Source organism: Daphnia pulicaria, chromosome 7 (assembly GCF_021234035.1).
Source record: "Daphnia pulicaria isolate SC F1-1A chromosome 7, SC_F0-13Bv2, whole genome shotgun sequence".
NCBI classification, from domain to species: Eukaryota; Metazoa; Arthropoda; class Branchiopoda; order Diplostraca; family Daphniidae; genus Daphnia; species Daphnia pulicaria.
The window spans coordinates 12,266,123-12,336,779 of record NC_060919.1 but is presented as its reverse complement, the minus strand read 5'-3'; the positions used below and the strand labels follow the sequence as shown (position 1 = coordinate 12,336,779).

At 37.7% G+C, this 70,657-nt stretch overlaps 7 protein-coding genes and 2 long non-coding RNA genes across 9 annotated transcripts; 3 read left to right on the top strand and 6 right to left on the bottom strand.

The window, feature by feature from the left end:
* Nucleotides 1-31,577: 31,577 nt before the first annotated feature.
* On the bottom strand, nt 31,578-33,523 carry LOC124348357. The gene is made up of 2 exons (XM_046798547.1): nt 33,102-33,523; nt 31,578-31,772 (listed from the first exon to the last, which is right to left on the bottom strand). The coding sequence occupies exons 1-2, from the start codon at nt 33,291-33,293 to the stop codon at nt 31,578-31,580; spliced, it is 387 nt and encodes a 128-aa protein (XP_046654503.1). The 5' UTR covers nt 33,294-33,523.
* A 1,155-nt stretch (nt 33,524-34,678) lies between these two features.
* On the top strand, nt 34,679-36,828 carry LOC124349244 (methyltransferase-like protein 17, mitochondrial). Its single transcript, XM_046799707.1, has 8 exons — nt 34,679-35,145; nt 35,210-35,471; nt 35,552-35,765; nt 35,821-35,964; nt 36,028-36,111; nt 36,171-36,300; nt 36,361-36,499; nt 36,570-36,828. Exons 1-8 carry the CDS (start codon nt 34,764-34,766, stop codon nt 36,682-36,684), a joined length of 1,470 nt encoding a protein of 489 aa, XP_046655663.1. The 5' UTR covers nt 34,679-34,763; the 3' UTR covers nt 36,685-36,828.
* LOC124349243 (sodium-independent sulfate anion transporter-like) lies at nt 36,677-40,321 on the bottom strand. The gene is made up of 14 exons (XM_046799706.1): nt 39,954-40,321; nt 39,418-39,701; nt 39,250-39,340; nt 39,069-39,173; nt 38,785-39,005; nt 38,480-38,657; nt 38,241-38,405; nt 38,142-38,170; nt 37,947-38,079; nt 37,740-37,880; nt 37,524-37,669; nt 37,277-37,456; nt 37,053-37,206; nt 36,677-36,963 (listed from the first exon to the last, which is right to left on the bottom strand). The coding sequence occupies exons 1-14, from the start codon at nt 40,033-40,035 to the stop codon at nt 36,878-36,880; spliced, it is 1,995 nt and encodes a 664-aa protein (XP_046655662.1). The 5' UTR covers nt 40,036-40,321; the 3' UTR covers nt 36,677-36,877.
* Nucleotides 40,322-40,410: 89 nt separating this feature from the next.
* LOC124349245 (DNA-directed primase/polymerase protein-like) lies at nt 40,411-43,033 on the bottom strand. The gene is made up of 2 exons (XM_046799708.1): nt 41,808-43,033; nt 40,411-41,671 (listed from the first exon to the last, which is right to left on the bottom strand). The coding sequence occupies exons 1-2, from the start codon at nt 42,068-42,070 to the stop codon at nt 40,576-40,578; spliced, it is 1,359 nt and encodes a 452-aa protein (XP_046655664.1). The 5' UTR covers nt 42,071-43,033; the 3' UTR covers nt 40,411-40,575.
* Nucleotides 43,034-45,278: 2,245 nt separating this feature from the next.
* LOC124349248 lies at nt 45,279-46,182 on the top strand. Its single transcript, XM_046799711.1, has 3 exons — nt 45,279-45,409; nt 45,531-45,681; nt 45,759-46,182. Exons 1-3 carry the CDS (start codon nt 45,395-45,397, stop codon nt 45,905-45,907), a joined length of 315 nt encoding a protein of 104 aa, XP_046655667.1. The 5' UTR covers nt 45,279-45,394; the 3' UTR covers nt 45,908-46,182.
* On the bottom strand, nt 46,019-47,052 carry LOC124349251. The gene is made up of 2 exons (XR_006920255.1): nt 46,897-47,052; nt 46,019-46,783 (listed from the first exon to the last, which is right to left on the bottom strand). It is a non-coding gene; the product is annotated as an uncharacterized LOC124349251 (long non-coding RNA).
* A 139-nt stretch (nt 47,053-47,191) lies between these two features.
* LOC124349249 lies at nt 47,192-49,144 on the bottom strand. The gene is made up of 7 exons (XR_006920254.1): nt 48,973-49,144; nt 48,567-48,692; nt 48,247-48,401; nt 47,864-47,985; nt 47,723-47,776; nt 47,535-47,623; nt 47,192-47,334 (listed from the first exon to the last, which is right to left on the bottom strand). It is a non-coding gene; the product is annotated as an uncharacterized LOC124349249 (long non-coding RNA).
* A 4,047-nt stretch (nt 49,145-53,191) lies between these two features.
* On the bottom strand, nt 53,192-54,070 carry LOC124349246. The gene is made up of 3 exons (XM_046799709.1): nt 53,980-54,070; nt 53,706-53,856; nt 53,192-53,628 (listed from the first exon to the last, which is right to left on the bottom strand). Exons 1-3 carry the CDS (start codon nt 53,992-53,994, stop codon nt 53,474-53,476), a joined length of 321 nt encoding a protein of 106 aa, XP_046655665.1. The 5' UTR covers nt 53,995-54,070; the 3' UTR covers nt 53,192-53,473.
* A 3,416-nt stretch (nt 54,071-57,486) lies between these two features.
* LOC124349247 lies at nt 57,487-58,100 on the top strand. Its single transcript, XM_046799710.1, has 3 exons — nt 57,487-57,640; nt 57,709-57,821; nt 57,887-58,100. Exons 1-3 carry the CDS (start codon nt 57,538-57,540, stop codon nt 57,989-57,991), a joined length of 321 nt encoding a protein of 106 aa, XP_046655666.1. The 5' UTR covers nt 57,487-57,537; the 3' UTR covers nt 57,992-58,100.
* Nucleotides 58,101-70,657: the final 12,557 nt, after the last annotated feature.

The following is a 70,657-nucleotide window of genomic DNA, read 5'->3' as shown; positions in this document are numbered from 1 at the left end:
AACTAAATATATAACTATTATTTTAAATTATGAAACAACTGACCAGTGGGATTGGCCGTCAGTACAGTTTTGTTTGTTCTTTTCGAAGAGTGGACGAAACAGTTTTTTCGGTCGAAATTCGGTTGATAACCAACCGTTGGATAAATCTCGTAGCATTCTTTCGTATTCAATCGAACCTTTTGAAAACATTGATGAATTGCACACTTCTAAAACTCAAAAACAAGTTTTTAAATTTAGAAATCATACCTGGTGAAACAATACCTGTTCGTAAAATTTTAGGTAAGAAAAAAATATTGTATTGTTGATTCAGCGATGAACAAGGCAAAGACTTAATTCTCGTCAATAAGAAGGTGAAAACAACCAATAATAAATGTTCGAAACTACCCATAGAACGGGGGGCGGGTAGGTGAGTCAAATAAGGCGTCGCTTGGTGATCGGGGATGGACGGGAAAAAGTGAAATTAGTAAAATAATATCCACTTAATCGTTTATCGAAACTACACAGTAAAACATATTTCCAATGCGCATGCGTTAGGAATTTTTTTTCTTTTAAAAATCAATCGTATATAATGGGTCACCATGTTCAAACATCATTTGCGTCAAATCGACAACAGCATGAAAATACAATGGGTGTAAGTGCAAATCATGACGAAATTTTTCACTCAAGCAACGAAAAAGTTTCAATCGGTGGTTTAAAGTCTCGTGTCTTGCCATCATTTCTTTTTTATTTGGATCATTATGTCCATTTGGGATTTCAAAATAATGGTAATCTCTGTACCCTCGGTCAGCTATGGCTTTTTCTCCTTCTTGAAGGCCAAGAACAAAAGCATGCCTGGCCAGCCTAAGGTCTGACCACTCGCCACACGGAAGGCCTCCACAAGCCCAAACAATATACCCAGTTCGTATACAAATTCCTAGCTCGTATCTTAAGCCAGGGCCATGGAACTTGTGTGAATACCGGCAAATAATACGGGCAAATAAATAAAAATTTATCAGTTCTTTAAAAAAACTGAAATGAGAAAAATACTTTTTCTTACAACTGGCATTTTTGCAAGAAGACGAATAAAAATGTTGCACCATTTTCAAAATGTTTTTTCCGTCACTCCTACCAGGGTAGTATTTACATGCTCAGTGCAATATTGCTTTAAGTGCAACAATGCCCACAAAAGATGTTTTTGTTCTGATTTTGGTGGTCGCGCAGAATCAAAATTATCCCAAGCAGCAACACAAACAACTGGAGTCGTACCAAAATACGATTTAAATTTACGATAACCTGTAGACAAGCTACCTTCCTCGGGATGGCCAGTAATTTTACCACCTAACCGCCAAAAAGTTTCAAGAGTTGCCATCGCATTAGCTAAAAATAAAATCAAAACTAAACAACTGAAAAAGAGAGCAAAGTGTATTTCCAAGGGTTGTCTGCTTGACATTTTTGCCAAATTTTCACAATCATAACAAATAGCGTAAATTATAAATGAGCATAAAAAATGTTTTTGTGCATGTAATAATTGCATCTTAATGAGTTGCGATTAAATCTGGAAAAATTGATAGAATAAAATTGAGAAATATGAGAAAAACCGAAAAAAATATGTTACTTAAAAAATGTGGCAAACTTGAAATGTTTTGAAACTTTTGACTTTTGCGATTTTAAAAGTAAGAATTCTGTTTAAATACTGCTGCTATCACAAAAATTTGTATTGATGTTGTTCAACAGATGAATCTTTACCTATATACAGTATAAAATATATGGAAATGAATGAAAACACCCAAGTAGGGGAGACTGGAGTATACCGGGACACCGGGTCAAAAGGGACAGTAGGGGGAAAAATAGTAGATATTAATAAAATTAAGAAAAATTTTAGTATGTTATTTCAATACGTATATTCTACTTTGCATTAAATTTGGTTGAGTTTTGTCAATAACTGTATGAGTTATTGACAAAACTAAAACACGGTTTTTTTTAGTAATTTTTGTCTCCGCCATTTTATGTTTATAGAACCAAATAAACGCTAATGGTATGTTTATTTAATATGGAAATGAAGATAAATCATTTCTTGATCGTTAGGAACAAAAATTATAATTTTAGATCAATTAGTTTAGACAGTATTAACTTTTTAAAAAAGTGTCTAAACCGGGATCTCGGGACAGCTGTTTTTGACTATTTTGGGACAGTTACGGGCCAATCAGCGCAAAGTATTTTAAAGAGGCTTGATTTCCTGACCTGGAAACGAAGGATATCCTACTGCTCCATAAGGGTTTTTGTTTGTGTAAGAAAAAAGGTTCATTAACACAATAATCAAATTGAAACATTTATAAACTAAAAAGAGTCTATGCATTGCAACACTTTTTCAATTTTTTTCAATTTTATTAATGAATTTTAAGGACGTCTCTCACCACCCACCCCAGTGTCCTCACTTACCCCAAAAAATAGGCTCCTCCCATAAATCTGAGTAAACTTTAAAGGTGTTTTATGGGGAAATGGTTCATTATTAAATTATACAAAAAATATGGGGGGGGGACATTACAATAAGGAATACATAAAAAAAAATTTAAAGGAAATTAAATGATTATTTTGGGAGGTATAGGGGGCAAACGAAAACCGTCCCGTCTTACTCCAGTCTCCCCTAAATGCACTTTGCAAGTAGCAATATTCCTTGTTTTTCTTTCATTTCGGTACTTGCAAAATTCATTTCCCCCTTGCAAAGCCCATTTATTATTAGTCGAAATGTTCGAAAATGGAAAGATCACTGCAAAAACTACTCCCAAGGAAGCTTTTTCCTTTCATGCAGAATTTTCAAGATTTTCAATGGCCGTCTTTTCCAACAATTTTCGCCAGTTAAAGCTACTGAATGGACTTGAGTGTATGTCACATTTTTTTAATTTATTGCTTTTTTATTTCACACTCATTCACTTTATCCTGTTGCAGTAATTGACACAAAGAAAAAATTGACACTAGACGATGCTGCGGGTTGCTCTTCTTCCAACTCGTCTGCTGGCAACTCTACTAAACGGTCTCGCTTTGAGGAAGACGAAGACGTGGTTGAAGATGATTTAGAAGACAGGGATTCGAGGATTACTTTCCATAATTATCCTCTGCTCATCGATATATACGAAGATTCGGAAACCATGGCAGAAAAAGTGTGTGTTTGTGTTTCGCCTAGTGGCGTGGTTGAACTTATTCAATTATCGCTTTTAGGCAGTGGCCCGGCTTCAACTACAGCCTCCATTTCCTACACGTGGCCAAAACTTTTTTACACTGTCGATGGCCTCTTCTCTTCTGAAATGAAAGTTAAAACTGGAAAGCAAACAACAAGTTCAATGATCGTGTGCTTAAATGGCGAACTTAAAAGAAAGAAATCGCAGTAATGTTGAAAGTATTCCAATGGGAACTATGGAAATAACACTCCCGATTGCAGTCCAAACTGACCCTCAAACAATATCGTACAAAATTGGAAAAAATAGCGAAGGAGTTATCGTGTTGATAGCTAAATTGTCAGCCTTCCATTCAGTGCACTCTAAAAATAAAACAGTATTTGACATTTCATTTGCAGATTTCTAAATTTCCATTTGTATTTTTGTTTCTTTGTACAAATAAAAAATGAATAGGGACACTTAACTAAATTGCGCTGTTCCCCGTCCATCCCAGCCTTCCATTCAGTGTTCTCTAAAAAGAAAATAGTATTTGACATTTCATTTGCAGATTTCTAAATTTCCATTTGTATTTTTGTTTCTTTGTACAAATAAAAAATGAATAAGTACACTTAACTAAATTGCGCTTTTTCCCGTCCATCCCGGGGTACCTTGAGTCCCAAGTTTGACTCCCCTGGTGAGCATAGTTGCTCCCATACCCGGGCACTACCACTACACATACAGTTCACACCTCTTCTGCCAAGACCAACCAAAACAGAAAAAAAAATCGTACAAAATGATGGCATTCCCATCACCCTTCTTTGGGCTCCTTCCACACAATACAACACTTACACTGCTCACGTCATCGAACAAACCATAGCAACATACTATCGTCGGTGCAAAAGGTCATCTAGATTAGAAGACCAGATGTCTTTGAATATAGCAGACGGCACCAAAAAATATAACAAGCAAAGAAACCCATAGAACGGAATAGTAATTTTTTTTTTCGCCAAAATGCACAAAAAAGAAATATTTTACTTAGCATTGCAAATAGAAATCAGTTCCTATGCGTGCGTATTCGTGTGTGCTGCTATTATTCTTGACTTTAACAAAGTTTCTAAAAATATACAAAAAAGTTTGGATTTTACACTTTTCACACTGTTTGAAAATTTCACTGTTCCCAGAAAATTGTAGGTAAGAAAAAAAAATATTGTTAGTTCATCTATGAACGAGACATAGACAATTAGACATAATTCTCGTCAAGCAGAAGGTTAAAAAAAATAATATGTTGACAAACTGCAAAACAGCCGTAAAGTCAGCCTCCTATTCTTCTTTTCATGGAATCATGTAAATGGGAACTACCTTTCTCTCCCCATCTTCTCCCCCCCCAAAAAAAAATTGTAGCAAGAATTGATTGCTATTGTTTAAAAACTGTTTAAAAGTTAAACAAGTAGTACCACATTTGGTATAGATAGGCTATTGCACTTTTGAACCATACCCTCCCACCATAACCAAAGGGCAACAGCCGCTTCAGTCCCAACTCTAATCTCTCAACAGAGGAGTGGAAAACTTCTATTGCAAAACTTGATTCAAGTTCCCTCGTAAACTTTTAAAATAAGTAGCGTTTCGAATAAAGCGTCAGCGAGGTGGTTTTTCCGAATTGTCAATATAAGCGGCCCCACACTAAAAAGTCTTTCTGCCTGCCCGCTTGAAGGAAGAATGGTATTATAAAGAAAAATAGCTCCTTTATACGGGGATATTTGTTGAGAGAAAAAAGAGATTTGTCTTGGTAAACCAAGTATAAATCGAGTTCAATCATCACTGAAGATACTCTTGATAGAATGTCAAGGGTATCATCTTCGGCTTCTCGATTAATATCAGAATCCATATCAATCAGATCCTCTAACGTTTTTTCTACCGTCGGGACACCCGCAGTGAGCGCTGTGGCGTTCTGTTTTGTTTAAATTCTTGGAAAAGCCTTTTGCTATAAGTCACAGCGCTCACTGCGGGTGTGGCAGAAAATAGAACGTGTAGTAAGAAAATTTTGACAAAAATTGGGTTTATATTTCTTGAAATAACTTGAAAAGTAAAACTAGCTCCCGGGAATAATTTATTGGGGTTGTAAAGGATAAACCACCGATTAAAATGGGACCTTAACGGATGAGGAGCGAACTCTAGTTTACTATCGGCAACGATTTTTGTTTTCATGATTTTCCCATAAGAGCCGTGTAAAACACGGACGCGTTTTTAAGGGGGAAAAAAGGAGGTGACCAGCTAAAAGTGGCTGTAAATTTTAAAATTTTTAAGTTAGGTGAACCAAATTAATCCAGAATATAAATGAGGGAATATCTAACAAAGTTCATTTTTCAAAATTAATATTTTCTTTTATTTTAATACCTTTAATCAAATTACAAAAACACGCATATTTTCACAATTAAAACAAATACACTAAATATTAATATTTTTTGGGAGCTTTTTAACAGGGCATACAAAAAAATCATATAAACAAAGCTCATGAAAAAAAACAAGAAATGACAATTTGTTTGGGGTTAAAACCTAGGCCGACCGGACTAATTGGGGTTCTATTGTCGGTGGAGTTTTTCTGTCTTTGGAGTTCTACGGTCGCCATAACGGCAGATTGTCCGCATCCGCCAGGTGACGCGAGTGTCTTCGTAAGGAAGAAATATTTGCCATTTGTTTCCGAGACGCTTGACTTAACAAGCCGTCTACTTCTCAAAGAGATCGTTTTGGGGGTTTTCGATTTTGCGGAAGTCATCGCTGGGGGTTCTAAAAATAAAACAAAATGTGGGTTATATGTGAAATTTTTCGCTAAGTTGATTGGTGAAAATCGCAATCGCTTAGCTTTTTTATTTTGTGAGATATTTGAAAAAAACTGAGAGGGGTAGTCGAAAAAGACTTTTTCATGTTTTTGTGCAGCAGTTTTCTCGTCAATTGCTGCACCTAAAAATATTCTAATTGTTTCAAAATGATGAGATAGCCCACCTCTTCAAACTGTTTTCATGTTTTTTCGATACTCGGCTCAGAAGCCGAGATATTAAGGATTGAAATTTTGGAAAAAATTCGTTAAAATTTCTTCGTTTATTGGCCATGCCGGGCTTCATCCCATAAGCCACCTAGCGCTCGCGAAAACAACATTTTTTCCTCTTTGCCTTTAGGGTCTTTTGTGGTGGTCTCCCTCATAACCTCAGCCTACACCTAGCGGGAGGGGTGGCCCAACAGACCCTAAAAGCTCGAGGGGGCGGAATACAGTTTGAAGGAGGCATGTATTTAACCAGCAGAAAAACATACAAATTGATTACTGAGAATTAAATTTGTCATGTATGGTCTCTTATAGTTCCTTGGAAAATAATTTTTTTTAATTGCATGACGTGTTTTATTTTAATATTGGGTAGTAAAGTTAATAGCATGCCATTATTTCCGTACGTTTTTTTTTTGTAAATATCGCGTACCAAATGGCAGCTATCGTCGGGGATTATGCAATAATTTTTTCTTGAATTAACCTACAAAAACATGTTTTAAAAAATTTCTTTTGCACTGAAGTGTTCTTCATAACTCAAGGATCATGAATATATAATTATTCACAGGATTTAATCGGATTTATTCCCTAAACGTTTTATCGTTTAGGTCCAGTTACGGTAAAGATTAAAAAAAAAAAAAAAAAAAAACAGAAAGTACTGCCAACTTCTTCATTTGGGAAGTAGCCAAAGATGAGTAGATGTGCTTTTCCATCTCTTGATAGCTAATGTGCCTGAAATGTTAAAAGAATATAAACAATTAGTTAAAAATACAAAAATTAACCTTAAAATACTTAAAAAAATAGCAGGCGTTTCAGTCGACATTTATCAAAGTTTTAGAAGATTGCACTTTTTTTTCCAAACCTCACTCCACCATATTTTCTTTTCTCTAGCTTAAACGAACCCTCTTCTTATAAATTTTTTTTTGTTTATTTTTTTTTCGTCTCGTCATTTGGCAATTTGATAGTGTTACTTGAATCCTTTTTTTCAATATTTACGCCTTTTTCATGGACACTAGGTAACGAGTATCAACAGTCACTTTCAGTTTTTTTTCCCCAGTTGAGGGCGTTACCTAAAACGATAACTGTCGTTTAAGTTATGCATATTATCTAGACGATAAGTATCCTACTAATACTAGGATAGTCCTAAGTATACGGAAATGACGGCACAACAAAAAGGTAACCATGGTCTAGTTATGCACGACAAACCTGGTATTGTCCATAAAACTAACTGCTCGCCACATAATGGACTTCTAAACGAAGGCATTTTTCCAGGTCGGACTTATACTAGTGTACCTAAATAACAAAGAATTTTGCAATCTTGCTACTTAATCACCAACTAATAAGAAAACAAGATTGTGTCACGATTCATCTAATTAACAATTTTAAAACAACTTTTACCAGTGATCCCATTGACGACTGCAGAGAAGTCAGTAGATGTAAGGTAAATCAGGTTATGCTCTTAGCGGACCTATTTATACATTTTATAGATAAAGGCATCCTTCTTAGGTTAGGTGAGGTAAGTACCCTTTACAAACCAAGAACTAATGTGGGTAACATTTAGTTCTTGTTTAGGAAAATTTACAATAAATGTATAAAGAATGGCGAAGCAAAAACTTCATAGAAGGAATTCGGTACTTGGAGTACATCACCGAAAACTGAAACTTGGCTACTTCATCACATATTTCTAAAAGCTGTTACAAAGAGCTGATGCAAAGCAAAACATATATCATGAATTTAACCCCTATCTGTAACCTCTAAGTATCAATTTTTTTGGTCGTGCCAAGATTAATAAAGAAGAATAAGACTTATTTGCCAATAACCAGCTCACTTATCTAATGGTTAAGGACTATTTGGTCCTCAACCTTGTCAACCGTAAGATTTCTTGAATTGAAAGAATCCACAAAAATTCTTTTTTAAATTCCGGCCATCAAGTAACCGATTGGCATCGCATTTCATCATTGTAAGTTACCAACAAGGTTGAGAAAATAAAGTCAGGCATTGTTTCAGTTCGTCAGGAATTCTTTTTTACAACCCTTTCATTTGAAGGGTTTGACGTCTCAAGCAGTTCCTAACAAAATTTCTAAAGTATCAGTGTATAACAAATCTCATCAGCAATCAATGGACGTCAGTTTATTTTACTCTTGATTCAGGTGAGATGAAACATGGGCAAACGGTACATATTACTGAATTTATAACAGCCTTTTCTCATGTGAAAAGAATAAGTGTTACCATTGTTGCTGACAACATCCTCATACATCCCCTTACTACGGTGTACTTTAACTTAATAGGTGTTCTCTTCGTGGAATCAACTTAGTTGTTTTGAGAGGTATGGATTGAGATGAAATAGCTCCAATTCTTGTGAAAATGCGTTCTGCTAAGAACTTATTGAAGACTTGAATTGAAGACCAATTGGAGACGTTATAAATTCCGTCAAGAACTATAAAATACACAAATATAATCTAGCAATAAGCCACAAACTGCTACGAGATATGCCTGTTCGATGGAATATTTCTAATTATGATGGAGCATTTTTTTCGAAAATTTTTTTGCGTCATACGATAAGTGAATTGAATAATTTCTTCCTTTGTTTTTAAAGGAACTTAGTATTGCTGATTATTGATTTTATTGATTTTTCATATGGTCGTTGAAAAATTAGGTGTTTTCGATTTTTTACTATGATATTGTAATCAACTGCAATTGCAAAAATTTCAGGTAATAAGGTTAAAGGCTGTAAAAAAAATTTGTTAAAAAATATACGAGTAGATAGAACTCGCCACGCTGGTTTCAGTCGCATTTTTTAATATGATTATTTGGATGAGTTTAAAATGTTTAGGTTCGATTTAACCCCTCTCATTCTAAAACGGATACTCCGCCATTTTTTTTGGCTGTTCCTAATTTTTGCGAACATAGCAGGCGAAAGTCAGATAGACAAGCAAGTTTTGTACAAAAATCTACTTAACTTCTAGGCCGGCATTCGAGTTATACTCCTCTTTGTGTAACTTCTCCCCCATCCCCTTCTTTTGACCCAGCCGGTACACAGCATATCTAACGGGGAGATTTCCACCAAGGATATTTATTTACAAGTATATATCCATTCAAGCCTGATCTTTCCGCTAGATGTGCTTCGCACTGGCTGACAAAATCCTTCTCTGGATGTTTCCCAACGCGACGCCGAATGGTAGCCCGTATAAAAGAAAGAATGAACTGATCCTTGTTGACTCTTGAAGACTCGTATAACACGCAAAAATAACGAAATCTTCTAAAGCCATCCTTATCATTATAGAAAAAAATCAACGACATAGACATCATCTGCGCAAAGGTGTTGTAATAGCGCTTGATCAACCCGTTGCACTGGGGATGATAAGCAACTGTAGCACTTTAGCGAAGGATGCCGCCAAGCACGTTCCCCGATTGGAGATGAAGTAAACGGGCCCTCACTGTTAAAGGACCACATTTTGCATAAAGAATTTTTGCAACGATTTCTTTTGAGGACATCGAAGGGCAATTTATTTCATCGAGGGCAAAGGGCAATTGCAAATGGCCAATTTGTCAAATAGTCGATGACTACTATTGAATACCTATTTCCGGCACTGGTAAGGACAAAAAAGAACAATAAAATCGATCCCCACTTTCTCAAATGGCAGTCTAACCTGTATTGGACGCAAGAGGACATCTTCTCGAGCTTTTTTTGTTTGGCAATCCACGCAAGAAAGCACAAAACGAACAATGTAACGTCCATTTCCTGTCAGTAGTACCGCTGTTGAATGTTGTACGCTCTGCGCATTACTCCCAGGTGCTTGGTGGTATAAAGTCAATATGGCACGCCAAAAAAAACTTGGTCGACGATTTTTTTGGGTAGGCAGAGTTGATTCCCGACGTCAAATTCAACGACGGTAAAGAACACCTTTCTCTAAGCTTATACGGTTGAATCAATTTTCAAATTTGGGGAGAGGGCGCTTTGTCTTACATTTGATTAAAAATGTATCCTTACCACGCAGATTGCCGTTGAGCTAAACCAATGTTCCCCATCTTTGAATCTGAATCCACAGGAAAATTATTTAAGAATTTGATCTTCTCCTCCTCCTCAGAACAACTCGTTTGAGCTCGCAACAGGCCATCCGTATCTGAATGAAGCCGCCCACTACAATGGTCTATCTCGTCGTCAAGTCAAGTCAAGTCAAGATCCTGGATCTGAAGGCTTCATCGCAAAATCCTCCCCGATAAATCCCTTTTCTTTAACAACCAGCATAGAAAATGATGACACCACCTCTACTTTGATCCGCCATATATTGGTTCTAAATTTCTGATGAACCAAACTAGAGTGAGACCTCTTTCTTGGTTACCGAATAATTAATTTTAGACTGACTCATTAGATGGCTAGGATACACAAGAACATGCTCTTTTCATCGTTTTACTTATGAAAAGTACACTTTTCTCTTACGTTCACTTATGTACACTATATATTTCTCTATCATATAATTAGGCTCCAAGTAAGCGATTGGGTAACACCCCAACACTATATTTCAGGTATCAGGTGATTAACATCTGAAGTCCTGTAGCACCCTGAAATAAAAGTGGCAAGCAAGAGGGAACCATTTTTTGACTGTCAATATTTTATCGTCCATATGTTGAATAAAAAACACATTAGTCAACATTTCTCTGAGATTGCCGTCGTCTGCTTTAACTTGAAATTCTAATATTGGATTTTAAATTGTAAACATGGAGAGTAGAATTTCAGTGGTAGTCTTTAGAGGCTTTAGAATTGTTAAGAGGCCAAAATTCTGAGTTGCTCATGGGGCTCGATGCCGCTCGATATTATCTTTCAAATTCGGTGAAAAACTCGACGAAACAGCAGGTATGAAAAACTTTACGAATCATGAAGAAAATGACCATGAAACCTATATTCTTGAACTTAGTACCACCGTGTCTGATGTTTGGCGAGACTTTTGCCAAAGTAACAATTTGCAAGAGTTTGGAGCCGACCATGTAGAACTGGCCGTTTGTCTCTCCCTCGTGATGATGCGAGACAAATCATATTCGAAAGTCGTGATTTTGAGTGCCGCGGTCGCCAATGAGTACCTTAATCGTATTCTACCATCGCCTACGACTCACGAAACGATATCCACATTTATTCGTGGATTCTGAAATGAGCATCCTCAACCAAGTACTGCCAAGTTACCAATTACTGAAGAGATTCTTGATAAGTTTTATACCTATCTTTACCAAACTAAGCACGGAAGAGATGGATTGCGTGCATCGGTTGTTTTGTGGCGAACAGTTTGGAGAATTTCAATGGAATATCACACTCTTGGAAGATTTAGTGATATCGTCAAATTGCGTAGAAGCGCCGTAAAATACGTTACGGATCCGTCACTTCATCTGAGGATTCTATTCAAGGGTGGGGAAATGACCAGTACAACGAAGGGGCTGAACAAGTAGTTGTATTGAATCCAATTACCAGGCGTTGTCCTGTCCAACTCACATTGAACTACTTGAAATGCTTAGGAACATCCTGTATAATTTGTAAGGTTAATTGAGAGGTATGGATTGAGATGAAATAGCTCCAACTCTTGTGAAAATGCGTTCTGCTAAGAACTTATTGAAGACTTGAATTGAAGACCAATTGGAGACGTTATAAATCCCGTCAAGAACTATAAAATACACAAATATAATCTAGCAATAAGCCACAAACTGCTACGAGATATGCCTGTTCGATGGAATATTTCTAATTATGATGGAGCATTTTTTTCGAAAATTTTTTTGCGTCATACGATAAGTGAATTGAATAATTTCTTCCTTTGTTTTTAAAGGAACTTAGTATTGCTGATTATTGATTTTATTGATTTTTCATATGGTCGTTGAAAAATTAGGTGTTTTCGATTTTTTACTATGATATTGTAATCAACTGCAATTGCAAAAATTTCAGGTAATAAGGTTAAAGGCTGTAAAAAAAATTTGTTAAAAAATATACGAGTAGATAGAACTCGCCACGCTGGTTTCAGTCGCATTTTTTAATATGATTATTTGGATGAGTTTAAAATGTTTAGGTTCGATTTAACCCCTCTCATTCTAAAACGGATACTCCGCCATTTTTTTTGGCTGTTCCTAATTTTTGCGAACATAGCAGGCGAAAGTCAGATAGACAAGCAAGTTTTGTACAAAAATCTACTTAACTTCTAGGCCGGCATTCGAGTTATACTCCTCTTTGTGTAACTTCTCCCCCATCCCCTTCTTTTGACCCAGCCGGTACACAGCATATCTAACGGGGAGATTTCCACCAAGGATATTTATTTACAAGTATATATCCATTCAAGCCTGATCTTTCCGCTAGATGTGCTTCGCATGGGCTGACAAAATCCTTCTCTGGATGTTTCCCAACGCGACGCCGAATGGTAGCCCGTATAAAAGAAAGAATGAACTGATCCTTGTTGACTCTTGAAGACTCGTATAACACGCAAAAATAACGAAATCTTCTAAAGCCATCCTTATCATTATAGAAAAAAATCAACGACATAGACATCATCTGCGCAAAGGTGTTGTAATAGCGCTTGATCAACCCGTTGCACTGGGGATGATAAGCAACTGTAGCACTTTAGCGAAGGATGCCGCCAAGCACGTTCCCCGATTGGAGATGAAGTAAACGGGCCCTCACTGTTAAAGGACCACATTTTGCATAAAGAATTTTTGCAACGATTTCTTTTGCCCAAGTAGCACAGATATATCCCTTGGATATCCAGGAGATGGATTGATAGACGAACTCGACGTCCAGTGTTATGTCCCTTGGACATCCAGCGATAATCCAAATGTCGCTACGTATGACATCAAAATGAGATATCCGTGAGACATCTTTTTGGATATCCAACTGGATGTAGACTGGACGTTACTTAGACGTCTGAAGACAACTAATTTTGAATTTCTCAAAAGCATGGTTCAATTTAATTTCTTATTTGTATTTACTAAGTTTCGTTTCAAGTTTCTTTCGTTTTATTAATTGATATTGGTATCATTCATCATTCATAGCAATTATTCATTTACAGAAGTTTTGCATTTCTCGGGAATCGAACCCGGACTTTTTTGGTGGCAATCGAGTGCGATACCAGCACGCCACATTGGTTGTATGATTCGATATTAAGTTTTGATAGACTACTTTATAGTGCACAAGATTGCTTACACACTGAAAACAATTAGTGATCGCAATATATATCCAGACGATATCCATAGGATGTTATTTTATAATGCAGTTTCTTATCCCCTTTTCATCTTAGATTTACGTCCATAGGACATCCATGAATGGTCGTTCCAAGAGATATCTCAGAGCAACGTCTAGATTACGTCCATTGGGACATGGACGGAAATCAGATGTTCAGATATCCAATGGACATCCAGGAGATGGGCTGTGCTACCTGGGTGAGGACATCGAAGGGCAATTTATTTCATCGAGGGCAAAGGGCAATTGCAAATGGCCAATTTGTCAAATAGTCGATGACTACTATTGAATACCTATTTCCGGCACTGGTAAGGACAAAAAAGAACAATAAAATCGATCCCCACTTTCTCAAATGGCAGTCTAACCTGTATTGGACGCAAGAGGTCATCTTCTCGAGCTTTTTTTGTTTGGCAATCCACGCAAGAAAGCACAAAACGAACAATGTAACGTCCATTTCCTGTCAGTAGTACCGCTGTTGAATGTTGTACGCTCTGCGCATTACTCCCAGGTGCTTGGTGGTATAAAGTCAATATGGCACGCCAAAAAAAACTTGGTCGACGATTTTTTTGGGTAGGCAGAGTTGATTCCCGACGTCAAATTCAACGACGGTAAAGAACACCTTTCTCTAAGCTTATACGGTTGAATCAATTTTCAAATTTGGGGAGAGGGCGCTTTGTCTTACATTTGATTAAAAATGTATCCTTACCACGCAGATTGCCGTTGAGCTAAACCAATGTTCCCCATCTTTGAATCTGAATCCACAGGAAAATTATTTAAGAATTTGATCTTCTCCTCTTCCTCAGAACAACTCGTTTGAGCTCGCAACAGGCCATCCGCATCTGAATGAAGCCGCCCACTACAATAGTCTATCTCGTCGTCAAGTCAAGTCAAGTCAAGATCCTGGATCTGAAGGCTTCATCGCAAAATCCTCCCCGATAAATCCCTTTTCTTTAACAACCAGCATAGAAAATGATGACACCACCTCTACTTTGATCCCCCCTTAGGAACATCCTGTATAGGCAATCTTGTCTCATTATATTCTCCTAAAAATGAATCTGATCCAGACAGATCGGTACCTTTCAGTGGAGCCTCTGATATAAAGAAACTAATTGACTCCTTGGGATATGATGGAAAACTTTATGGTGAACATTCCTGAAAAAGAGATGGAGTGACAGCAGCAGCAGCTCATGGGAAAACCGTAAAACAACTCAAACCTCTTGGATTCTGGCCATCCAATGTGATTCCCGCACAATATGTGGATATTTCGATTTCAAGTCGTTTATCAATATCAGAGTTGTTACAGAAAAATTCAAATGATAAAAACATCGTCTGATGTGGATCTCCTTTTGTTTGTGCAATAAAATTAAACAAACATTGCCCAAAAACTGTTTCCCCATTTTTTGATATTTGATTATCGAACAGAATTTAACACTGTAGACGTGAGTCAAAATGTAGCTGAAGGAAATCAAATTTCGATCGCCCAGAGAATGGAGAGCGTGGATTATGAAAGGCCTACTGCTGGTTTATTCAAAATTAAACGGCCACGAAAGACGGCTTCTGTCGTCAAAAATTTCTAAGCAATAATCTGTCATTTAGGTACGAATAATACCCCAGTCATTCTCGAGATCTTAAATTTCCTAATAATCCTGGTGATCTCTTGAGCGGGTAGGCAGATCCAAGCGACTTCTTCGTCCCAAGAATGCGTAAAAGCGTCGATACCTGATGTATTAGGGCAATAGAAATTGGAGTAGAATTTTTTGCATTTTGAATTACGATTGGAAGCGAATAAATCGATTGTGAAGTTGTATTTGTCATTGTTCCTTTGTAAAGTTTCTTCGTCGACCTGCAAGTCGTCCGTGTTAACGGTTTTCGGGTCATAGTCTGCTATCTTGATTCAGAGTTCGTTTCGTAGCAAATGAATTGGAATTATTCTGATGTTGAGCCTCTTGCATCGAATCATATTTTGGAAAACCTCCTTCTGAATATGACTTTATCCTGATCCTTTTGTTAAAAAAGTCACCAAAGTTTTGGCTATCAGTGAGCCAATATATATCGGTAGCTCTGCTTGTAATCTGTCAATATTTCTCGGTGTCCGGATAGCATTCTCTCATCTTTGCTTTAAAGTCCCACGAAAATAAAGATGATCTCCTTTGATGGAATAGGCACATGTCATATATCCTGACGCATCACTTGCCCAAGTCTTCTCGTCGTCCATGCACACGTGATTAGTGACAAAACTAGACTTCATGAATGAACTTGGCGGTCCAATTATGGATAGAACATAAATTTCTGTAGCAGCTGATCGAATGAATGAATTTTCAAATTTTGGACAATTATCGACGAAAAACTTCAAACCATCATGAGCTTCCTGACTCATTACAAACGTCTTATTCCATCCTTTCTGTCGTGTTTTCCACAACTGCATAAGAGACCCTTGCTACCATGATCACTATTGGCCCTAGCACTGGTTCTGTGGCTATTATTTTCCCAATTCCGGCCAATTGTTTGCAGGAATCGAATTTGATCCGTGTGATATCGTCTCCAAGACTTTTTGTATTATACGTCATTTATTTGGTTTCTTGGAGACGAACTGTCATGCTGTGTGTGTCAATAATGAAACCGAGGTATTCCTTGGAATGATTAGTATCTCTTTATAAGATTTCTCCACTTCAAGAATACATCCTGAATTCTTCAGAGTTTTGTAGACAAATGTACGCTGATCCTTTGCTCCAGATTTCGTTTCTGCAATGATTCTACCGTCGTCTAGATAAATGGAATGTCTGATTCCTTTTTCATGAATATAAACATTCATCGGTTAAAAATCTCGGTAGACAATGGACCGCAGAAGACAATTCAAAGGGAAGATACAAGAAAACAAAATACTGTGTGCCACCGTCTGGTTTTGGTATAGCAGTACCCAAATATTTGGTATGTGACGGCTGGATTTGGACATGATGGTAAGCCGCCTTGAGATCGTAGGTCACTTGAAAATCGTATTTTCTTGTAATCTCCAATGCTCACTGAAAATCATCAATAATAATCCCCTTCTATTCTTCATCATTATTGGGATTTTTCTGTTACTAGTCGTCATCAGAACGTTCCACGTCAAGTAAACACACACATTAAATTATCAACAGGTACGTGTCAACCCAATGTCTCATTTGCCTTCCAAAGCCTAACACTAAATGGTCTAATGCTGCCTGTCTTTATTTTACGAGGGTATATACAATCTCCAACAGATCTGATGAACTTGACAGCCGTTGCGAAAACAGCTCTCGAAAAAAATCTGAATGCCTGTCGAGATGAGAAGAAAGACATGGCCACTTTGTTTGACGCCGATGAAGAAATCCAACGGAAAGTCAAGTAAAAGTATATGGAAAATAATAAAATAATTTGAACCTGATTTATTTGGAACATTTCACTATCCAACATTCAACAAATTTCTAGTTGAAATAGTTCTATCGGCGGGAGATTTGCACTCTTCACTAGAACACGGACGTCACATTCCGTGTAATATACATTTACTTCGTGCCATTTGGAATTTAAATCAACTAACCTAAATTGTCGATGACAGGATTCTCACGGGCCTATGGGATTGAACAAATCTTGTTCACAGAAAATAGCAGTACCTTTATTCCGTGGATGCGTCCCATCCAACAACTAAAATCAACTTTGGTACTTGGTAAACAATCAAACAAATGAACAGGTGAAATCATATTTTTTTTAAATGAAATTTATTGAAATCAACTGAAAGAACAGTGACGAATACTATCAAAAGTAAAACAAAAACCAAACACTAACACAATAACTTCCATCGGAATGTGATTAATGTCGCTGAATGAATGTTCATAGAGTGGGTGGAACCTTTTCTGCATCGTCGAATGTAATTACACTTTGGCGTAAGACTTTAGAAGCCAAACAGCGTAGAGGTAGTGGCAGAGCGCTGTTGATGAGGGATTGGAAGTAAGGATCGGGATAGCCCTGACTGGCGTGTTCTCTTTGCCATTCCTGAAAGAGCATCAACGGGGTTGACCTAGAAGAGCACAACTTTCTGGAGTTTGATGAATAGATTTACGCTTCTGGTTCAATCCTTACAAAGTCTATTATTGATTTTACCGGGTATGTCGAATTTTTTGCACATCGCCAATGCAGCCGATTTGTTGCTGCCCTCTTCGTAAACTGGAGGATTTTCGAAAAATGGAATGACGTATGTATGTTATACGCCCATGACTCATGAGCTAGCATTTTATTCCGTTCGCCAAAATTCTCTGACGGCTTCCGAATGAATCGAGACAGGATAATATTTTGTCATAATATCGTTTTCCTGTTGAACACCACTTTTTCCGTCCTCAGTCTATCTAACTCAGCAACTTCTAGTGCAGTACCAATATTATCAAGGTTTACCTGATCCCTATAGTAGTTGATTGAAATAAAAAATTTTAAATTCCTTATGAGTCTCATATAAAACACATTTTATTCTTTGTATGGTTCAGTAATATTGGCATCGTAAGGGTTACTTTTTTGTTGGACATTGTTTGAAAAAATGAACCGGTTCGCCATAGAGATGATATTTTGGTTCGGGTTCGGGTCGTTATCCACCTCTGAAACTTCCGCCTCGGCTGCTGTGTGGGAAACCACCCTATCCGCCAGCCTGATAGAATCCGTGATCTGATGTATCCGGTATGAAATCACCGCGATATGACGAGTGTTTTGATCGATTGCCGAATTTCTCCCTGTCTCTTTCTCTTTCACGCTTCTCAAGATTCATTTTCTTTTCCCGTTCTTCCAAAATTTTTTACAGTTCGCTATCAAAATATTCGCCAACCTTTCTTCGTGCAAGCTTGTTGGCCGTTTCCTGGCCATATTTGCGCCACAATTGCAATATGAAAGGCGATCGCGCATGGACTACTCAGATTTCCGTAACTCGGCTAAAATACCTCCGGCTTCTCTTGTTATGGCATCAGGAGGGAGTTTGGAAATAAGAGCCGCAGATGCCAGAATTCCTTTTTGGAGGGGCAATAGAGCCTTTTATGTAGCTTTCAATTGTTAGAAAGAAACAAACGATACAATTTACTGTAATCTTTCGTTTAAACGATTAAAAAACTAGATTATACACGGTGTGTAAGGGCCCCGACAATGACGGCCCGTAAACTGTTACCATTGGCAACCAGCCATGGCCAGTGACACCTAAAGTTAAAAAAAAACTAGATTATACTGAAAACAATGCTCATGACTGGAAACATGCAGCAAAAAATAAGGAATGATGTAATGGTCATAGTCATAGCCCATGACTGTTTATACATGCGGTCGAACCCTGAATCATGTTGGTTTTCCATAAGACGCTGTAGGTGACACAGACCAACTTGGACACAAATTTGATTTTCGCATTTGCGGAGAATGCACAACGCAGGATGTCCAACTGCTCCATTTAGTTTTTCTTCGACTGTAGGCCTACCTAATTTTGTAATATTCTGAACTATCGCTTTGATTTTTCTTTCTTTACGAGCCTCATAACTCAAATCCAAAATCGGTGGATAAACAGGTTTACTTTCATATTCACTTTCGCTCGTTTAAAAATAGCTAGAAATTCTTCTACATTGCAAATCAGTGATATTTTAGTAGCTTCATTAGCTACATCCAAAATTTTTGGACCGGAATTTCACAACTTCACGCGCTGACCACATGTAAACAGAGTTAACAGACAGCTAGCCTAGCAGCATTGCAGTATCCTTAGCCTGTAAATGAATCTTTAATTCAATATTTATTTGATTACTATATCATAAAAAAACTCCGTCAACTTGTTTAAGAGAAAAATTACAGATTGAAATTCTGATAATTTGCCAATAATATTTCAGCAACGTTGTACTGGCGGTCTTTTTTTCGATTCGAATCTCTTCCTCCATTCTCGTGAACCCCCTAATCTATAGCTAATCAGCTCAAAAGTTTTTCCAGTCACAGTTTTCTTGATTCTTTAAATCCATTCTATTGATTCGAACATGGGAAACAATGGGAAACATGGGAAACAATGGGAAGCAATCATTGCTTATGTTGCTGAAAATCCAGGGACAAAAAGCTTGGGATCTCTTGCCACTACGTAATGTAAGTGCATTATTGCAACAATGTGACGTTGATCGGGAGCTTTTAAGAGAGTGTGGCATGAGGAAATCGCCCCAATATGCCTTTAACTGCGACGTGATACATAACTTGGAAAAATACAAAGAGGTAAGTTGTTATTCTTTTTTCCATTTCATCCATTCCAACCTAACCTCCCCATAAAATTAGGTCCTCAATCTGGTGTTGACGGAGCCTGGTTGGGAAGAAGATCACGGTCCCAGCCAGGCTACACTATGGAAAATCTTTCGTGAAAGGTTGGCTGACCCCAAGCTAAAAGCCGAGTACAGAGACAAAATGGATGTCATTTCTTGCTTCCGTGGCAGAAATGCAATTCTTAACAACCCTGAGGCAATTGAAAATGGAGTGGCCTTTAGCATGGAAATTTCCTTTGATGAATATTTCATCGAGTTCCACCACGTAAGTTATACAACACGCCGGCAACTATAAATTTAATAGTTGCCAAAACCCATTTATAAAATTAACCATTAGAATTAGATTACCACAAAGTGAATCAAAATGGTGAATGAAAACTCGATGAAAATGAAGACAATGAATGAATCGGCCAAAGTTAAGGAAACGAATTTCTACTTCATTATGGAGCAGAAATCACATGAGCTGGCTAAGAAGATGGTAATATAACCAGTAATTTTGTTTTGCGTCTACATGTGATGTCTACATAATGAATGCTTTGTTTACAGGCTGACATCGAACTTGTAAAAAAAGTAAAGGAGAAAGGAAAAAGAGCTCTGACAGCAGAGGAGCAAGATTTGATCAATGAATATGATGAGGTTGTTGCCCAATTGGATTCGACCAAAATTCTTCTGAAAACTTTTTACGGGAAGTCCAAAACTGAAGGGTATGTAGAAAGAACCATGATGAAGTATTGAAACTTCACATGAAATAATTTACAAAATCTTAATAATTTTTTTCTTCTTTTGTAGGACAAGCACTTACAACTTCATCTCGACTGATACCATGGATGCCCAAAATGAAATTCTACGTCTGAGAAAAATGCTGAGCGAAGCTGAAAAAAGGGAGCAAGACCTCCTCACCAACAAGATCCCTTCCATCAACACTTCCATTAACTGTGTTAATGCTGCCCAAATATTGGACATCTTGAGGGCTCTGATTCCAGTCATGAAAGACTATAAGAATGAATTACTTCTTCTTGGTCACGTGATTAATGGATGGATTATCTGCTTATCTGCATTGTCTATTATTTTCATTGTTGTTTTGCTCTTTCTTAATTATGACGAGGATAATGCGCGTCCGTGGGTTAGACGATTGGCTTTAGCTTTGATCATCATTTCTATACTTACCAACTGCTTCTACATTTTCAGAAGTGAAGTAATGTAATTTAGACGTTAACTGGTTTGGCCACTCAATACAAAATTCCAAAAAAATTTTCCATGCTTAATATGATCAACTTATCGCAGATAGTTAATGAGGGTGAATATGATGTGGTGATAATGATTATTAGTAATGATTTATTAAAAATTGTAAGGAATAATTATACACAATTGGCATAGGGAAGATGAGGTGCATAACGGAAATGCGAAAACGACACCTGCTACCCGCGACACTGGCTACCTGGGAGAAGTGCTTTATTGCAACAATGCGACGTGGATCGGGAGCTTCTGAGAGAGATTGGCATGAGGGAATCGCCCCAACATGGCTTTAACTGTGACGTGATTCACTATTTGGAAAAATACAAAGACGTGAGTTGTTATTCTTTCGTTCATTCCATTCATTCCAACCTAACCTGCCCATAACATTAGGTTCTTACTCTGGTGTTGACGGATCCTGGTTGGGAAGAAGATCACGGTCCCAGCCACTCTACACTCTGGAAAATTTATCGCCAAAGGTTGGCTGACCCCAATCTGAAAGCTGAATTCAGAGACAAAATGGATGTGATTTCTTGCTTTCGTGGCAGAACTGCAATTTTAAACAACCCCGAAGAAACTAACAATGGTGTTGCCTTTGGAATGGACATTTCTTTCGATGAATGTTTCCTCGAATTCCATCATGTAAGTTTTAAAAAAAACGCCTACTTCAGTTATGGCCAAGGAGCACAGATTCCCTCTGTGTCCTAAAGTGAGTCGAGCCACCCACCCACCCTAAGCTGCCAGCGACAATCGTAACTTGGTGGAAAGCATTGTGGATTGCGGATTTCAATTCCATGTTCTGCACAGACACAGAAAGAATCTGTGCTCCGTGGCCGTAACTGAAGCATTAAATCTAAATATAATATTTAAAAGCTAAAATAATTAAAACATTTTTATTTAGAATGATCTTTCAAAACTCTCAGATCTCTCTCAACTCCCTCTGTGTCCTGTCCTGTCCTGTGTCCTAGTTGGGAAGTTGGACATATGGTCAACCCAGTTTTGTGGAAATTTTTCTTAAAAGAATTGCAGATTCTAAGCTTAAGGAAGAATTTCAGGAAAGGATGAATAAAATTTCTTGCTCAAGGGAAAGGATTGTGACTCAACCAAACTGAAGTTGAGCAACCAAAAGAAACCAAAAGTGGAGTAACCTTCGAAATTGACATTTCTGTCAAAGACTGTTTCTATGCATTTAAATTGTAAGTTAAATCTAAAATTAATATTTTTAACTGATGAATTTAAACTAAAATAAGCAAAAAAAATTTATTTAGGAGGATTTTTTAGGATATATTTAATCTGTTCTTATCTGATAAGTTAGTGTTATCAAATCTTCCAATTTTCTCCGAATATATGATGTTGGCATGTAGAAATGAAGTGATAGTCCACACCTGGGTTGGTGGCCCTTCCCCTCTGCCTCCTCGTCCTCCAAACCCTCTAGCGGTCGGTAAACCAGTGAAAGACTTAAACACAACACAACGACATCTGGAGTCCAGAATGAATACACAATGGGAAAGATTGATGATTCGTAACACTATAAATGTTGTTCACTCCTTTATCGGTTGAGTAAGGTTTGGACAGAAGCGGCTGTTGCGCTTTTGTACAACACCGCTAGGGTGCCAACCGTCCTTGACTCGTTGTATACCCAATCTAAAAATCGGCTCTTCCATTTAAGTGTTGACGAACCAACCCACCTAACCCTCGTCACCCACCCAACTTTGAAATTGAGTGGGTGACTTTGGATCTGACTTTGGATTGGGTATAACAAGAATCAATTGATCACATCGTATTATCACACTGTACAAGAAGATACGTCTGCTTTATGGCACAGGACAATGAATACGCTAGGAATCAAGCATAGCAAAAAAATTTGTTCGGCAATAGGCAACAGTGGTGCGCATTATACTGTCAACCATACTTAATATAGTAGGAACCAAAAGTATCCGGAATTGTTTACTCTCCCCCATGATTTTCTGAAACAAAGGGGTTAGTAGGGATGTGGGGGGAGAGTAAACAATGCCGTAGACCCGGTTGAAGAGCACGGCTCTCATAAGTGGAAATTCTGAATTTTCAATGGTTTAAACCAGACCAGACAGGAAAGCATTAGTTGCGAATGTTTAATGCCGGAAACCCTTGTTAAGGGAATTCTGCTTATTACGGAATATCACTTATTAAAGCAAATTAATTTTGCTACGAAAGTAATTTTGAAATCTATTGTGTTATTATGTTCGTTGTAAACTCAAGTTCTTTTGTTGGTTTTTTAATTGTTATTTTAAAGTAAAGTTCCGTGTTTTTAATTTAACTGCTGGGATAGGAATGTTACGATCGGTTTGGATAAATTTTCGCTTTCAACATTTCGTCAATTCTGTTCTCAAAGCCCATTCATAGCCATACAGTAAATTGAAGAGGCAAGTTGGATCATGGTAAGGATGAAATGGAAGATATTAAAGAATCAACCTACAGTTTTTAGACTTCTCGTGAAGTGAATTGGTAACAAGTAAGAACAATTTATCGTTACTACTGGTGTTTAGGGCTGTTCTGGTGTTAAGGGCTGCTGGTTTTTTTCCCCTTGTAATAATGTCCATGGGATACTACAAGAAGGAAATTATTAGGGTATATTAAAACACTGTAAGTACTATATGGTACTAACGTCGTTCGCTCATATAGGGTTCATTTTTATCAAACGAGTTGGTTTGTGTCTATCAACAGCAAATGGTTCTCAAGTCCGAAGAAAAAGTTGGAGCAAGCTGTGCAAAAAGAAGTCGATTTTGAAGCTTTGTCGAACCTGAAATAAAAATATTAATTCAAAACGTTAATCCCACTAACAGTAAATCTATTGGCTATCCTAATTATTTATCTATTTAAAAAAATAATGTTGAATACCTTTACAATTTAAAAAGTGAATTTTCATTTCAAATTTAATTATCTCAAATTTATTCACATCATTCTCAATTTTCATTCGAGGTACTAGAGTCAGTTGGTGTAAAATTTACTCTCGTGTGTCACAGAATTTATGCAAGTTCAAAAAATGAATGCTATTGCTGCCACAAGGGTAGTGAGGAGAGACTGTCCCTTGAATATTCTCCAGCTGCCTGGTCTTTCGGAATTTTACACCATGCACAAGAATGAAATGGTGAGTCGAAAAAGTTTAGTGAATGAGTAGAATACATTTAACAACATCCCAGCAGTGGTCAAAGATCTCACAAAGTCCAGCATTATTTGTATTTTTTAGTTACATCCATCCAAGAAGACACCTCCAGTCAAAGAATTCCACTGCGTATTAAACGGCAACTGTTGAAGTAAAAGCTGATTACAAGAAGAGCCAATCGTGAAGAAGTAGATGACATTCAGCACCATCCCAGCAGTTGTCAGAGAAGTCCAGGATTATTTTTTTAATGATCTCACATCCTTACTTATAGCCAAAAATTTCACCTGCGTCTTTATCAGAAACTGCTGAAGGAAAAGTAGAATATAATTATAAAGTGGTTTGAGGTTGCCAACTTGGTTATTTTTACCCCCGCCGATGACGCGATAGCGATAGTTTTTTTTTAACTGCGGACTGCTTTTAAGCAGCATTAAGTGACAGCTGAATGGATGAGCACTACAGTGGTGTATTCATCAATCCAGGTTTTTTTAAATACCACAGCCCAGCTGTAAAACCAGGGATATTGTTAATAGAATTTTTCTGCTTTTGAAAAAAATATGTAATAAAAATATTTCAGATGTTTGTTTTTAAATTTTCCCCACCATCTCCAAAATGTTCAGGAAACGCGTGGTAGATGGCCTCACTCTTCCCAAAGACGACACCACAACAATACAACCATGCCTCGGATGTGTGAGCAGAAAGATACAGCGATCTCCTTTTCAAGTCGGTCGGACAAGGGCCAATGAAATCAAACAGCTGATTCATTCGGATGTGGCCCGATGCACGTATTAATACCAAGGGGATCGCGATTCTTCGTACTCTTCACCGACGACTACAGCGGATGGCGCAGCGTCTACTTTCTTAAGCAAAAATCTGGGGTAGCCGAGATCTTCAAGGAATACATGGGCATGCTCCGCAGCAAAACTGGCTACCTGATCCACACTCTGAGGTCCGAAAATGAGGGAGAGTTCACCAGCCACGCATTCAAGAATTGGCTCTTCAGCAAAGTAATTCGTCTTGAGTCTTTCACCCCACACACGCCGAAACAAATTTGTGTGTCTAAAAGGGCCAATCTGACTGTCGTCGAAGCATGTCGGTGTCTCTTAGATGCAAAACATCTGCCCCTTGAGCTTTGGGGAGAAGCAGTAGCCAATGCAGTTTACACGTTAATCCGTGTCAACAACAGAATTTCATCTATGGCTCATCATGAAAACCCAAAGTTTCGCACATGCGGATCTTTAGGACCATAAATTTCATTCATATTTCGAAATCTGAGAGAAAGAAGTTCGACTTAAAAAACCTTAAATCTTTTTTCGTTGGGTATTCTCTCACCCAAAAGGAATACAGATTTTGTGATCCTGTTAGCAGAAGGATCAATTTAAGCCAAGACGTCATCTTTGATGAACAGCTTCACCACGTTCCAACTATCCTATCCAATCATGAAAAAGCTAATCCTTTGGAAATTTTATTTCGACCATGAAGAGAAAGCAAGTTCTCTAACAACCACGAAGAAAGAATTGTAATGCCTCAGGCTGAAGTGCAATTCGATGTAACTGTCCTACTTGAAACATCACACACTCCCCCCTCATCAGATATGTCAACACGGATGGTTGCTCCAACTGTCATCATTGACACCAGCCCATCAACATCTACAGAAACTACGCGTATATCTCCTTACCCTTTGCGCATTCGTGTGCCCAAACATAAGTGGCAATCAATGCAATAAATAACTGAGAGCCAAGATCTTTACGATTCCACCAGTTATTATGAAGCCATGTCATCTCCCAATGCCCCAATATCACAAAAAACCGCTATGAGGACAACAGCTGGCAGAACATTTTGAGCTTCAGGTCGGCCGACGGAACCTTCCAAGATGCAGACGGGCCATCTGATCTGAGGTATTCCGGTTATTTTTCTGCCGGAAAACAAAAATTATACTTTTACCACCGTTTCCTATCTGCCAAAAAATAATGGCGCGGTAAAATCCCGATTGAAAAACCCCTTTTTGGTACTGGAAAACCAAAAAACCGTACCGAAACATGTACAGGCTCAGGGTAACCATATCACTTTATTTTATGTTTCACAACTATACTGTACTACTGTGCTTATTCATCCTGTGACATTGACTCCAAAAAAAGATGTCAGCAGCAGTCGAGCGTAATACATAATCGAACATAATAATGCATATCAGAAAGGTAAAGGCCGGTCACTTTAAGTGCACTATACTATTTAGCGCTTTTCATTGGACGCAGGCCGTCTTTAGACGATTAAAAAAGATTGGACTAGTAAATTAATACAATCAGAAGGGGGAGGTCTACATTCTTCTTAAAAAACTTCTTTCTCTTCATCTTCTTCCATTTGAAAAGATCTCAAAAATGTTCGCTGATCTAAAATCTCAATCCCTATCACTAGATGTTAATTTAACGCAAGCCAATCTCCTTAAAAAGTTTTTAGATTACGTTGAGAAACAATGGATCACCAATCCCATTTGTGAAGATTAATTTTACTGCATCTTGTCTGTGTATTAATCTGTACTTGTACTGTATATTATACATTCAGCGATATGATTTTTTTGGTTGGCCGAAAGGGAGATTTTTTTGGCCGAAATGGCCATTTTTAGTTACATAACCATATTACAATATTTTAGATTCTTAAATAACCACACTATATAAAACTTTATTCACATTTATTCAGTGACAATTATTCTGAAAAAGAAGTCAGTATAGCCATCTAGAGACAGTGACACATAAAAAAAGTCATCAACTGATTACTCGTATAAATCGATTGCAACTAATAAAAATCAGGAATAGTACTTTATAGAAGACCGTGTTAAATTTCTAGTTTTCTGTACTTATGGCAAATAAAATTCCAGTGAACATTTCCGATTGAAACAAAATGATTATTTAATTGTGAAATCGTTGAACTTAATATGCCTCCGACGTTTTTGGGTGTTTTGTTGGGCGACCACTTTTGTTACTAAATACTTTTTGATACCGCTGACAATTGGTTATGGAGTGTTTCTTTAGTAACAGGAAGTCTATCTAATTACTTAGAGCTAGTTATAAAATAGTAATCTTAGAGAAAGTTAACAATACAACTTATTTTCTGATTTTCACCAAAAACAGCGTTATCAGAAATTAATATTCCGTTCTTCAGTTTAGGCTTACTCCTCGTTTGACATTTTTTTCGACGTATTTGTCTTTTTCACATAAATTAAAGGATACATTTAATAAATTTCCAGAAAATCTGCTGATCAGATTGATTCCAATCGTCCGGAATCATCTAAGTCCCTTCAGGCTTGAATTAGAACTGAGGCCAACACATCACGGTGGCATTCGTTTCGCTCGAAGACAAAGGGGACAGTTACCCAACGGCCCAATGTAATGCCCCGTGGTAGCCCCGTCCTCTGAGAATGGCCGCCGCCGTGGACGTCACTCCCTGACGTCACACCCACGGCACCGCCTGACGTCACTCCTCGACGTCACCACCGGATATTATGTGGACTCTCATCTTCACTTAATGTCAAAATATTTGTTTTAGCTATGAAATTCATGACCGCGTTGGTTGAAGTGGCTCTGACTGTATCGATTAATCTTGATAAAACGTCATGTGAATGTGAAACAGAGAAGAAGAAATCTCGAAAAAACAAAAACACTGAGTGATCATCTTGATAGTTTGCTTGCCGAACACGAAAAACTTGAAGACAATTTAGTTGCAATCAAAACCTACTTCAATAAATTATTCAAGTTGGCTTTTGTCCATCGTTACCGAGATGATAATACCCAAATTCGAGCCATTTGTATTGAAATTTGCATATGGTTCAAACAATTCCCCAAACATTTCCTCGATGACTCATACTTCACGTACAGTCATCCGTGAAAGTTTCTTGAACAGGCAAATGGCTCTCTATGTTTTAAGTTTAATTTGACGGAAGGGATACTACGGTGCCTACCGTACCCCCAGTATTTTGCGCCTTTTTCTCTTTTTCTTTCGTAGGTAAAGGAAGAGAAGAATATAAAGAAAAAGCGAAAAGGGCGTAAAATAGAAACTTTCACGGATGACTGTATATTTCCGAGCTAGGGTTGAATTTGTTTGACAAAATTAGCGATGTTCGTTTGAAATGTCTAAAGGCACTCCAACCGCTCTATGCTACAAAAGAATTTAAAGGAGGATTAGAACTTTTTACCAGCAAATTTAAAGTGAGTTTATTTACCTATATTTTGCCTAATAAACCAACAAATACTTTAAATATCATATATAGGAACGTATCGTTTCCATGACACTAGACAAAAATCACAATGTTGCAGTCCAGGCTATAATTTTGATCAAAACTATTCATAAACATCATCGAGAAATATTGTCAGATAATGATTGTGAAACTGTTCAAGATTTTGTGTTCTCTTCCAATCGAAGTGTACGAATGGAAGGACAGTCAAGGAAGGGAAGAATAGAATGGGGAAGAAAGGAGTAGAGTCGGTCACTCTTTTTTTCACTCTCCCTTTGTCTTTCCATTCGTACTTTTTTCTTATGGGCAATGTCAATGATTTCCATTTGTGGCTGCACTAAAAGGGGCACAACCGCGAACCACTCTATGGAGAGGTCAGAGCCATTTACTATGGTTACGGCTCTCAACGTTAATGGCATCCATAAGCTTCTGGCGTCGTCTTGAATTCCTATCAAGTTTTACTGCCACCTGTTGGGTGTGTAACAACACTACGTGCCAGGCGCCACCTTACTACCATTTGAAATTTCTAAGTTCTAACAATACGTTTTGGGAAGCTATTGCTTTACTAGGTTTTGCTTACTGTCTTAATTGGTTTCCTCTCAATATTTTGCAAGCTAATTGAATTTAGGTAAAATTACCCCCAAAAAAAAGATTGGCCTTGGCTAGGATCGAACCGATCTTTGACTCCGTCTCTTATCGCTCTTACCACTGGGCTACTTCCTCTTAGAGACGAATGCATTTTGCTACTATGGGTTCGTAAGATTTTGATGATTTCGCCGTTTCCTGTAATAAGTAGAGACTATCGCCGCTAGTGGCGGGACCACTTGATAGGAATTCGAGGGGGCGGAACTGAGTTTGAAAGAGGTATGTCCTTAGAGGACCCATCAAGACTAGGGCTGTGGCCCGGGCGATGAAAACCCGGGCCACCGCCCGGGCTGAACAAAAAAAACCAACCCGACTCGACCCACCGAGGCATTTTTTTTTAACGGGGCGGGTGACGGGTTAAACCCCCGGGTCCGCGGGCCAACCCGAGCGGTGGCGCCATCTAGTAGTCACATAGAGAAGCTCGTTATTCTCTATGCCTGCGGCCTCAAAATATTGCCGTCAAATGCTCTACGATAATTTCGTAGCATGAAAAGTAGGATAAGTGGTTGAAAAGGGCGTTCAGGGGTGTTCAGAAGACAGAATTGACGTGTCACTTTTGGAAGATAATTAAGAAATTTAGGGAATTTTTTAAAGTTTGTAAAAAAAAAGTGTGTTTGACCCGATTTTTTACCCGGGCCGTTACCCGGCCGGTAAAATTTTTTTGACCCATGGGTCGGCCCGGGCCGAACCCATTTGCTCTGTTGGCCCAACCCGCTCCAACCCACGGAAGAAGAAAAACCCATCTAAAAAACCCATTAAAAAAAAACCGCAAAAAAACGTCCGGGCCACAGCCCTAATCAAGACGACGCCATCTCCGAGAGAATCTTCCGCCATATGAGTCGCACAACCATACTTAATGGCTCTGCCCTGGCTTTATGGAGAATTCCTACAGGGTCGCGTCACCATATTCTCTATCACTCTGCTTCCAGAGAAAAAAAGGAACGGAAGGGCTCGCCATATGAGTGATGCTACCATATTCTATAGCTCTTCACCTGGTGGTGAAAATAATTAACCATCAATGACTGTTTAGCATGGACTACTTTATATAAGGACGGGACTCTTCGCCTATCTCGCCGTGTTAAAGCTAGTCGGGTGGGCTATTTTTAGGGCTGTGGCCCGGGACGTTTTTAGCGGGGATTTTTTTTATGGTTTTTTTAGACGGGTTTTTCTTCTTCCGCGGGTCGGAGCGGGTTGGGCCAACTGAGTGAACGGGTTTGGCCCGGGCCAACCCATGGGTCAAAAAATGCTTACCGGCCGGGTAACGACCCGGGTAAAAAATCGGGTCAAACACACTTTTTTTTTTATAAACTTTAAAAAATTCCCTAAATTTCTTAATTATCTTCTTCTTCCAACAGTGACACATCAATTCTGTCTTCTGAACACCCCTGAACGCCCTTTTCTACCACTTATCCTACTTTTCATACTACGAAATTATCGTAAAGCATTTGGCGGCAATATTTTGAGGCCGCAGGCATAGAGAATAACGAGCTTCTCTATGTGACTACTAGATGGCGCCACCGCTCGGGTTGGCCCGCGGACCCGGGGGTTTAACCCGTCGCCCGCCCCGTTAAAAAAAATGCCTCGGTGGGTCGAGTTGGGTTGGGTTTTTTTTCGTTCAGCCCGGGCGGTGGCCCGGGTTTTCATCGCCCGGGCCACAGCCCTAGCTATTTTCATGAAAAAATTAATAAAAAATATCAAAAATATTCAGTTTTTTTCGCTGATTATAACTATGTAGATAAATCTAAGTAAAATTAAGTAATCAATAAGATATTGTAATTCTACTTTCAGTAGTAAGGGTAAAAGTGGGAAACACCGGTGCCCTCTAGCAACAAAGCACCCTAAGCTCTTGCCAATATAACCTAGAAGGTAAAGGAGAGTTAGGCAGCTATGTCAGAGCCTAGAGATAACAGAGTGGTCTCTCTTGCAAGCAATGGGTATCTGCTTGTAAACTTACAAGAGCTTATGAGGTTTGGTTCCTAGATGGCACCGGTGTTTCCCACTATTTCAAATTTTCAGTAAAGAAAATTGAAATATCTCCATAAAGATAAATTTTAGGGATAGGAACATTAGGTAATTCAATAATTATTTTTTAATTATGATTCCGAATTTCCGATCCGCCCGAAAAAAAAATTACACGGCCGACATAGGAAATGGGTGCGGTACGCAAGTCCCAGTCGTCATTGGTAACTTGCGACATAAGCACCAAAAATTTAAAAAAACGTCAAAAGACCCAAACGTAAAATTCCCCGTGTTATTTATGACCCACACGTCATATGTCCCAAATGTTACAAATTCCATTGTTTTTATTTTTTGCCATTTGTCTCAAAAGATTTATGTCCTGGTGTAATAAAATCCAAAAGACACAAGGCCCAGTGTTTAAAAGAACCCATGCAATTATGTCCCATAATGGTAAATGGCATTAATGTCCATTCGTCATTTGTCCCAAGCGATTTATTCTGAAATTTGACATCCCTGCAGCTTAGCGGCAGAATTTAAATGGGTTTTCTTCAAATAGCTAGTACTGTGCGTGAATATCAATCGGTTTTACCTCATTTATTTCTGTTTTCCCTTCGTTTTGTTAATATTTTGACGTATAATTTTTAAAGAAGCACTAGATATTCTTTTAAAAAAAATTTTTTTTAAGAATTCTGGCCACCGTATCGGTTAATGAGATAAGCCGAAATGGCCTGGCTCTCGTTAAAAAAAAATCCGTCGTCGACGATGGTAGGGACGTTGTGCTGCGGGTTGATTGTCATGAATTCGTGGTTCATCAGGTTCAGCAGCTTCAGATTGAGGTCCAAACCCGGCCAAATACGCCGTCATCATAACAGCCCTACAAGGAGGACTCCGAGAAATGTAGTACAAATCGATCGGCATTCTGATGGCAGAAAACTGAATTGTCGAAAAGAGATGAATATCTTAAATCAACGTTATCATAGAGAGTCGCTGAGGTTGGCTTTTCCTTTATCACATCAGAAATAGGCTTACCGTCCGTCACCCATGATTTTATTTGTAAATAGCTGACACCTTGTCGATATCAAACTAAAGTTCGTTGTTGCCGTATTCTGCTACCGATAAGTCGTTAGATGTGATGAATTGCCTTAATTACCTTATTTTAAACCCAAAAACTTAAATTATACAGTAGCTACACAATGTTTCCTGACAGCTGAGAGAAGCTTATGGGAAAACGGGTATTTTGAAAATTCGCCAAAAATCGAGTTTTCGTCGGACGAAAACGATTTTTGGACAGAGGGTTCTTAGACTTAAAGTTTATAGCATATATTTTTGGGTATTTTTTCGTTCACGCGAACGTCCCTTTTAAATTGGAAGTAAAAGTTTCCGCACAGTCGAGAGGGCCAATAGTAAATCGTACTACTTTGGCTCTCTTGTACTGGACGGAAAATAGGGCTAGGAGAGTTCTTTAGGGCTTAAAAAAAAGAGCATCGTTAGCTCTATAACCTCATCTGCAATGTTGACCCCCATGCCATTTGAGAAATCACTTTAATTTCGATGTGAAAATGAAAAGTTTTCATTTCTCAGTTATTTTCCCTTTGTTCCCCCCTCCCGTAGTTGCCGGTTTTTCCAAATACCGAGATTTTAAATATTAGGGGTAGGGGGAGAAAAAAGACAGGCCATCTCTAGGACCTTTTTTTTAGACTTGGTTTTTGGAAAACCGGCAACTACGGGAGGGGGGAACAAAGGGAAAATAACTGAGAAATGAAAACTTTTCATTTTCACATCGAAATTAAAGTGATTTCTCAAATGGCATGGGGGTCAACATTGCAGATGAGGTTATAGAGCTAACGATGCTCTTTTTTTTAAGCCCTAAAGAACTCTCCTAGCCCTATTTTCCGTCCAGTACAAGAGAGCCAAAGTAGTACGATTTACTATTGGCCCTCTCGACTGTGCGGAAACTTTTACTTCCAATTTAAAAGGGACGTTCGCGTGAACGAAAAAATACCCAAAAAATATATGCTATAAACCTTAAGTCTAAGAACCCCCTGTCCAAAAATCGTTTTCGTCCGACGAAAACTCGATTTTTAGCGAATTTTCAAAATACCCGTTTTCCCATAAGCTTCTCTCAGCTGTGCGGAAACTTTGTGTAGCTACTGTATTTTATGGCTCAACACGCAAAGCATAACACGTACTACTCAAGTCATATCTATAATTAGATATAGTGAATGAATGATGCCTTGCGTTCAGTAGCCACGTCAGCTGCACCTTGATCCATATGAGCCGCTTCTTGACGTCGTAAGGTATGGGCGAGAAAACGGGCATCTGATCGACAGTGATCTTCTCTTTGCCGTCAAAGAAACTCATCGAGAAGTCGTGCTTGTCCAGGAGAACGTCGATGACGCCCTGACTGTGCACGATAATGTCGACAGTGTTCCACGGCGGCGGATTCAATTCCATTTAGAGCAGCAGGCAATAATAAAGGGCGAAAGAGGTGGGATCCCGTTTCAGGACTTAGCCGCTTCCGTGCTGTTAGTGGCAGCTCCCGGCAGCTCCAAGGAGTTTGATCATCTGGAAGACTTGTAGCACGGTTGAACCGGGAACCGGAAAATGCCTATGATGCTTCAGAATGCCAAAAAAACGATAATTCATTTGAATTTCATCCACAATTGGCATTCATTTTGGCCTTTTAATACAAGTTTACATTACGTATCTCGTTTCAGGGCCGGATAAATACGGATAAATAGCTCGCCAACCGTCCATTCCGGGTTTAGCAGCCAAGTATTCCATATTCTCGCCTCTCTCGGCCACCCGACACCAAGTAGGCAATTTACTCCGCATGAGGGCCACACCGGCGGCACGCTCAACTAACCAAAGAAAGTGTGACAGTTAAACGCAGAGGTGGTTGGTTGTTTTTATGCCGATGGACAAAGACAAAAGAGAGATTAAGAGTCATATTTATTTCGTCAAGCTGGAGGAATCATTGACTGGCCCAATAGGACAGGCAAAAATACGCCTGGCACAGGAGCTTAATCCACTGGTTGGGGGTTGCATGCTATTGAAAGAGCACCTGGAACTTTGGAGCGTAAGTCAACAAATCAATCAATCACCGGTGCCATACGTGCTTGGATAGCGCTAGATTTTTATCGATTTTTATAATTAGCCTATTAGATTTTTTGTTCAACGAGACAAGCGAGCCACCTAAAACCGCCTTAAACAAACAATTAAATTGTGCTTGATGCGCTAGGTTCCATTTAGCGCAATTCGTTTTATCTTATGATTTCCGGAACGCGCAAGCACGCGCGCATATACGTAATGCCCATCGCGTAAGGAATCCGGCAGCTGGATCCATTTATTGTGAAAAAAATTCGGATGGACCGTAAAAACAATTTTGTCATGACATACAGTACTAAACTCCTAATCCTAAGCTCCCTTGTAAAATAAAAACGAAAAAACCATGCTGCTAACTACAAAATCATGTATGTAAAACTGAACGCTAGATGGCTACGTATTAAAAAAAGTCACTACATACGATGCCAGATATTCGATTTTTAACATTTGGTATACTTGTGTCGTTTGGAAATTAAGTCGTCGGGACATAAGTCGTTTGGAAATTAAGTCGTCGGGACATAAGTCGTTTGGAAATTAAGTCGTCGGGACATAAGAGCATTGGATCTTATAACTACAATTACCGGAATTTAAAGCAATCGGGTACATTTACTTTCGGTACGCATGTCGTTGGAATAATTCGACAATGGGACCTATGTCTATTTATGACAATTTGGAACCAGTGACGCATTTAACCTAACGCCACTGGGACTTGCGTCCTGCTCCGTAGAAGTCCCGTCCTTAATTAAAGTAGTCCATGCTGTTTAGTAACACCCCAAATAACACGTGTGTCGTCTGTCTGTATTTTCTTTAAAAATCAAAATGTTTTCTCCAAGATATTTACACATGCAAAGTCGTATATATGTATCAAGTAAGAATTTCAACAGTTCATTTAGTACGTCTTCACGTCCTATCGCCAAATTTGACGTGTCTAATGGCAAAGATTCAGACAGTCAAACGTCAGAACTTAATCCGAAAGGAAAGCATCTTGGAGTTTTCAGTCATAGTACTGTGAAATTGCCCGAACAGTTGAAAAAAGCAGTTGATAAAATTCTTAGTAGTTGCACAGATACAAACTTATCTCAGAATGCCGAAATTTTGAAAAATCATTTAATCTTCAAGAAACCCCCATTAACTGAGACTAAACTTCAAGAAATAAAAGTTAGATTCACTGAAAAGTTGTCTGCAGCTCACCCATCCCCAGGTAAATTCACTAAACTTCCCTTGATTTAATTGAATTGTAAACACCATTCCATGTTGAAATTTAGATATCTTGTTTTTAAGTGCTGAAGACGAAAAGAAAATACAAAATACTTTAAAAAGTAAAATACAAAAGGTTGTAAGCCAAAATACCTACAGATGGAAACCAGTGATTTACAACGAAGCAGTTGCTTTGACTTATCTGGTGGCACGAATAGCCCCAGAATATGCAACATTATACCAAATATTTCAGGAAATATGCAGCCGAGACCAAAATTTCCAACCACAAACTCTGTTTGATTTTGGGTCTGGAATTGGCTCAGCACTATGGTAGATATAAAGCTATTAGTTCATTGATGGTCCCCGTCACTGTGTGTTGCACTATTATTTTATTTTATTTTATATTTTAGGTCAGCCAAGTCATGTTGGGGTGATAAGAAATTTAAAGAAGTCTTCTGTGTTGATTCTTCTGTTGACATGAATAACCTAGCCCTTGCCCTCATTCAAGGAGGGGTTTGGCCTAATAAAGCATCAGATTTTAACCCAATAGATTTGGATGAGAAAGAATTTTCATCTACCATTAAAGGCCTTTATTTCCGACAGTTCATGCCTGCATCCTCTGCTGTAAGTATTCCTTTCATGGGATGATTTTGTAAAATTAATCTCTGTTCAATTTTAGGTGAAATATGATCTTGTTGTTTGTGCCCATTCGCTTTTGGAACTCCCTTCAGCAGAGTTACGTTTACAGATAGCATTGTCGTTATGGCGTAAATCACAAGGTTATTTGGTATTTGTAGAGCATGGAAGTCGAGCGGCTTTTGAGGTAAGATAATGCTCATTTATTCGTAATTTTAAGTGTAAATTAAAATAATACAATTGATTATAGGTGATAATGGAAGTTCGCGATTTTTTACTTAGTTTATCAGAAGGAAATAAGGAATCAAATCTTCAAGGCTATGTTTTTGCACCGGTAAATTGTAACGTTACTGTAACTATTTGTGTTTATTTAAATCTTCCATCGTTCAATAGTGCCCCAACAAAACACGATGTCCACGGCTAGCTGAAACAACTCCTTGCAACTTTGAAGTTAAATATGAGCCCCTTCAAATAAACCAAAGAATACAAAAAGAGAGGTATTCTTATTTAGTTTTGAAGAAAGGTAATCTTTAGTGTAACATCCCTGGCGTATTCATTCAATTAACAATTACGTCATTCTTAGGCCAGCGGCCTGATGAAGACTTGCAATGGCCTAGAGTAGTCCGGCCTGTTCTCGTTCGATCTGGTCATGTAATATGCAGACTATGCACTCAAGAGGGAAAGCTTGAAGAAATCGTTATTACTCGAGCAAAAAACAGCAAGTAACTAACTTTAAAAACCTCACTACTGAATTCAATTTCAGTGAGTAAAATCGTAAATTTCTATTTTTAGGTTAGAAAATCTAATGGCTCGTCGAACAAAATGGGGTGATTTGTTACCTGTTCAACTGTCTCGTCCTGATACAACAGAATTAGAGTGTACATTGGAAGACGAAAAAAACCTTTAAAATTAATGGTTTATTGGTGACTTGGTGAGTCATGAAACAAAGAAAAGATTGATTGCTACTTCTGAAATTTATAATAAACTTCATTCTGGCAATCCGGTACTGTAAGAAATCACGTTAACAAAAAATACATTCGATAGATTCAGATATGACCGACGTAAACTCATAATTATATAAATTTTTTAAACTAGACCTATTACTCAGAATTAATTGGAACTTGAACTGTAGCACTTTCTTTGTTTTGTTTATCGTTTTTAGCAATCGAACAAGTTGACCAGAGTTCTGAAGGGACAATTTAAAAAAAATAATTATTATTAGAATTACATGTTTTACAAAATGTAACGTATTTTCTTATTTTCAAGAATCATTACCTAGTAGAAGTCGATCTAATTCAATTCCATCTCTATGCACATGAAGTTTGGTTCCTCGTACACCTTCCAGAATAGTTAAGACTCTCGGATGCGCTTTAGTAATAACAAGCGGATGACCGCGTTTGTGCAAGTCTTCCGCCAAATTGTCAAAACCCTATTTAAGCAATTAGTTACAAATTAGATAGCTTGTAATTGTAAATTTTTGCCTTACAGGCGACACTCACATAGGCAGTAGAAAAGTCAGCTATTGAAACGTAGCTTAGATCAATCACCACTGGAACTCCAGGGTATAAAACGGAGGCTTTCCTAACAGTCGACATGAAATAGTCTATTGCTGTGAATACAACGCTCCTGTCCGGTGTGATGTGCAAATAGTGAATATGAGCATCAGTCGCCGAAGTGTTCTGAGAAAATATAATTGCGGTCTAGTCAATTTAATATGTTGAGTAAATGAGTATTTGTTGCACATACTTGAAATGTCAGAATTTTAATCCGTGGTCGAGCCGTTGCATACAAAAGCATTGCTAAATTAACTGCGGTGCCAATTATGATGCCAATCTCCAGACTGAGAAAAAGGCAGAACGAAAAGGTGACAAAGAGTGGAATCAGATCTAACTCTAGAATTACAAAAACAAATTGTTGTAACGTTTTTTAAAGCTCAAACGTCATATTTAGGTTAACACTCACTCCGAGAATTCCAAACAAGTTTAACTAAATGGATTTCAACCATGAATATTACTGCCGTGATTATCACAGCTGCAAGGCAGCTCTTGGGTATAAAGAAAAAATATGGTGTCAAAATAGTTATAGCGAGCAAAACCAAAATTCCTAAAATATAACAAAATATTTGTTTTTGAATAAGAACAGTTTGCAAAAGTTTTGATTATATTTTACCAGTGTAAATTCCGCCTAACGCAGTTCGTACGCCACTAGCGTTATTGACAGCAGTGCGGGAGAAAGATCCGGATACTGGGAATGAAGACACAAAAGAGCCCAATAAATTGCTCGTTCCAATGGCTATCATTTCCTGTGACGCACGAATTTCTTAAATGTAGTACTTTAAATTGCTAAAAGATAAAAGCTAAATACTTGACTAGCATCGATTCGTTGGCCTTTTGCTATAAGAGAAAAAGAAAAATTAAAGCTTACTGTATATCCTACGTGTTGTTTTATGAATTACTGTATTACCAAAAGATTTCGCGATCGCCATTGATTCTAGGATGGCAATTAAAGGGGTAACAAAAAGTGCAGAGCCAAGGTTTTGACAGATTTCCACGAAACTGAAAGTTTGGTTGCCGTACTCTATGTTAAACGAGGGCGGTTGGATAGAGGGCAATCCACTCGTTATGTTCCCTTCATTGCAACACAGAAGATGTATGAGATTGTTAGTTTTGTTATTTTAGAAATCTAAAACAGCCGTAGTGTACCTGTGATTTCAAAAAGAGTGTCGTCATCACCTGGCGTTATTAATGCGGCTGCGATAGTGCAGCCAATAATGATGACAATCGCATTCCGGGACACAGAGATCAACCAGAAAGTCCCATTGATGAAACGCTGAAAAGTGGTGCGATCGTCTTCGATACCAATTTTCACCTTGTCCAACAACTGTTTACAATAAAATGACCTCCATCATTACATATTAGCACATAGCCTTCAATACCGCAAAACTGTACGGCGATGATGCCATAAAATCACAACTTATTGATGGGCTAAAATTCATTATGGGTCTTACACGGAGAAGAAGCAAAGCTGCAACGCTTGAGAATCCCATTACAGCATCCCACGTTTTCGTCTCATCTATGTGCTCAAACACCGCTTTCCAAGTCTCTACGAATCCATCAGCTTCGAATTTCAGTCCTAAAAGAGACTTGACTTGCGTGGTGCCTATGGTTAAAGCAGCGGCTGTTGTGAAACCAGCAATAACCGGCGCGGCGATAAACTCGATGAGAAAACCTTTAGAATTGTTATGATATTAACAACCATTTAAATTTGGAATGCATTTTTTTTTTAAATCACCAAAATTAAGTATTCCAAATAGCAGTGAAATGCAACCCGTAAGAAAAGCTAACAGCACGGCCGCTTGTGGGCCCATCAATAAGGCTCCGTCGTGTGTAAGTAGACCTAATTATCAAAATAAAAAATAAAAATACTTGATAAAAATTAATGCAGTTGATTTAGCGCTAATTTAATAAATAACCTAAAAGAGCCGTAGGTCCAATCGTAACGACTCGTGTACTGCCTAAAACAACGTAGACGAAACAGCCCACATAAGCAGAATACAGTCCATACTAGAAATAAAATTAACAAATGGTTATCTTAAATGTCGCACGATTACAATTAGAACAGAAAATGCTGTCCAATTTACCTCTGGAGGAAGTCCTCCAATCGTCGCGTATGCAAGTGCTTGTGGGATGACTGTGATTCCGATAGTGACACCCGCTATCAAATCAGCAGCAAAATCATTAGAGGAATACTTTGGTAGCCACTGCAGGATTGGTACTCGCATCAAAAGAGTCTTCCTACGGAAAATACGGTCATTTCGCTTTTTCCACCACGAACTGTTGCCAGCCCGGCTTGGGCTTAGCTGAACAATAGATCCATATTTAGATTCGTCGTTGAAGTCCGGATTCGCACTTTCTTTTCCACTGCCTGAAAATTGAGGGAAAAAAATTTTAATTAGAATTTCAGTACACTAGTCTTTAATCTAAAACTGGTGTGGTTATCACACCAAATAGGCAGATACAAAATGTTAAAAAGTGAGTCAACAGGCAAAAATGAACTGTTATCTTGGATCAAGATAAAAAAATCGAATTTAACTTGTTAGACTAGTTTACAGCAAAGCTAATACATAATAATTACACAAAACAAAACGATACTTGATCCTAGTGTTTACCAACTGACCTGTCAACTTAGTGGTGCAGCCGGTGTCTTCCATTTGAGTATCAAACTGTAAAGTATTAGGCAAATTCCACCATTTTCGCATGTTTGTTGGTAAAAAAAAATATTCCCAACCGGCTGGAACCGAAACACCCAAATATCCCAACTCCAGCTGCAAGCGAACACTGAATGTTTCACAAGCACATGGCGCGAGCCATCAGCGACAGTTCTATTGGTTCAAATACTAACGATATGATGGTCGACATATCGCTGCTGACGCCTTTTGTTTGGCCTTGAGGGTTTCGGCTGTCTTATAATGAGCACGTGATGTCCACCCCCACCTCTCCTTTGTCTTCTTAAAACCGTATATCCGGCAAGGCACACATTCACAGGATATGGCTCTTGTAAGGATTCTTTTTTTTTCTCTCGTGGGCATTAATGTTAGTTAATCGATCAACGAAACAATTGATACAAAATTCACTTTTCATTAATTCCCGCATTGCTTTATTGAACATAATAAAGCAGCAACTCAAAGTAAACGTACATAACCACTGATACGTTCATGTCAATCATCACAGACAGACTGTAAATTAAAATATTTGAAACATTTGGTAATAATTAAAGCAAAAGAAATGGCATTTTGTTTTTAAACAGGATCGAACGAAGGGGAATCTGTCAGCAAATTAGTCCAAGGCAAATGTTCTGGAGGGATTGGCTGCGGTAATGGACGAGACGTGGCACCACAATCGTGATCGAAACAACTCTGGAAATACGTTGCATTGGGTATGTTCACAACATACTTGATATTGTTCCTTTTATGTTCTCGACCAATAGTAGAGCAGAAACGGGTCCCGTGGATATGGTAAACAATAGTTTCTGTACTCTCAAAGTACACCCATTGACGAACATTGCCAGCGGGAGCGACAAGTCCTGCGATAAATCGGTCAATTTCAATCCAAGGAGAAGCGCTGTATCCATTTAGAGAGGGAGCTTTAGTTTCCGGCGATGGCGTCCTACGTTTACTGGAGTCTGATGATGTCCCCTCTTTACATTTGTTACTGTCAAAAGTTAAAAGCCGCTTTTCGCTTTGGCAAGAGCCGAAGTAAGTGATCAGGGAAGAGTTAAAAAAGGCAGCATCAACAGTTGGCCAATCTTCGTTGTTATAGAAAGTGCGGTTTGGTAGGTACATGTTCGTTTTTGCAATAATCAAAGGGACCTTTTTTCCGAATTTGGACGCTAGAAAAAGACGAAAATTTCGATTTTTCGTGTATACGGACTGGTCGCAAAAGCTGACAGGTTCAGTTTCTTCTTTTCCATTTTCCACGAATAGTTTTTGTTGATCCTCCACGCTGATTTCTGGAACTCGACACTCTTTCACTTCCATCATCAAATACTTAACAAAATTACCGACATGGATGTTGTCTTGGAAGGCACCGTCAGAAATTTGATATATCAGGTGCTGACTGAACTTGGCAGGAGTGCTGGCATCTAGCACTAACACATCAGCTTTCGTAACTTTAAGCTTGTAAATATCTTCAAAAGCCCAGAAGCTGGCTGTCATTAGGGTTTCAACCATTTTGTCACCATCACTTGCTGGATTGGCAAGTTTGTTGAATTCGAGATCAAAATACAGCTTGCAATGGGTCTTCATAGGAATGACTTCGTAACTACATCGCTTATCAGGTGGTCTACATATGTGATTCTTCCACATATTTGTAGGATGTGTGACTACAAATTTCCTCCTAATGATAATAAACAAGATTTAAAAATAGCACAATTTCCAAAAGCGCAGAATATAATGTTAACTTGTTTTTTTTTTACTTAAACCGCCATTTAGGAATTATAGGCCTAATGGCTAGAGAAAAGAATAGTAGTTACCTGCCTTCATTACCATGAATTTGCTCTTCAAATGCAAATGTCATCAGACCTAACCCACGTTGTTTAACATAATTTAGGGCTTCAGCTTGTTTGCGAAAGATTTTCCAGTCTGTAGGATGTCCTAGCAAAGAGCTTGTCAGAAGTGGTGGTAGAGGCCTTTTCTTCGATTCAGAGACCCCTTGCTCCAATTTCACTTCCAATTCCAAAAGACGTTTTGATTTTTTGTTAGAATAAAAAGTATTGACTGGGAAATTAGTCGACATTTTTTGTTTACGTAAATCTGATCTGACTTCTATCTTGAATCAGCTGATCCTTTTGGCGCCAATTTCCACTGTTGCCATACGAATTATTTTTCGATTTCCGATTTTCTGTAACTTTTTTTGCGTTGTTTTTTTAGATGCTCAACGCAGTTTTATTAAATTTTTTAAAATCTGAAACATTAATACATTATATTTTGAATATCGTCAATTTTATCTTTCTAATTTTTTAGATTAAAACCACATATTATGATATTAAATGCAAATTGGGTTAACTGATTAACATACTAATAATATGCACTTATCAGTAAATATCAATTTACATCAAATAGTAATATTAATAATGCCGATATTTTTAGCGAGAAATAATGAATAATTGTCGAAATGATAACGACGGCTATCTAACTCTGCTGCGCAAGTCCTAATTGTAAATCGCCATTAAAATACAGAAAACAAAGATATTAAGATATCAAAATAGTTGAAACTCCTTTGAGACCCCCCTTCCGCCTCCAAGAACGATACTGCCGTTTATCCTCTGTCAACTCCATTGCAAAAGAAGGGTACATACATGTCCACACAGTGCTCAGCGCAACACACATCGCAGATAAGCCGAGAGAGGTCAAAAAGCTGAGCAAGAAGACGTAGTGAGATAGAAAAAAAAAAATAAAACGAAATAGAGCACACCACGAGAGACGCTGCTGTTCTCTGGCCAGGAGTTAATGGCCGGCCATCTAGTACTCAAACGCAAACGAGAGAGAGAGACAAGAGACATATGCTTGAAATTCGATTCCCGCTAGCTGCAGCTTCCAAAAGTCGAAAGGAAGAGGGTGGATTTTTTTGTGTAGTGCCATCAAGGCCACGCATACGCAGCTCGTCTGTAGAACACATGCTGTAAGCTTAGATTCACAACATATGAGCATTGAGTAGCCACAGTGGGTCCAGAAAGGAGTCTGGCCAAAAGTGGTCAGTTTTTTTTCGAAAGTGTTGTCGTCAAAGTTTTTTTTTTTGCGTCAATTTTGCTTTGCCGTTATTTGGCACACCAGATTGTTCGGGTAACAACAGCACAATAACTGATAACCAGGAGCAACAACATGTCGCGCTCTCTATTAGCTTGGATTGCTGGGATTCTTTTGATTGCCGTCTTATCTGGTAAGCAACGCTCTCTGCCTGTGATGTCATTGACCGTTCGTTCTATTTTCGACTAATATAAAAACATAGCGATTTGACTTTATGCATTCAAACTTTCGCTCATTTCCCCCACAATAACCACTAACAAGAGCCAGTGAAGGCGACTTGTGATTCGAATCGCCTGCGTCAAGGATGCAGGATCCAGGAAGGCTCTTGTCTGTGCGGAACAGGATGCGATACGGATTATCGCTATTCCAACAAACGGGAATGCGAGTCTGCCCTTCGAGGTATGTGGAGAGATAAATACTTTATTGTTAATCAATGTTCTAGTGCTATTACACTCATCCAATAGCGTTTCTGTGACACGAAAATTCATCATCAATTAATATTGATTGATTTTAAATGATGAATCAATTTGGCAACGAGAACGAGCTGATTTTGTAGTTGTTGCGATCAATCACTTTGTAATTATTATAAAAATATACAAAATCATGATATTGAATTTAGGTCGATCGCAAGATCCCTGTTCGTCACGCCCATGTAATCGAGGCAGCTGTTTGCAAATTCTGAACGCACCGACAGGATACAACTGCCTCTGTTCGGGCACCAATTATTTCGGAGATCGATGCGAGCAACGTAAACGATAAATCAAATCTCTTTTTTTTTTAAATTTTAAGCTCATACATGGAAATTTATGAAAAATTTCAATTTTTTTCTAAACAATAGGTTGCCCCCGTCGTTCCAGTCTGCGAGCAGGAGAGCGCTTACCTATCCAGTGCATCGTCGTCTAAGTTCATCGAATGCAACCTTGGCATTTGCTGGCTACGCGCAACATCTAGCTGTTCAGATTTGTCGTTAATAATATTTTGACATAAAATGTGACAACAAATTAAAGCAAAAAAATAGCGCATCATTTTCTACTAAACAAAAATATGAGGAACAGACGCAAAATGTACCACCGTTTGGGCCGACCTCTACCTTTTTTTTAACGGATCCAAAACTTTAATAAAGTGCGGATTTTTTTTTTCCCCTCATGTTATTATTACACTATATACAATCATATTTCCCCCCCTGCCAGTTGAAGTCCTCAATAGTTTTCCTTGCTGGATAAATACACCGAGACTTGAAACACAGTTAACAATTGTTTCGCCAAGTACAAAAAGTTGGGGAAAAGTTTTCTTTGTAGGACAGAGTTGGCAATTTGACCGTTGCTACGGGAAGAAGAACAAGTAAAAAAAATCGATGTAGCCTCTTTGGGGGTTTTATTCGTTTATTGCCGTAAAGTCAAATGGGATTTCACGCGTTGCTATTTCAGCTTTTTAGCACAATTTCGCCGTGAGGGGTGATTCGGCGTTGTAGTATATTACGCCGCTCCAACAGTTAAACACCATTACCTGAAAACGCTAGATCTGGGGCGATCCACTCATTGAACGGTCTCAAATAACAGTGATGGAGGCTTCGCAGCGCACAGGACGATGGCATACATACGCACTAGTAGGACGCCACTTTCAGTTCATTCCTCTTAACTTTCCATGTGCTCCTGCATTTGTAGTTCAGCGTTTTACAGTCGTTTTCATTGCATGTTGTGTTGTGTTCTCATTTCATCTTTTGCCATCATAAGGAAATGTAGGTTGTTAGCGTTATTAGGCCCCAACTCTGGCTTCTCCTTCAACTTGCCTTCAAGGCAAGTACTTTAAAAGACAAATACAAATATGCTGGCTACAATTTGTTTTTTTCCCCCGGTTGTGTGAGCCATTTCTTCTGTCTAACCTCTTATCTTATATCCTCCATTAATTCGGCACAATGACGAAATTCGCGAATAAGGCCTTTACGACTTACATTATCTAGTGGAAGAATACTGGATAAAAATAGATATAATGGGAAGAATCCATGTAGCATTTCAGACTTCACGATTTCCTTGTCCATCCAGCAGGCGGTCCATCGCCCATCAGCAACTCCTCTATAGTCTATACCCACCAGGCTGGATGTAGGCTAAGCCATGTTGCTAGCATTACTTACATTACTGTCTGGGACGAGGGAAATTCCGTGAAATCGAAGCTAATAGACGCTGCGAGCACCTATTCCTGCTTTCTCACCCCAACAGCTCTTGTATAAAAGCGCCAGTTTTCAACTTCAATCGACACACAACTTCTTCAACTGTTTTACCAACAACAACTCCAACTCACATCTTCCTAGCATACAATGGCTTCTAAGCTGGTGAGTTTTTCTTTTTCATTGACTTCGGTTCAATTTCTTATTTCTTATACTTCCTTGATCACGCACGGTTTTGAAAATTGCGATTTCTTGAAATGGAATTTTTGCATTTTTACAAAATTAGATTTTAGTTACCTTGTGCCTGGCTGCAGTCATCGCCACCGTTTCGGCTCGTCCCCGATTCTTGGCCGTTCCACTTGAGGACATTCAGTTCATCAATGGACTTCCTCAAATTATCCCTCACGCCCAACACCGTATTGTCCGCCGTAGCCCCCGTAATTATTTAAATTCCCTTTTTTTTAATTGTCGTGCACCAATATTTTTAATAATACCTATTATGTTTTTGTTGTAGAACAACCATTGCCTCATCAAGATCACGAAACTGCAGCATCCGGCAGCTATCCCAGCGGAGGTAGCGACAGCGTCGATTATGGAGCATACACTGGCTCATATGGTGCTTTCGGCTGGTATTCTGACCACCCCGTTGGAAACCATTATTAAAAACTGATCGCTACGATCTCCACGAAAAATCCTAAAATGTTCTGTTGAACATTACACCGATAAATGACCGTGTCCCATCATCCAGCAACCAATTACTTGGTTGCTTTGTTGTTTTAAATCTATTTTGATATTTTCAAACGTTTTGAACTTTTGACACTGCTGAGCAGTCGATTGTTTCACTACCATCTTTCCCTCCAATTTTCTGTGTGCATTATTCATTTTGAACTGCAACAAACCATCCTATTGCGGAAAAAATACATCACCCACAAACATCACTCAAGCAAATGGAAACTTATTTTTCTTTTCTTTTATTTACAGAAGTAAAAATGCGTTCGCTAGAGAATAGGGATAGATTACTAAAGCACATTTTGATAGCTTCTCTGTCAAATCAGTCTTAAAAAATAAATTTTATTCGGTGTGAATTAAATTTACGATTTTACTTTTGGAATTGATGAATATTTCTTACTGCATCATGATTACTGTGTGTTAGTTCCCAAGAAATTATAAGCCATAAATTTTTAAAAAATCGTTGCCATAACCATGAAATTTAAAAACTATCTTATGTAGTTCAAGCTTAAAAAGTACAAAATATCAGAGTACAGTCATACATAAAATGGTACTGTGGTAAATTTTTAGAATGAAGAAATAGGACCCAAGCAATTTTAGGCAGCTGCAACATAGTAAACATATTCCTCGATATGGCATAGGTTGGTACCTTGCAGCATCAGAGTGTAACCTTTCTGTCCCCAGCCAGTTCCCCACGAGTTACGAACAACCCAGTAGTTGATCGTTGTATTTTGCACACCATAGCCGACAATGGTAACAGCGTGATTTATAGTTTGGTTATTACACGCCACATCGTTGTACACACCGGACCTGATTTCAAAATTCATTTTAGGGAAGGATTGGCAGAAAATAAATGAATGATTAGGCTATTTTTTAAATATACGTACATAGATATACCCGCTAAAAAGTTATTATAGACTTACGAGTAGTGTTGGAAAGAATTGATAACGCGGTGATGGCAACAGCTAGAGGACCGTAGTTTACTAATGCTGTTTGCATATAGCCGTTGAATTTTTTACTTGAACTTTGGTGTAACTAGCAACCTTAGCTCCCACCATGGAACTGTTGAATTTGCAAGTTCAAGAAAAACGAGTCACTTGATGAAAATCGGAGCATTAGGATATTAAAAAACAAGGTTGTTTATACTACTACAGAACCTACAGTGACTGACACTTATAAATCAATCGTTTGTGGATGAGGGAAACAAAATTATGACTTACAACAGCGGTATAGCGTATAGCCGTAGAGCGAGCTTTTTGCAGAACCGTTAGCCTTCTTTTGGTAGTCCCAAGCATTTGTGCAGTAAAAAACCGCCGTTGCAACCACCGTCCACTGTATCACAATCAACTAACTGTTGCTCGCTAAAAGTGAAAAATCAGTTAAATTATTAAGATTTCGCCATTGACTTAAAGTATTCATTATTACGACGGAGGAAAAAAAAACTACTTTCAATAGTATCACCTACCAAACTTTCGTTGTCAGGTTTACTAGAAACAATTGACATTTTCTACGAGATTTTCTACTTTTACATAACAACGTGTTTTTTTAAAGAAAGATTTACCTCAACGGGACAACAGCAGATGATTTGTTTTTCTTACACGCAGCAAACTTGAGCGGAACAATAGCAGCAAATGCCCAACAGCTCCCGCACTTTCATTCAAATAAGAAAAATGTAACATTAATCATTCGAAATATTAGATGCATATCTTAAAAAACTATTGAAAGTGGAAAGTAATCCATCGATATTACCTGTCCTTGGTTTTTAATTGCCGCCAAGCAGGTGCTGTCGTTACGATAATCCAACTATTCCAATAATGAGACACGGAATGTTTTTTAAAAAGAAAAACATACTAATTTCAAAAATCTAGAAAAAATTATTTTGGAACATACACTTGTGGGAAGAGCGCGATCAGCAGCTGCAAGGAAATCAGCGCTGGCTCCAAGAAAACGAGCACTACCTGGAATTGATTTGATACCATCATACCAAGCAATTGAGACAATTCCGTATCATTCTAAAAAAAAAAAAAAAAAAAAAAATTTAAAATAAATGATTGTATAAGCATTTAGATATTACGTCACTCTGTAAAAATAAAACTTTCATAGTAGGCTAATTTAAGATGTTTCTTTGTAATTAAAATTTAGTGTTTATAGAAAACTTGTTCATTGAACGTGAACAAGCGCTCTTTTAACTTAAAATTTCTAAATATTAACAGAAATAATTAGATACATGAAAATCCGATACTTATTGTTGCTGTTTGAGCTTACATATACACCTTGTCGGATAAATCGTTGTGTACTACGGTAAAAGTGTAGTTACTCTTGCCGTTGTCGAACTTCTTACCTTACCACTTACGAACGTATCTTATTTGACGAAATTTCCTTTCCGGTTCGAATCATCACTTCCCGTGTAATTTTTCCCGAAGTTTTTCTACAATGAAAAAGAAAATCATCAATTGTTAATGTTTGATTAACCCAACAATGGCAACCGAGCAAACTTAAAAAAAAAAATGGAGCCAATTTATGAAATGTGATACTAGTAAGGCACTCGGAAAGACAAATGCTCGGACAAATGGAAATAGACGTTCTTCCATACCTTGTAGTCCCTCCAGTTGAATTCATTATTTATTGTTTTGACCAAAGATGTCGGTTATGGTGATGGCATAGACAAGCAACGCAAAAAGGAGCTTCATTTTGACCACAAGAAGTTTGATTGCAAAGTCTAGAAAAAATTTTACGTTAATGTTTCGAGTTTTAACAAAAAAAGTACTGGTTATAATAATTCCTGAATTAATCTAATTATTTCAATAGTTTGTTAGTTAAAGTTGCTTCGAATTTAATTAGACAAATATTTCTATAGTGATTGCAGCCTACGTGAGAAAAAAGGAAGAAAAAAAAACTTAAATATTTGACAATTTGAAGTGACAAAAAATTAGCATTGCCTAGTTGGTTGCATAACCAACGATAACCAAACTATGTACCACCATAGAAACTTAGGCTACCAAATAATGGTGACTGGTGAGGATCGAACTGCTGCGTGCTGGTGCTGTAGTACCACCGTGTGAATGTTTAGTTCGGCTCAAAACTAGCTTATTTATACCTTAAAATGAATGTAATCAAACTAGACTGAACCAAATAAATACAGCATACGTGACGCAAATCTACACTGGGCGGTTATAGTTTCAGTTTCTATTCCATCCAGGCATTTTTGTCCGGTCTTTTCATCTACCAAGATTCTAATCAGCACTGACACATAAATGACGTAGACAGATGGACACACATACATGTTTTGTGTCAAATACGTCCATATATTTTTTTTTATTTTCGAAATAGCAGTGGCTCAACACATTTTACAGCTGTTGAAAACACAAGTGCATGTATATTTGACCTATATTGTATATTCTTTTCTATTGGGCAAATTCCATTGCGGGTTTATCCAATTCTCGAATATACTCAACGCCCGTACATGGTATCACGCTTGTTGGTCCCCATTTAGATATGGAAAGAGTGGCATATATGCTGCGTTTCAACTGGAGAGTGCATACTGTATCAAAGCCTGACGAGTCAGAACCGGATATCGTTCCAGAGCTATAACGTAGGTACTGTACTCATTGGCTTAAATTCAACCCACCTTATTACCATGACCGACAACCCCACTTTTCAGGAAACGATTAGTAATGACGCACGACGAAATGGTTCCAACAACTGGTTGGAAAACTGCAGGTTTCCAGATATCTCGAAATATTTTCTTATAAATTTTATCAAATAATATAGAATCAGTTAAATGTGAGGGCATATAATTGAAAATGAACCACGGTTATGCAGTACATGCAGTGTTAAAAAAATAATTTAACTTAAGAATCAGAAAACGGTGAAGCGCAGAAATTCGACTTTTGCAAAATTTAATTTAGCCGTAAGTCTACAAGGGCGTGACAAACGTAAGCGTATAGACTATAGGGTCATAATAAATAAGATAAATAAAAAAAGGATATGCAATCAGACCATTTTCATGTGTTCACTGTGTGTTCACCATGCAACTTTCCAACGATCTCTCAACAGTTTATAAAGTACGCGTGTCACTAATAAAGAGCGCGCTCGTAAAACATTTTGAATTCGAACATAAATTTTCTCTTTTAGTAATTGACATTGACATGAACTACATATTGTGCCTAGTTCTTAGCCCAGTAGCACCTCTTTTGCTACACTTTAGCCTCCCCTTGTTGGTGTTTTTTGGTAAAGGCCCATAATATTGAAAATACAGATTATACAAATCCCTCGTAATTGACTGGAAACGCGACTGGAAATAACCAATAAATTATTTGCAAAATAAATATAGATCCAGTAGGCACTGGATATGTCTTCTATTTTATTATTAGAGGGTGTGTTACTCGTCTTAAGGCGAGTGTTACCCGTATATTACAGTCAAAAATATAAAAATAACGAATACAACACTGGACTAGATATGGGAAAGGGAATATGAAATAAACGCCCGAAATGGACGGGTGGTAATGTATGGCGATTTATGAAGATAAAGGAAGAGAGAGAAGATAGAATGCTATGAAAGGGGGTATAAAGATGTAGAAAGGCCTCGAGCGACTAAAAAACATCTGACTGGTACCTCTCGTCCTGAGGCTGAGTACTGTAACGTACGTCTAGCCCCGGTCGAGGCACCAGAGATTATGTGGAGTAGACACGGCCGACAAAAAGAAAAGGATTTAGCAAAAAGTGGAAAAAAAAATAAAGGCCTCAAACGACTAAGAACTGTAACATCTTACTGGTACCTCTCGTCCTGAGGCTGGGTACTGCAAAGTAGCAAGCCCCGGTCGAGGTACCAGAGATTGTGACGAGTAGACACGGCCGAAAAGAATTTGCAAATGGGATAATAGAACTGAGTTTTTTATCTGGATGGCTTGACCAATCTTTTAGTTTGGGTGATAAAGGTCACGAAGGCCTTCCAAAGTATGGTGTTGCATACAAATTCATTTAGATTGGGTGGCCAGTGTAAGGAAGTTATGTTGACGGCCTTGATCAGAGCAGCGCGCTGCTGTGAAAATTTAATGCATGAGAAAAGGAAATGTTGAGTTGTTTCATCGTCCTGGTTACAAGAGCAGAGTGGAGAAGATTGAACTTTGATCTGGTGTAGAAATTTATAAAGAAAGGAGTGTCCAGATAGCACTTGCATAACTTCAAAAGAGGGGTTGAGTTTGTTCAATGTAAGAGCGGATTGGATAGATGGGAAGAATTCTCTAGTGAGACAGCCGGAAGTACAGATGGACCATTCTTCGTTCCATTGATTTAAGATTAATCTTCTTGGGGTGGCTTTTATTGTTGAAAGGGAGGGAGGATCTGGACGACTAGCGATGACCATTGCCGATCTCGCTTTTTCCACTAGGATTGCGATCACCGACGATGAAGAGACTGGAATTGGAGCACCCGCCAAGAACCGCATTGTAGAGGATATGTCTTCTATCAGAATGGACGTATTCTAATACTAGAAAGTTCAAGATAGCGGTCGAGTTTATTTGCGATTTTAAGAGTAATTATTGAAATTTTGCGCACTCAATTCATTTGATAAAGCAAAAAATGCCTGAAAAAAAGCGCGCAAAATTCTCGCTTACTACCCAAACAACATTTATGGACTTCACCCGCCAATGGCGGCCAGTCCAGATCAGTATTATGTCTTGATTATGTTGTTACAATTGATGTGATGTCTTGCGCATTAATCAGGCAAATACTTACACAAACGCCAAACCTTAAATATATGGCCAGATGAATGAAATTAAGACAAATCAACGATTTAATATCGAAAAGAGATAATCGGAGATAATAATTCGAGAGGGAATGTGCCGATCAATGTGATATTATTATGGTGAGGTAAGAAAACGAGCAAACGAAAAACGATGAAGTATTGGTTGGTGAACTGTTGCGCTAGAAGGACAGCACTGTTGTTGCGAATTGCGATTTAGACATCTTTGGTCCTGTAACTGTAAGGGTTTTTCCAAGTTTCGATAAGACCTGTAAAATTGGTAATTTTGTTTTCTAGACGAAACACTCAAATAAATGATTTGCCATAGGTCATTAAGATAATGGTTGTTTTCTGTTTCACTTACGTTAGTTCGAATCTACGTGAAAACATGGGTAGCGCGATCAGGTGCATGAAACAACGCGACAAATAAACCAAATTTCTCTACCAGCAGCAGAGCGCCTGAATCTAATAACCAATAATCCAAATAAATCATTCAGTTCTCAATGTGCATTTGGCATTGCAGCGAAAATAATGTCTGCCACACAGAGATTTTTCCAATTCACCGATTTCTCTAGATTCCTGTAGCTTATTTATAAATTACATTTATTATGTAATTTTTTGTTTTGTCTGGCCTTTTTTTCGATTGCCATCCCTTCCAACTAATAGACTTTCTTCGATCGCTCGCGAAAAGCAGATTTATAGGAGAAATACATTTTTTGGTGATGATTGAATAACAATTTATTGGAAATAAATAACAGTAATTGTAACGAAGATTTTGAAAAGTGCAGCGGATAGTATGCAGTGTATGCAAAACCACTTTGAAAACAAACAATAAACTTTTAAAAACTAATTATATTTCTCAAAAGTCAACAAAACATTAAGGTCTGATGTTTTTCCTTAGCTTGACTCTGCCATAGTAATAGCATACCGGTAATTCCGCTTCTTGTTGTCAAAATAAATATATTATTCTATATTATTTTCGTTGCTTGGGTCTCATCTGATCATCTGATGATCAGCACTACAAGCCATCTTCGGTCAAAATAATAATACGTGGGGCTGGGGTTATGATAATGAATTCAGCCGAAAGCACTACAAATTCAGGAAGAACGTGTATTTCCAGTTGCCTTTTCAGGTCCCGCTTTTTTTTTTAAATTTGCTTTGTTATTGTTGTATTGGGTTGTAATTCGTTGTTCACAGTTGATAAGATATCTTCCATGTAAAACAGTTTTGTTCAAAAGTCTTCGTCGTGATTGTCTTTTTTTCTATTTTTCGTGGGTTGGAATAACAAAATGCTACACAATAAAGAATTTTTTCAAATTGTAGAAAAGCCACAGGAAAAAATCACCAGGGAAGCAAGGATAAAGCCCTGCTGGAAGTTGCCCGTATAAAAAGGGGGAAAAAAATAGTGATAAAAGATGTAACTTAATTTCTTTAAGTAATTGTGATTCTGTAAATTCAATAAAAGAATAACACAATTAAATTTCTTCGTGTTATGTATTTTTCCAATAAAATGTGGTTGTTGAAACAGGTTTGAAATGAATATTGCACTCAAGAAATTGGACGGTCAAATGATAGTGAAACAATCGACTGCTCAGCAGTGGAATGCCTAAAGTTCAAAACGATTGACAATATCAAATAGATTTTATACAAGAAAACAACAAAGTAACTGGCTGCTGGATGATTGGAAATGGTCATTTATCGGTGAAATGTTCAATAGAACATTTTAGGATTTTTCTTTTTAAATAGATTTTAAGTTTTTAATACGAGCCATGGTTTCCAACGGGGTGGTCAGAGTACCAGCCGAAAGCACCATATGAGCCAGTGTATGCTCCATAATCGACGCTGTCGCTACCTCCACTGGGATAGCTGCCAGATGCTGCAGTTTCGTGATCTTGATGAGGCAATGGTTGTTCTACAACAAAAACATAATAGGTATTATTAAAAGTATTGGTGCACGACAATTAAAAAAAAGGGAATTTAAATAATTACGGGGGCTACGGCGGACAATACGATGTTGGGCGTGAGGGATAATTTGAGGAAGTCCATTGATGAACTGAATGTCCTCAAGTGGAACGGCCAAGAATCGGGGACGAGCCGAAACGGTGGCGATGACTGCAGCCAGGCACAGGGTAACTAAAATCTAATTTTGTAAAAATGCTAGAATTTCATTTCAGCAAATTTTTGTGTTTTAATGTTTTAAACCGTAAAAGGTCAAGAAGGACATACGAAATTTCTATTTAACTCAATGCAAAGAAAAACTCACCAGCTTTGAAGCCATCGTTTGCTAGGAAGGTGTGCGTTAGAGTTGTTGTTGGTAAGACGGTTGAAGAAGTTGTGTGTCGATTGAAGGGAAGACTGGCGCTTTTATACAAGAGCGGTTGGAGTTAGAAAGCAGGAATAAGTGCTCGTAGCGTCTTTTAGCTCCAATTTTACGAATTTCATTGCATAGGTTTTTTCGAATAGAAAAAAAAAGAAAAAATTCCACCACAATAGACGGTTTTTAGATTTTTTACCGCTAGCTTCGAGGTTGCTCATCATTTTTTGTTTTAAGCGATAGATGGTACGTGCGTGTTGCCGTGTTTCTTGTTTTAAGCAATAGATGGCATTGGGATGTTTGGAACGGAGCGCGTCGATTTTTCTCGTTGAAGCACAAGATGGTCGATCAACACAAAATCAACCCGTAAAACTTCTTTGTAAAATTCATGGTCTACAATAATCGTGACCACTCATATGGTGACCTTCTGTTGTTTAAAGTGAATTTCCTTCTCACCGTTGTCATCACTGTACATATCAGAGTGTCGTAACCTGATGCCATTTTTTTTTTCAAAATTCCTACAGTTCATCCAAGGAACGGTGGAAATTATAATAGAACTCTATTTCGTTTAAATTTTTTTTGATTTGGTATGAAAATACACACAATCAATCTTTTTTAAAGAGGATGTTAAGAATAAAATAGACAAGGTATAAGAGAAGTGGATGGTATGGGGCATTTTCAAATCAAATTAAAATTATTTTTTCTGATGATTTGGCAATTTCGGCAAATCTAGAGATAAGTAGCCTATAAGTAGCAAAATTATCCAACCGACGCATAATCGATTAGCTTTTTTTATCATATTAATAAATCGATTGGAAGAAAAAATAATCGATTAATCAACCGATTTTATATCATGTTATTTTTCTCTTGAAAAATTTGTTTTTTTGCTCTTAGAGACACATATTCTATTTTAAAAAAGTTGTCATAGATCTATTATTGTCTTGTCGCGCCATAAATCATCTGTTTTTTAGAATGGTTTCCTTTAATTTAACATCTAAAATCGAACTAAATTGAGATTTTAATGTTATTTTTTGTTTAAAAACCCTGAGGTGCATGAATCTCACTCATTCTTCTAATTTTGTGTGAAATATTATTGTGAAATTAGTTCTAGCGATAGTTATGCAACCGACTACTTTCAGCATAATTAAGAACTAAGCTATGTGTTTTAGCGTCAGAAAGTTCTCGTACAATGAATTTTAATAATCTGAGAAATTTTTATCTCAATTTAATCGATTTTAGTCGATTTTAATCGATTGTAATCGAACTTAACACTTTTTAATTTTATTTATTTTAATCGATTTTAATCGACTATAATCGTCAAGAAAAATTAATCAATCGATTATAATCGATGGTAAACTATTTTAGTCGATTGGAAATCGATTAGGATTTTTTAATATAATTAATCAATCGATTGGACCATTTTTCAATCGATTTTGGTCAAGTCTCGCCCCTGCCGACCACTATTAAAGATTAGCTGCTAGGGCGAATGCCATTGAAAGGGAGTGCTTCAATCAACCATTGCCCCAGCTAAAAACATAGACTACTGTTGGTTACGATAACTTAAGCACACACCACTAGGTGGCCTTCTTACATATGTATACGTCCGTGTGTGCGACGTCTGTGTGCGTCTCTATAGCAACGTCTAAAAACGTCGTAGTCGTAGAGTTAGTAGAATATAGTCTCTCTCGAAAGATTAACTCTGTGTAATCAAGTGAACCCAATTACTACTGTCTTTGCGTGTAGAACTAAAAGGTATGAATCAAGTGTCGTGTTATATATGTGTGTAACCCGAATTTTTGTGTAATCAAGTGAAGCCCTACTGTTTATGGCAGAGAGAAGCCCACATACTGTTTGCGATGGCTAGCTTAAATAAATAAAGTAATGAATGAAACGCCCTTGTTATTTCTACATCCAACAACTACGAAGTAAAGACAGCAATCGGCTCCATAAGCCTGAGAGGAATCGTCTGAAGCGATGATCGCGCTTGCCGGTAGGTCGTACGATTCTGTAAGGTGATCAGTCGTTTCCCCGTTTCCCTACTGATTACGTGCTGCACACACACGCATTTTCTTATATATGTAATTCATATGGATTTTTTGATTTTATACCATAATTTTATATATCCTTTCCCTGTGTCCCAGGAATTTTACTTAATTTTACTTACAAGTCCGGGTGCATAAAAAATAAGTTTTATGTGACCCCCTTTTCTCTGAAATATTTTTCGTTTTAAAGAAATCGTGAAACACTGGTTTTTTTTTCTCGATTTCAACAGAAGGTTGATCGATCAATCAGAATAGACGCGAGCTATAAACTACACTCATTGGATACAACTAATTCCGCCGTTTGTATCTGCCCTATATTGATATTATAGTATATGGAATAAATAAATGGAAATAAAAAATTTAAAATATGTTCAAGATGTTTGTATTATTTCAGTGACAACCTTGTAAACACTGACTTCGGATCACGCAAGAATTGAATTATCACATGTATGTATCACTTATTTGCAATTGCCTAGCGAGATTTATAAGTTTTTTCATCTTCAAACGTGCGTGTGCCTCGCCACGTCTTTTTAACATGATCCACGAAGTTTCTTTTAGAATAACATCGGAATCGCAAGGGCAAATATTGAAAAATGAGATCGGTCATGAGGGATTTGTGAATGCCAGTCAATCCGGCCCCACTTTTTCCGGCCCCAACTTTTCCGGCCCCAAAATTTTGGCTGGAGTGGGGCCGGAATGGTAAAAAAAAGTTGCCATACCGGCCACAACTTTTCCGGCCCACAAAAAAAGGTGACAGATGGCTTTGGGGAGACCATACCTCCTGAAGGGAGGATTCAAAACGACGATACAAAAAGTTGACTGATGGCGCGAATTTAATTTGCTTTGGGTGACCATACCCCCTGAAGAAACGACGATAAAAAATCTCAGCTCGGCGGGAAATCTTTCATGACGATTGCATTACCCCCTGTTGAATATAATTTACACGTACAAGGGATTAGCCTTCAATAGGGCAATATAATAATTGTATTTGATATACCGTCTCTTGTTGTTCAGAGGGTCTCTTTGTGCCGTCTCGATACAGCGAGGGCAAGATGCTCTTATGGCTCGAATACAATTTGACCTGATTACAATAATAGTAATGTCAAACACTACTTGAGTACATTAGCATACACATAGATAAAGTATTGAACTTACTGTTTGGAATAATAACCAAGATGAGAAAATATGAGGGAGAGTAAAACGAAACGAATGACTTCCAACATAAGACGGGGAGAGAGAGAGAAATATAAGAAACGTTTTCTTGATGTGAGACACAGAAAAAGATCCAGGGTCGATGACGACGCTAGAGACGAACAGATGACGTTTGTGTCGTCAAGGGGAGATGGGAAAACAAAAGACGATCGGGATGCGTAGATATGGTTTTGATGTTTGCATTCTAACACCCCCAAATAAAAAGGCTACATTTTAGTTTTGTCTTGTCTGTCACGCTTTGACGATCTAAAAAATGGATGAAAGATGTGCTATATGCACTACAGTTTTTATTGATAGGGCACAAAAAGTGCCTTGTTTTGTGTGTAAGACATTGATGCATCGTCTTTGTATTTCTGGTAATTAAAGGAACAAAATAAAATTTATTCTTGTGCTTTTAGAAAACTTAGTTAAATCTTCTCATTAGCATTGACTCAAATGGAATATTTTCGAATACGAAAAGAAAAGGAAGTGTTTTTATATAAGTGCAGTGTTTGCATAAGAATGTCAGATGCCCTTTCACCAATCCTTGATTCTGAGGTAATATTATCTTAATTATTTTATTTTGAAAACCTTATCAACTTTTAGCAAATTTTATATTATAGCAGATTGTTGGAAATGAGTCATCAACTTTTGTCGATCAGCCCCTTGCATTTGACCTACCAGTAATGTGTAATGTATTTCACATCCAACTATCTTATCATGCTTGATTATGTCATGATCGAAAAAATGTTCTTAACAAATCCTTGATGATGCACTTAGCTTAGAACCTTCCTTCATTGCAATATCCTGCTTGACTATTACATAAATAGCGCCTCATCTTTAGATTATTTTGATTATTTTGACCTTGAGAAAAAGGATGTAGGAATTGTGTCAAAACGAAAGCACGGGAGAGATAGAAAAGCTCCAGGCTTGATTTAACGCCGACAGGTCAGAAAACTATAAGCTTTGGCTTTCATCCTGAAGGAACACAAGAGAGAAATGAAGGAAATAGTGGCTAGGCTTCTGTCCAACCCTTTTGGACCCCTATTGACAGCTGTAATGCAGAAATGGCGTTTTCTCATTCCATCTATAATAGGGTTAGATATTTTGAAGGTGTAAAGTCAGGTAAAGTTTTGCAAGGATATATCTTTGGGGATAGGTCTTCTCAGCGGTAACCATCACACCAATTACTAGGCTAATCCCCTAACGCAGCATTGCAATGAGTTAGTCAGAAAAGTTGAAAACAAAAAAGTAACGAAGAACAATTAAAAAAATCGTTTCAGCTTTTCAAAATGCATATTGGGCCGTTTGAGTGACAAACAGTCAGACAGGTGCTGTAGACAGTAATACCAAGGGAAAGAGTATGAGGCAAAAGTTATTAATTCCAAATTTTGACTGAGAAAACATGTAAAGCGGAAATACCTAGATTACATTCTCTTAATCTTTAACGTCACAGTAATCCGGATTTGGGAGTTGGTTTCACACTTTCCTTTAGTTTGTCCTTTATTTTGGGTTCCTGCTTCAAGCACGTTAGCGGAATGGAAACAAGCATTCTGGATACTGCACCCGAAATGAAGACATCCCAATCCCCATAAATTTGAAAATATTCGTTACCAAATTGGAGGGTTTACAGTTCAAAATATTATATTGATTTTTCTCAGTCTTTACAATATTCGTAATTTCTTTTTTGTAGTAACAGATGGGGATCTCGATGACTCAAGAGTCAAGACCTTTTATCGTTGCTTGCAATTGCTTCTTGATTGATTTTCACTAGATTCCCCTAGTCCACAAAGAACGGGGGCTGAAGGATGGTTCATCCAGGCTTTGTTACGAAATGATCTCAGTCGGATACTGGATTCTCTACTTCTGAAGCTGCTCAAACCTCATTCGGTTCGTGTTACTATTCTTCACGTCACGTTTCAGTCTACCAGGCAGGAAAACGAGAAAAAGCAGGCAGACAGCGAAGATAATACCAGCTCAGTGAACGGCCATGTCATTTATCACGTAATGGATGACATGTTTGATGCTACTAAAGTTACTGTGTCTTAGTTATTACGTGTCTTAGATGTTAATTGGTAAACAACATCACACATGGGCGAATATTTTGTGCCTTTATTGTTCATATTTTTAAGCAACGTTTCTTTCCCTGTAACTTTCCAGACCGCTACCCATTGAGACGATTGCTGGCATTAAAAATTTCCCGTGTGTGTTAAAATCTGGCATTCTCTGCAATTGTAAATTACAAAAGTTTCTCAACTTGCAATACGATGAAATGTACTTGAAATTTTTCTTACTGGTTAGTAGAAATTAAATCATGAAGTAATTTCAATACGTTTTACTTCCTATTGCTTTTTGTTGCGATTGCTTTTAAATGTTACGTTGAAGTTGATAGGCATTGACCTTGCCGGCGGCAAAAAAAATGTATTAATTGGATTTCTTGGTGCATGTTATTTGTTGATGGAAAGTTCTCGACGACCAAAATTGAGACAAATCCTTAGATATACCCTTGCCATAAAGGAAAGTGGAGTTCCACCCGACAAAACTTAACGTCGACAAGACCTCGACAAAACTCCGACAGAGGTCGATATTACCCCGACAGGTCCCGAATTTACTCCGACAAAAGGCGATTTTCCCCCGACTGGATTTCCTACGTGTTTGTTTATTAAATCCCTGTAACTTTTGTTAATAACGTCATTTGTATTTGAATGTCATAAATCAAGGCGTTGTTTAAAAAAAAAACAGAGGGAATAAATCAAAAATTAATTAACGACGGCGAGAAATTTTGCACAGATCACAAAATGCAATTAATCACAAAAGTAATTAGAAAAAAGTAGTTATCTTAAAACAATGAAACTAACTAAGCGTGCAGTTTGGGTGTAACTCCTTGCTCCGTATTTCTTAAATATAATTGTACGAATGCCACATGATAAGTTTGAATCCTATTTTCTGACTCAGTCAAATGTTTTTCTTTAAATGAAATGCACTGTAAAGAAGTCATAATCTCTAATAGCAAAATAAAATTAGCATAGTAGGGATTATTAGTATCAACTGAAATAATTCGCCTATAATTAATGGCAAAACGAACTATAGAGATTGCATTTGAGAAGAAGATTGAGATAGCTTAGATAGTAGTGTTTTTGTCTCACTTCATGAAGAATAATGGGTGCAGGTGTAGTAAATTCCCTAGTTGGTTTTAATTGAACAATTTTTTCATTCAAGGTGGTAATAGATAATTCATGTTGAGATTCTAAACCACTTAGTAATAAACAATTGCCAGAGTTCACTATACCCTCAAAAACTACGTGCATCAAGTCATGTGCAAAATGTTTTGTTGCATCAAAATACTCTAAGTTGGATAATGGGCATCGATTGTTGATTCCAAATTCCATCGAAAGAGCAGAACGAGCACCTACGCTTAGATCTGGGTTATCGAGCTCAGTCAGTTGTTCTTCATAAGATTCTTTATCTCTCAGATCACACAAATCCGCATGATTAACACATTTAGATCGTGTCAATGAACTAAACAGAAACGGCAAGGGAGAGAGCTGAACCGGTTTCTTTTAAACCCTTCAACGAAATTCGATGCAAGCATATCGCCAACAAAATTTACAAGTATAGCATTCCATAATCTTTTTTCACTGCGAATAGTGAGCTCAATACCAGTCTGCAATTTAATCATGTCTGCTATAAATGGTTCAAGAAATGCTTCAGCTCCATACTTTCTATGCAAATTAGAATTGATTACTCCTAAGAGTTGCATAGATTTTAAATTTGAACGGCATTATGGAGGCAAATTCATAATGAGCGTCCAATAAAAGAAACAGCTTTTGTGTTTTCCTTTGGCACTACCTAAAGGTTTGCCTAGCTAAGCATCGTCACAATAAAGTTGAATTCCGAGAACACGTCCATTGAGACAAATATACAATGGATTGAGTTTCACAACAGAACCACTCCAAATGTCAGAAATATCATTCCTGTTGTTGTTTTCTTCGTTGATATTTTGCTCAAATTTCTTGATCACTAAGTCATACACTTCTTTAAAAGACAAGTGTTCCTTAAGGCAGTATAGCCAACTTCTTCAACATTGTTGATGTCTTTAATTCCATTTGAACCCCATTCATGTAACGAATTGTTGGCTTTGAGGACCACAGTCACTGGGAAGATTGATGGGAAAATAGTTTTCCATTGTGTTTCAAGTTTACTTCTAGTAAGATCTTCCTTGTCAAAGTAGTCCCTATGAAAATTTTTTTTTCATCGAATTTATGTGATTAGTTTCTGTTGAAGATTCAATGTTGTGCATTCAAATCAATATCTACCACAAAGACAGCTGAGCTCAAGCTTCATCTAAAATGGATTACATTATAATTTTTATTTTTACAATATTTTTCCTTGAATCGGCAGCTATAAAAAGGAAGGTTTTTGGCGGTTAAAAAGCCAAAGAAAAACGAGAAAATGTTACAAGGTGTTTTAAGGAAACAAAGAGGAAAGGAAGGGAAAGGTAGAAAAAGCAAAAATGGGTGAAATATGCCGCTGAGCAGGAATTTAGAGAAAAGGAGGAAGAAAAGTAAAAAAAGAGACAGAAAAGGGGACAAACCGGAAAAAGAGGAAGAAAAGGGGATAAGTTCTGAAAATTTTCAAAAAATGCAATGTATGCAAATCATGAGAATGGTCCTAAGGGCTGTCAGCTGATTTTTTTGGGCGTTTAACTACTGGATTAATTCAACTTTGTTTCTGGCGTGGTGTTTGATGCTGATCCACACGTTGGGACTATTCTTTAAATAATGAAGTGTGCGATTTATTAGTTATTATGACAAAGAATACTTTGGAGGAATATTTTTTTTTAAGTATTAAAACAACGAGGTATTGAGCTGAACATTCACGTTGAAAATATCTTTAGGTTTACTAAATATAATAATGCAAAGACTTTAGCTTATTTCAATTGCGCCACTGGTGTGCAAGAAATTGAAAAATGTGTGCGCTCCACTTTGAGAAACAACGTGCGCCATGAAAAATTGGATAGTCAGAAGAGAACGGCGACTTTCGGCGTTCGCCAATGCGATTTTTTTTCCTTAGTGAACACTCGGCAATTTTGCTTGCTGTTGACATGGCGACGACAATTTTTGCAGAGTATGTTCATCGGAAGCGGAAGTATTATTCGATTGACTGTAATAGTTACAAACGACATCGGCTAGACGACGGTAATGATTTGCGATCTACAAGTTCTACTTCATCTTCGTCTACTCCCACGGAACACACAGATAACCCCAGCAATGTGACCGGAATTCACACATCAATTACGTCCCCAACGCGTCGCAAGTGACCTCGAAAGTGACCAATCAACAATCTTCACAACTTGTTGTGAGAAAAGGCAATACTATATATTATACTAAATATATTAGCTGAATATCTTTTCTGTTGGTTGTAAAAGACGCAATTTGACATTAAATATGATTCGTCACATTGACAAATTGGCTTGATAAATTCACGAAATACGTGTAGTGCTTGCAACATTCGTCAACCCTTCGATGTCTACGAAAAATACGGTTGTTAAAAGTTAGCTACTAACTTTGTAAACCATTTTAAAACGTGCCACAGATCGGTACCTACAACAGGAGCTGAGCCGAATGTAACCCCAGTTAACATAGCCAATGAATCTCGCAACGAATCACCGTCTTGCCCCAACAGGAGCGTCGACTGTGAATTCTAAGTAAATGAGGGAAACTTTCCAGCCGTTACTCTCAGTAAAGAACTGAAAAAGTTGCTGGATCGGATCGATGACCAAAGGAAAGCAATGGAAAGCAAAAAGAAATATGGATTTTGGTATCACGATGATGTATTGAACACATTTTGCATGCTTACTTTCCTCACAGGAGGAAGACGTTTCTATGAAATGCAAAGTTAAAATTTTCCCGGAGTTTACCCCAGCGTTTGCACTATTCAAAAACATCTAAAGAAGTATGATTTTTCAGTTCCTGAAGGCACACTTAATGTGAAAGGTCTTAAACAATTTTTTTTAACAACTCGCCCTTAACACATGTGCAGATGCGACAGAAAAGGAGGCCGAAGGGAATATAATAGTGGGACCAACAGTGTAATAGGATTAAGACTTCCGATGGAACCAAATGGTTTGCGTAAGGCTAATTTGACAAAGATAAAACCAAAGCGGATAAAGTCCACCTGTTTGAAACCCTTCCTCGGGCGTCCGTTGTGGTTGTCGTTATGGCGCAACCCCTTGCTGATGTACCCGCTTTGTGCATTTTTAGTTTTGCTAGTGATAACCGATTTAGTATGAAAAATGTGAAAGCAGGAAAAACGACCATTATTGCAGCAGCATTAGAAGCAGAAGGGATTATTATGCTATCTTATTCTGCGGATGGCGATGCACGAGAGCTCAAAATGGAGCGACAAGACTTGGAGCTAGGGAAGAAACCTCAAAAAGGTATAAAATTTCCCCCGTTGCCAATAAAACGTTAACTTTACAAACAATATTTTACAGGGTGTAGTACAAAAGAAGTCTTTTTTGTATTCATTAAACAGGTTATGGCCTTTTTGGGCCGCAAATAGCATTTGTCGAGGTATTTCGAATCAAGACACGATCCACAAAGTTACTATTTTGTTTATGTTTTCATGCCCCAGATTTAAAGATATCATAAATTCTGTTTAGCTGCCAAAATGCGGGCCAGAATAATTAAGGGCCGAAAAATTCTTGGCAATTGACAATAAAATAGCTAGTATAGCACATTTAAAATCCCTATTACAGATGTTCGGTAAACACATTCCATTTGTTGAAGCCAGAGGATTGAAACGCAAAAGACAAAATGAACTATGCCTCATGTGAGTGACTATGCCAACCACACGTTTGAAAACTGTTGAAGGAAAATGTTCGCAGTACGTTTATTGTACCCTACCTGAATTTTTATAAGCAATCGTTACAATCAATAAACCTTCTTATTTGTGCTCACACATTCTGAAGGAACACAGTTCTACCTTAAACTAATGTATTTTGTAACCTCGAGCTACCTCGATAAACAATTGGATCCGGAAGAAAGAATATACTGTATTTTGGTTTTTCGTATACAGTTTGCGCTTGGATTTTCCGTGACAAAATGTACAAACTCTCCGAGAATTTTGTAACTTTAAACAGTTACATTTCAGCTGAGATCAATGACCATTGCCTTGCGCTGGTTATTTTTGAGTTAACTGACCGACCAGAAGATTTAAAACCATGGCATATCAGCAGCCAGCTAACAGAAAGTTACTTTAGGTTGGTTGTTTTCATACTTCCTTTACAACATCGTATTAGTATCTATATTTTTATAGGTCTGCCCGATCTCTTTAGTTCCTCGTGATCTACCCAAGTCAATTTTACAGCTCGGGATTGTTTTGTAACGCGCTTTGCTAGGGCCGATGCACATATTGCATTAACTGCAAAAAGAGTAAAAGATGGTTTCAATTTCCCTCGATTTACGCGTGCGCCTGAAGACACGCGAATTCACCCAAGATTAACGATGCCCAGAATAGATCAAATCAATTATGTCCATTTAAGATCACGAAACGATGCTGAGAATGCACTGACAAGCTTAGGTAAGAAAAGTGAAATTATCAACGTTGTTACACATAAGTTGCCTATATCACAAACTAATTTAAGCTAGGCTTACGTGCCAAAGGAAACGATAAATTTGACTTGCCACAAAATTTGAGTCAACAGCTCAATCCAACAAATGCAAAGACGAAAAAATAGTCCCCTCTACTGCATGTCCTCATCCTCGAAATTTGTATGATTCCACGTTTTACTTGATGAATCTGACGATTGCGGGGCAACCGTCAGCCAATACCGAGCCAATACCGAGCCGACTTCTACAATTCCATACTTAATGTCTACTCTACCAAGTGAGGAGGATGTTTCTGAAGACTCTTTGCTACAAAAAGTTAATAACGCATTCTTCAAAACAGATTTTTCTGATGCGCACAACTCTAATTTAGAAGAAACGCCCTCTGGTTACCGATGAAGATGGCAACACAAGAACAGCTCGAAAAAAAATCAAAACCTGGATTTTGGAAAATTCAGTAACGACACGTAGTTTCGAACGACTAATCTGCTTTTAGCAACCTGCAAGCACACCGGATTTATGGCATTCACACGTCACAACAGTTGAAAAAGCAGACGTCCAACAAAGCGATTGGTGTGTTTTTGAAACGATCGAAAGAGATCACTGTTTTGTTCAAAAATCGAACATTTATTGTGGTTTTAAAATCCAGATTAAGACGGAGTTCATACTGGTGCCACACACCTATTAAAAGCTATAGAAACATATTTAAAAAAGAAATATCCAGAGTCAAAATTTTAAAGTAAGACGATTATTAAACGAGTATTTAGCAGGCACATTTCTTTTATTAGTCAGGCCAAGTTTTTCAGTTAAAAAAAAATTAATTAGCGTTTGCAGCACCAATTTGAAACGAAGAAAAAGGGTTTGAAATGAGTTTGTTGCACCAAACCAGTTTCAAACCCAAAATCTTTACTAAGGAGGTCATTCACCGAAAACCATGTATTTTTTATAAAGACGTAATTATCTGTTTGTTTTTCATATCTAAAATGGAAAGGTAAATAAACAGAAGAAAAGTAAATTTTTTTGGTAAATTCTTATTGGACACTGCAGAAAGAATATAACTGAAGACACTCATGCAACAAAGCAGACAACGTCAAAAATGCAACGTCAAAGGGAGGGCCATCATTGATTCAAGCCATCATTGATTCGAGATCGTACAAAATTAGGTAATTTAAATCTTCTTACGTTAATCTTATTATTTATTATTATCCTTAAATTTTATTAATGTTACGAAATTTTTTAGTTTTCCAGTTTTCCCATTTGGTGTTGTCGAGTGCCAACCCAACTCTGTCGAGTAACTACCAAAATCGAAGTACAGTTCAACCGAGCTCAACACCACACACCCGCATATAAACCACCAGCAGCAGCAACACCCATCCGTACAACGAGCTGGCCTACTCGGTCCAGGGCGCCGTTAGTAATGACGACAATGTGCACGACATGGTCCACGACAGCCAGGCACGGCACTTGGCTTCTGAACAAACTCCTCATCACCATTCCGGTCTTCCATTGGTGCCATTTCAATTCCGGTCTTCCACATAACCTGCAGATTTTTAGAAGCAATTATTGGGTCTTTTTGGTAGTTGGCCATGGTGAGATCATCGGCGAACCCTACTGACAGTGAGGAAAGTGGAAATTTTAGACGTAGAACGTCGGCAATAAGGACAGACCACAGAATTGGCGAGAGCACGCCGCTTTGAGGACAGCCGAGATCAACGCATACGGAGGATACAGTACTACCAAGAGAGAGAATTACAGTGCGGTTGGAAAGAAACCCAAAAATACGTCGCGTCAGATAGCTTGGGCATTTCCGACTGTCTAGAGCTGAAATAATTGCTGGATGCCAGGCAGCATCAAAGGCACTCTTAATGTCGAGAAACGCGCATACCGTCACACAATTGTTGGCTACTTCCGTAGGACTGAGTTCGTTGTTGAGTTCGTTGTTGAGCTCGTTGGCCAACTTGAGAAGTGGGCCTTCTGCACCGAATGTGAGCTCATGCAACTGGCAACTTGGAAATCTCTTGCTCAATGTCTTGTTACCTTTTCTGGAAGCTTGCTAATTGTAGTTTTTTTTTGTTTTTCAAATAGTTCTGCTTTCTCTCCTGCTTCCTTGGCAACTACTTCCTCTCTGCCTTTCTCCATTTGTAGAGCTCTTCTCTTTCTTCCGATCTCGAAAACTCCATATAAAAAGATGCGTGCTTTGTTTGATGGCTTGCCCCGTAAGTTCTTTTAATTCCGCGTCTGCTTCTGCCTCTGCCACCGAAAAAGGAAGCAGTCAAATTTAGGTGCCAAAAGAATTCCCTTGGAAACAGCCGGTTCAAAATCACCCAACAGCCTTTGATGTCACCCTGATAATTCTTTTGGATCCCATGTCTCCTTACTTCCAAGATGGCAGTATCCATTTTTGGCCGATTCCCGACACTGAAATTCAGATAATTTTTCAGTTCATTTAATAGTTCGAAGTACCACGTGAAGTATCAAGTCATACCTCATTTTTCACCACGGTTAACCGGTTGAAGGATGGTACTTTTAGCCATAATAAAGAGAAATATTCCGTTCAATATTTCAAGTATAACCGTAGTTGTCTTACTGTTTGCAGAGTGGATGTTCGGATATCGGATGCAGTAAATTTCTGTGTCATGTTGATTTCCACTTGCTTACGAACCAAAATTTTTTCTCCGTAGTATGTTCCCTGAAATAGTTCCTCCATCGGATCTATTTTAAATACACATATAAAATACATATATATAATATAAATGTTATAGTTTTTTTACCTATTATTTGTTGTAATTCATCTGCTGGAAAAGGGTTAAACATTTTCCCCACGGGCGTGCAATTTCAATTTGGTCGGGGTCTTTTTGTGAAGTTCAATGTATTTGCTGCTGTAAAGCCGAGCCAAGAACACTGGCATCGGCTGCGATGCAGTGAGATTGCGGCAGAATATGGATGGTGTGTTGTAAACCTAATGTCGTCTTTTACTGGAAGTGTAGAACTAGGATTGATTCATGGATGCAATTCTGTGACTTGAAAATGTTGCCCCGTCGTTCAAGGGCACCAACCTGACTCGTAGGTCCCAAGGGAAACTAATTTGAGCTTCTAGAAGTTTTTTGGTTTTGTCAATGTCAATAGCCAAACCATAAGTTGAAGAGGCCAATTAAGTCAAAATGATGAAGAAATGGAAAACATTAAAGAATAAACCTCTTGTTAGATGTCTAGAAGAAACCTGACCGTTCTCGTAGTAGATGAATTCTCTTGATGAACTATTTTAGGTGGATATTAAAAATATACTATTCTTTTCTCCCTCATCCTTTTCTGAAGACACTACCAGCTATCGTGTTTACATTTGTTTTCAATGGTTACTGTGCTGTCTGAATAAGAGTAGGGTTTGGCTAATAAAATTAATAATTGATTTGTATGGTAAAGAGGTAAGAAAAATTTTGACTTTCTGTCGTCGTAGTATCAGTGTGTCCTTCCTGAATCTTTGGAGTGCGAGATAGATTATTCATGTAATTATTACTCTCAAACTCATAAATTTTTAATAAAACATTATTACTTCTACATTAATATTTACGAGTTTGGTCTGTGTAGGGCTCAATTTTGGAACAAGTGCCACACGTGTTGTGTTCTTCACGAGTTAAGTTAGTTAAGTTAAGTCTGCTCGCCCGTTAATTTCTGCAACTCTTCTTTTGCAAAAGGTATTTTGGTCCTCCGAATAATTGTGGGAGTAATTCAACATACCATGCATGTGATATTACCAAATTGGTGTTGGTAACGGTCTGCCAAATACAATGGTATAAAAAACCACTTATCTATTTGAAAATAGAAAAGAAATATATTAACAGTTCGTTCCTTTGCTGACAAGATGAAGTATCTAGGAATCAAGGATAAAATTTATTTTTGGGTCGCAGGTATGACTAATGACAAATAGAATTAAGTTACCTTAGGCCATTCCACTGATGTAGCAACCAACGTTTGCATTGATGCAATGTGCAATGTCTAAAGGGCAGATTGCTCTAAATATTTCCAGTTGCCTAACTTGCCGTTGTAGGCCTACTGCAATGTAATATGGAATTGAATTGAATTATGTAGTTCATTTCCCATTGGTAACACGGCAAGTCGTAAAATCTATGTGCCTGACATTCGATTGATTCCAATTTTTCAAATTCATTTGAAAAATTTGCCTGATGGTTTGTTTTCTCTGTTAAACTTATATAAATCAGATTAAAAGATTTTAATTTTAATTTTTTTAAAAGAGAGTATATCAAGCTTGATTGCATCATAAGAGTATTAAAGGTAAACTAAAATAAAATTATACGATGATTACAATTGATTATGATTTAAAATTAACAAGTCAAATTTTGCTTTTGGAGAATCAGCTGATCAATTTAAATTTTATATAAATTCGTAAAACTTTGTTTTGTTTTCAAATATAAATTTAAGAGCAGGCAATTTTTTTGTATGAATTTGATTTTGATTTAAAAAATGATTTGAATCGCGATTTTAATCTTTTTAATTATTTTGATTTATGATTTAAATTTGGGATTTCAATCATTAAAAAAATAATTTTATTTTTTTTACTATTTAATTTTTAACGATTTTTGCGAAATGATTGGGTTTCGATCTAATTCACTTTTTCATTTTTTTTTACAAAACTTTAAATTTGAATTGGCATCGAACATCTCTGAAATCGTTTGGAGATTTGGATATCTACGAAAATATCAATATTTGTAATCGATTTGTTTCAACAAAACAAAACACAAAATTTGACTATATTTGAGGGGTTCACCATAAAAAAATATTTGTACACCCTGCCAAAAATAGATTACGCCAATTTTAAGCCTAACTTAACGCGTGTAATTTAAATAAATTACGCAAACTACACAAAAATTTACGAAAATTACGTAAATTTTTGTACACCCAAAACCTGGATGTACATACCCAAAACCATGGTGAATCATAGTAAGAGGCGAATCAAAGTAGAAAACGTAGAAGGTACTATGTTTTCTACTTACCCAGAAAGGATGGCAACCATTCAAGTGCACATCTAAGTTTAATAGAGGAAGTGACTGACGCCCCTTTTTTGTGAACGACCTTTTTTTGGAATCCGCCATGTTGTCCCCAAGTACGTTTTTCCCCTTAGCATTTCTTTTGACGGAAAAGGGTGTCTCGCAAAACTGATAACTGCAAGTGAACAGTTTACAGCAGAATCCAGGAAGTAATTTTAATAGAAAGGTAAGTAAAAAAACTTCATTTTTTAGGGGAGACCGAGGCTATGTGGGACAAATTCCCAAAAAAATTTCAAGTTGCTTTAAGTAGCACAAAATTAGATGGGTTTCCCCCTTTTTTGTATAAAATTTATAGGAAATTTTATCATCTCTTGATCTTCTTTCAGAATTCATTTATTCGAATTCTGTAATTAACTACAATTTTTTGAATGAATACATATTTTTTTGTCGTACAGGAAAGAGTGCCGGGGTTACTTAGGACACTTTAATTTTTTTCATTTTTTAGCTATAATTAAGTAATACAAAACTGAGATAGCCATTGTATAGAAAATTTAATTTCCTATCCATTGGTTATGCACAAATTGTGAAAAATTAAAATTAAAATGCATACATTTTTGTTAAACAAAAATGTTCTTCAAAAAGACAATTTTTGTAATAATAGCCCCAACTGAAATGTCCCATTTTACCCCGCTTGATTTTTCGCATAAAATATAAATATAAAATAAACATAAAAATTACTGTATACAAAAAAGTAAAATAAATTTCACATCGAATGGTCTAT

Excerpts from the sequence above, each read along its gene's own strand:
- LOC124349243 (XM_046799706.1), bottom strand. The coding sequence starts at position 40,035 with ATGCGAAAATGGTGGAATTTGCCTAATACTTTACAGTTTGATACTCAA. Across the intron at positions 38,171-38,240 it reads GGCGATCGCGAAATCTTTTG|CAAAAGGCCAACGAATCGAT; the intron begins GTAATACAGTAA and ends TTTCTCTTATAG. Across the intron at positions 37,881-37,946 it reads GTTAGGCGGAATTTACACTG|GAATTTTGGTTTTGCTCGCT; the intron begins GTAAAATATAAT and ends GTTATATTTTAG.
- LOC124349246 (XM_046799709.1), bottom strand. Across the intron at positions 53,629-53,705 it reads TATTGTCCGCCGTAGCCCCC|AACAACCATTGCCTCATCAA; the intron begins GTAATTATTTAA and ends TTTTTGTTGTAG.
- LOC124349244 (XM_046799707.1), top strand. The coding sequence starts at position 34,764 with ATGTTTTCTCCAAGATATTTACACATGCAAAGTCGTATATATGTATCA. Across the intron at positions 36,112-36,170 it reads AAGGCTATGTTTTTGCACCG|TGCCCCAACAAAACACGATG; the intron begins GTAAATTGTAAC and ends ATCGTTCAATAG. Across the intron at positions 36,500-36,569 it reads ACTCGAGCAAAAAACAGCAA|GTTAGAAAATCTAATGGCTC; the intron begins GTAACTAACTTT and ends TTCTATTTTTAG.
- LOC124348357 (XM_046798547.1), bottom strand. The coding sequence starts at position 33,293 with ATGGAATTGAATCCGCCGCCGTGGAACACTGTCGACATTATCGTGCAC. Across the intron at positions 31,773-33,101 it reads AGCGGCTCATATGGATCAAG|TTTTCTGCCATCAGAATGCC; the intron begins GTGCAGCTGACG and ends TCGACAATTCAG.
- LOC124349247 (XM_046799710.1), top strand. The coding sequence starts at position 57,538 with ATGGATGAAAGATGTGCTATATGCACTACAGTTTTTATTGATAGGGCA. Across the intron at positions 57,641-57,708 it reads GCATCGTCTTTGTATTTCTG|CATTGACTCAAATGGAATAT; the intron begins GTAATTAAAGGA and ends TCTTCTCATTAG. Across the intron at positions 57,822-57,886 it reads CACCAATCCTTGATTCTGAG|CAGATTGTTGGAAATGAGTC; the intron begins GTAATATTATCT and ends TTTATATTATAG.
- LOC124349245 (XM_046799708.1), bottom strand. The coding sequence starts at position 42,070 with ATGTCGACTAATTTCCCAGTCAATACTTTTTATTCTAACAAAAAATCA. Across the intron at positions 41,672-41,807 it reads ATTCATGGTAATGAAGGCAG|GAGGAAATTTGTAGTCACAC; the intron begins GTAACTACTATT and ends TATTATCATTAG.
- LOC124349248 (XM_046799711.1), top strand. Across the intron at positions 45,682-45,758 it reads TATTGTCCGCCGTAGCCCCC|AACAACCATTGCCTCATCAA; the intron begins GTAATTATTTAA and ends TTTTTGTTGTAG.